The sequence below is a fragment of the Dendropsophus ebraccatus genome, unplaced genomic scaffold (assembly GCF_027789765.1).
Source record: "Dendropsophus ebraccatus isolate aDenEbr1 unplaced genomic scaffold, aDenEbr1.pat pat_scaffold_1234_ctg1, whole genome shotgun sequence".
In the NCBI taxonomy this organism is placed as follows: Eukaryota; Metazoa; Chordata; class Amphibia; order Anura; family Hylidae; genus Dendropsophus; species Dendropsophus ebraccatus.
Window position 1 is genome coordinate 1 of NW_027208651.1, and position 50,929 is coordinate 50,929.

The following is a 50,929-nucleotide window of genomic DNA, read 5'->3' on the forward strand; positions in this document are numbered from 1 at the left end:
TGTTCTGAAATTTATCACTGGGTTGAACTGAAGCTCACCGTCCATCACTTGGCTTATTCATAAAACTCCATTTTAAGCCTGTTGGGAAACAGCACCTCCTCTTCCACGCAGCCCTGAAGCTTGATCTCCCCCAATATCCAATCGACTCCTTTAAAAGAATTTCCTTGGTCTTATACCAGTCGCCACGGCTCAGAGCTCCCTTCAACCTGCACGAAGAGGAAAGAAGGTTTGTGGTGATTATAAACCAGTATGGCGACAAAGCTGAATACAAAAATGTACAGGCTTACTTCCAGTCATGACGACCATAAAGATTGGTGAAAATTCGATCTTCATCACTCAGGGGGCCAAACTTTGTCTTTTTTGGTGCCTGATAAAAAAAAACACAACAAAATTGTTCTACAATTTTATAAATAGTAAATAGGTTAAAATTGAAAGCGCCTGCCTTTTTAAGAGGGAGGAATTATAGCTGGTGATGAGGAGAAAGCAAGTTTATTAAATTTCCCTTCATTATATACACAGAGGAAAATAAAATGCCATTTTTTTTATTTCTCCTCTGCATATTTAAACGGTCACAGCACTTAAAGACCCATATAAGATCGTATGCTCTGCAACACCAACTGTAATTTGCAATGACATACTTATGTCTTCCAAAAAATATGCAGCAAAAATGAAAAGAAATTATTTGAGCAGTGAAATAAAAAAATAATATTAATAGTAATAATGGGGGGGGGGGGGGGGGGTTGTCGTCCTTTGATGACTTTTTATTCAGGTTTTTGTGCTTACGCCACTTACATGAGAGATCAAGAATAGCTCATAAGGATCAATGGATTACATATGTACTGCACTGATCTATGTGATCAGAGCTTGATTACTAGGGGCTGTTGAAGGCAGTCTCTAGAGATTGCCGAGCAGGGACATCGCTGAGGCCCAATTAAGTATGATGGATCAGAGATTCACGCAATCTTATCGCATGGAGCCAATACTGCCACCAGACCACCAATGAAGCAATTTACAGGCTATTTAATTGCGTCTGTCATGTAAATTGCCACAGACGATCAGTTTGTGATGACTATGAACAGCAGCACCATATAGAGTGAAGTCACCTTGTGAGCCCTCTCTGTACCCCTTTAGGGATGAAAGGACGTAAAAAAATTAAATAAGTGACATCCTTGGTCCTGAAGGGGTTAAACAGACAAATTGGCAAGTTAAGATGGCGTTCATACCCATATTCAAATTAGGTTAAAGCTTACTTATCACAAAACTACTTTTGACATGTCACAAGACATGTAAAAAATTATTGACCAAAGCAGGTCTTACTGCTCACACCCTCTCTGATAAGAAGAACTAGACTGGGAAAGATCACAGCAACGCAGTCCGTCAATATTCCCCATACAAGTCTACGGGAAATTTTGACATCTGTCAATAGTAGTCCAAAAGACAGACACTTTTATCTAATATTCAAAGGGGTATTCTGAAAACACATAAGGAAAGAAGGTCCCACAGTTGCAGATAAAACTTCAGAAATGTATTGCTTGTCCATAAAAATACATTACAAAAAATAAAAGGCACTCAGACGCGTTTCGGGATCAACTCCCCTAGTCATGGCTAGGGTAGTTCATCCCAAAACGCGATATAATGCATTTTAATCTTTGTAATGTATTTTTATGGACAAACAATACATTTCTGAAGTTTTATTTGGGGCTGTGGGACCTTCCTTCCTTATCTGATTCAGTAGCTGGTGAATGGCCCAGCCTCCTCCTTCCACGTGCTCCAAACTTACTTGAGCTGACCTTCTCCTTACGCATAATATTCTGGAAACCCAAAATTCTAAAGTATAATAAGGGCAGGTTATTGTAATTGTTTGATTGAATGTTGTGCAAGTCTTGTACAGGGCATGTGTGTCCACAACCTCACTGGAGGTTTGGCATTTACTTTCTTTGACTTTACTGCAGTACGAGCTAGGTCAGCTCCCTCTCACTGGCGAATATACATCAAAGCTCAGGCACAGCTTGGCCTGATGACGTTTCTACACTAAAGCCAGCCCCCTAGTTGACATCAGCGTTCTCAGCCCACGTAACTAAGCAATGGTACATAGTCGTATAGGCTGACAAGAAATGCATTCCTATCATTGGCTTTACAGTAGGTGGTTCAAGCAAAATTAAAATAAAGCTTGTATGTACCCTTAAAGGGAGTCTATAGCCATATTAAAGCTGACCTAACTGAAGGCATGAAATCTGGTGACAGGGACCCTCAGAAAGATGCTACATTAGTTCTCTTTGCTGCTGCTGTAATATTGCTGCTTCTAAAGCCCCACCTGTCATGTATTGGCAGAGATCTGGAGATTGGCCGGAGAAGCAGCACAGACTACTTAATGTGAACTCTCTCAGTAGTCCACAGCAAGTAACAGGGATTTTATTAATTGTTCTAATACAGCATCTTACAGTCTCTAAAATCACTACAGCAGCAAGTCAAGCTTACAATACAACTCTTCCTGTGATGTAACTGGCTATTGATTAGTCTAGAGCTTACCTGTTGAGGTGCTGCTGTAGAGTTAAATCTGACTAAGGAAACGGCGGGTGCAGGGAGGGAAGGGTTGAGCGCAGGACGTGTCGAAGAGACAGCATCATCCTGGCAGACTACTAGGAGAGAGATGGCACTGTAAGAACCAAGCCAGAAAAAAATACAATAAATGTGGATCCCCCTAATAAAAATGATTACATACACCTTGAGGTACAATCGTGGTTCTTCGCAGTTTGTGAACAGTTTACGTGCTGTGGTGAGTGGACAATGGCATTATGGTGAATAAACACCACAGAACCTGCAGAGCACCGCATGCCACTGATGTGAAAGGGCGGACTGATGCTCCAGTGGCAAAAAAAAGAAGAAAAACAGCTGAATAGGGATGGTCCGAACCTGCCGAGGTTCGGGTTCGCATGAACCCGAACGCTCGGCAGCAGATTCCCGCTGTCTGCCTGCTCCGTGGAGCAGGCGGATACAGCGGGAGTAACGCCAGGAAAACTGGGATACAGCCTATGGCTATGGCTGTATCCCAGTTTCCAGGCGGTCTTCCCCTGGATCCGCCCGCTCCACCTGTCACGTGCCGACTCGTCTCCGATCTTCAGTCAATGAAGCCATCTTTGGACGGCCAGGCCGAATCCCTCCGACCGTCCTGAGTGCCGGCCGCCCTTTGCCACGTCATCGGCTGCTCAGCCGCGATTGGCTGAGCACAGTTTGGCTCAGCCAATCGCAGCTGAGCAGCCGATTCCGGGGCAGAGGGCGGCCGGCACTCAGGGCGGTCGGAGGGATTCGGCCCGGCCTTCCGAAGATGACTTCACTGACTGAAGATCGGAGACGAGTCGGCACGTGACAGGTATGTATAGCGCACCAACACTTCCGGGTACACGGGTGGGGTGGTGGGTTGTTAACTTTTGTAATGTGTGTTATTCTGTGAATAATTCTTTACTGCCGCACTACCCCTTTAAAATCACTGTACCACCAAGCCCAGGCTGAAGCACTGGAGGTGGGCCGACCCACCCCCAGTGGGAAGAAACCCCAGCCCTATCATAGAGGACCTAGGGTTTCCTCCCACTAAGGGTGGGTTGGCCTGCCTCCAGTGCTTCAGCCTGGGGGTACAGTCACTTTAAAGGGGTTGTCCAGCAAAATCTTTTTCTTTCAAATCAACTGGTGTCAGAAAGTCATATAGACTTGTAACTTACTTGTATTTAAAAATCTCTTGCTGTACTTATCAGCTGCTGTATGTCCTGCAGGAAATGTTTTATTTTCAGTCTGACACAGTGCTCTCTGCTTACATCTCTGGCCGGACAGGAACTGTCCAGAGCAGTTTCCCATACAAAACCTTTCTTGCTCTTGACAGTTCCTGTCCCGGCCAGAGGTGGCAGCAGAGAGCACTGTGCCAGGCTGAAAATAAAACATTTCCTGCAGGACATCTAGTAGCTAATAAGTATGGGAAGACTTGAGATTTTTAAATAGAAGTATGTTACATGTCTGTTTAACTTTCTGACACCAGTTGATTTGAAAGAAAAAGATTTTTGGACAACCCCTTTAAGAGTCTTACCCTCTAAGCCATAGCTTAGGACAGGGATGGGAAACCTTTGGCCCTCCAGCTGTTGCAAAACTACCATTCTTATTATGCCTGGGCAGCCAAAGGGAATTGTAATTTTACAACAGCTGGAGGGTTCCCCATCCCTGGGTTAGGTCCAGTAGGTAAGCTTTGGGGTAGGCATGGAGTGTCTCCTGCCATGTCACTGCATGGCTCCCAGCAGCTCAGATACCAGTCAGCATGGCTCCAGATACCCAGGACAATCTAGCAGGAGCTGACTGGTTCCCTCCCAGCCTGTCTAGCTGCTGGATGTGCTGCATATGTACTTCATATAAGGAGCCCGTACAAAGCATACACTGCTATAGTGTCCAGGGATCACACACACACACACACACGTCACATCCCAGCAGCTGAGCACCAGGCCAGGATCAGGGAAGCACAAATAACCCAAGAAGACAACATGTTCCCGATCCCTGCGAGTCCCGCACCAATAACCCCAGCCACCCCGATGACACCCCGATAACTTATCATCTATTTACAGTGTCACCTTCAGCAGCGGCCCCCTAGACAAGCTCCTCCTCTTCCGGCACCGAGGCTACAGTCACTGCTGGAGACTTACTGGCGCCGACATGACGTCACTAGCGGAGGAGGCCATCTTTTCTTCGGGGCAGATTCCAGAACATTGTAGATAGATGTTCTGAGGGAAGCACGTGGACGTCACTTCCCCTTCAAAATAGGTGGAACCAAATGTTTGTACAAACCTTCCCCTGCATATCAATACATGGCCACAGAAGAGGGCAGCCACTGTCACCCCCTGTATTATGTGATGAGTGCCAGGTATAGACCCCCATGCTGTGCCTCTATAGGGTCATAGAGACAGCCAATAATGCGGCAGCACAGTGTCCAAAACATTTTCACAAATCCCAAAAGATACGCCATTATATGTAAACGAGAGGGAGACGATGTGCATGAACTGGGAAATTGGGGGCAGTGCAGTATTTATATATATATATATATACTACTATATATATATATATATATATATATATATATATATATATATATATATACATAGTATATAACTACTGCACTGCCCCCTAATCCCTATCCAACGTACATCGTCCTCCTCTCCCGCGTGGTGAATAAGACTGTTGCCATCGTGTGGTCATTGCAGGAACTGCAGGGTTACATGCTGTTACATCCTGCTGTTACATGATCACAGACTCTTACCGGAAATGCGAGCTGAGAAAGGTGAGAAGCTTTGGAACGCAAAACCGGAAGTGTATGATATACAAAGGAGGCTACTTCCGGCCTGTGGAGAGGCGTGTGTGTGGGGTTACCCAGCTATAATTCCCTTCGCTAGTGGTATATCACCATTGTACAGGTGAGGGCTGCGGATAAACACCCCATAGTACGTTATGTTGTTGTGTGCATGAACAATGGGACGCTGGAACTGAGCACGGCATGCTGGGACTTGTAGTCTGGTCTGTCTGTGCCCTTGGGTGACAGATTAAAAAGACCTGTCATAGAGGATGAGTAATTGTTATTGTCCCCTCCGGAAGGGGCCCACTGAAGGGCGTATGTGATGGCGTTAGTTCTGTACAATGCAAAATATTAAAGGGGTAGTTCAGCTAATTATTTTTTTCTTTTAGATCAACTGGTGCCAGAAAGTGCCACAGATTTGTAATAAAAAAAAAAAAAAATCTAAAGTCTTCCAGTACTTATCATCTGCTGGATGTGCTATTCTTTCCAGTCTGGAGAGCAGGAGGGATTTTCCATGGGATTATTGCTGCCTGCTCTGGGCAGTTCCTGTCAGGGACAGAGGTGGCAGCAGAGAGCACTGTGTCAAACTGGACAGAATACACAACTTCCCAGGACATACAGCAGATGAGAAGTATTAGAATATTACAGCGTAAATTACAAATCTGATTACAGTTGATTTGAAAGAATTTTTTTTTTCTGTTGAACTACCCCTTTAAGGATCTGCTTGGAAAGGCTCACTTTTTTTGGGAACGACACAGAGGTGAATGCCTGTCCTGGACTGTTTCCCTGCATAGCATGATGTATCAATATCATGCCTGGATCAGGAAACACTGCTGGGATCAGCACTGTAATCAACTGAGCCACACCTGCGTGCAGGGAAACGGTCTAGGGGAGGCATTCACCGTCCGTGTTTCATGGACAGAATACAGAACATGTAAATGCAGTCAGTTCTGAATTATTTTGCAATATATTGTATATTTTGTGTTTAGGACTGGAGGGGATGTATCTGGTCTTTTAGGCTCTACCATTTGACATATATAGTGACTATTCGCCCTCCTACAATGCACTTTTTTTCTGTGCAGAAGCTGTTTCATGCCATGATAGCCACAAGGGGTGTTCTGGCCATGTCATTGAAGCTTGACCCTGTCCCAGCCTACAGCTGAAAAACTAGCTGAAGTACTTTTAGGAAGGGACATCAGAGAACTCCCTGACACTTTTAAAGTGACTGTACCACCAGGGCCGACCCACCCCCAATGGGAAGAAACCCCAGCCCCTCCATGACGTGACTTCATTAGAATTAATGGAACCCTATTATAGAGGGGCTGGGGTTTCTTCCCACTGGGGGTACTGGTCGGGCCGCCTCCAGTGCATCAGCCTGGGCCTGGTGATACAGTCACTTTAAATACACATGATAAATATATCAAGTTATGCTGCGTTTACAAGGAATGATTATCGTCTGAATTTTTTAGCAATAACTACTCCGTGTTAACACAACAAACGATCAAGCGACGAGCAAAAAATCGTCATTTTGATCTTTTGAACATGTTCTCAAATAGTCGTTTGCTAAAAAATAGCAGATCGCTTCAGTGTAAACAGTCTTTCAAAGATTCACCCTATGTGAAAGTTGGGCTTAAGCGATCTTAAAAATGATCGCAATAACTACTCTTCTTATAAATTTTATAACAATTTTCATCTATTTATTCATCTAAAACACTGCCTCGTTATAAAAACCAAAATTGTTGCTTCAAAATCGTTAACGATCGATTGGACGAATTTTCGTTCCGTGTAAACACAGCATTAGACAGCAAGCACCCTGGATGGATCAGTGGCAGCTGCTCTGTAGAATGGGCCCTTTATTCCTCACATTAAAGGACAAGTGCCATGAAAAACTTTTTTCCCAGTAATTGAAGCACATTACAAAGTTATATAACTCTGTCAATATGCTTCAATCACCTATCTGCCTCCCTTCCCTGTCTTTTCCCCCCTCCACCCCCCACCAGGAAGTGTCCTGACTCACACAGACCTGATTACTGTCGTCACCGTCACCAGGCAGCTCCTTCTTGTGAGGATGAGTCATCAGCAGGAGGGCTGCTCTAGGTCCTGTTACACCAGCCTCCCCCTCCCCTCCTTGTCAGGGGACTCTGCTGTTCAGGCTTATCTTCTCTAGTGACATGACTCCTTCACTGTGAGTCCAGGGCAGCAGGAGAGAGGGTATGAGGGGAGGGGGGAGCTGCCTATGTGCCGGAGTCAGTCGGAGGGAAGATAAGCAAGTGAGATGTGGACAAGTGATGGCTTGCAGTTGTTCAGCCAATGGGAGCTGAGCAAGCTGTCACCTGACAATGGCAGGGGAGGGGGAGGCTAGTGTAACAGGAGAAGGAGCTGAGAGAAGAGCTCGGTGACGACAGTCATTAGGTCTGTGTGAGTTAGGACACTTCCTGGTGGGGGTGGAGGGGGGAAAAGACAGGGAAGGGAGGCAGATAGGTGATTGAAGCATATTACAGAGTTATATAACTTTGCAATGTGCTTCAATTACTGGGAAAAAGTTTTTCATGGCACTTGTCCTTTAAGTACTTTCAGCTAGCCATCCAAACTGATTTCACTCCTCTCCTTTTTGTTCTGTTGTATTTTTGTTACCACTTAGCTGTGGATAGAAACCCAGGAATTGGGAAAGCGGACTGTGGAGTGCCTGGGTAGATTTGACAGAGATCTTCCCTTTTCTGGGAGTCTCTCTCTATAGTGGGGTATTCCACTATAGAGCTAAAAATTAAATGTTTCCCAAACCTAGCTGGTCTTACTCAACAAGTCATCTGGAGTATTTTGAGCCATCGTCTGTCTAGCATTTCCCAGCATGCATTGCACCTCAGAGCCAACTGCCAAGTACCTGCCCATCGTTGGCTCAATCTGCTTCTGTTTTACACTGTAAACAAACTAGTTATCTGTTATCCACAGCCACTCTTCATGGTATGGCCATGTGGAATATTGTGATTTCTTTGAGATTCTGAGGAATTGGGGAGGTGCCTTGGGTCAGGTCCTTAACCTCTTAAGGACCTATGACATACCGGTACGTAATGGATCCCTGTCACTTAAGGACCCATGACGTACCGGTACGCCGGCTCCTATAATACATAGCAGGCCATCTCTCTCTGTCGGCACGGGGGGTGGTTAACTCCCCCCCCCCCACCCCCCCCCGTGCCGACGATCACTGCTATTGGCTGATCAGTTCGGATCAGCCAATAAACAGTAATCTACAGCTTTCCGGGTCATCTGTAACCCGATGACCCGGTAAGCAAGGGCGGTCGGTGCTGTCCGAGACAGCACCGACCGCCATTACTGTTAAAAGTAATGGTGGCCACGGTGCCACGTACCAATCGCCGTGATCGGCCGGCGATCACGGCGATATATAGTCTTAAAAAGTGCTAAAGATACTGCTCTGATCACCTCAGCTATGTAGCTAAGGTGTTCAGAGCAGGTATTAGCCCATACTCACCTGATCCCAACGTCCGGATCGGTGTCTTCCGGGTCCCACGGTCGTCTTCTTCCGGGTGGCTGTGTACAACTTTTTCTGGCGCTTCATCTTCGGGTTTTTCCGGCGCTTCAACTTCGGCTTTTTTCCGGCTCCCGTTGTTTGTCTTCGGATTTTTGCCTTCTACTGCCCCCTAGTGGCTAATAATACACTTATCAGTAACTATAGGGTTGAAGACAGCTTTTTTTTTTTTTTTTTTTCCGCACCCTACCGCCGCTGAGTGCTGATCAGCATCGCACGAAAGTGCGCCGCTGATCAGCAACTCCTCCTTTTTGGCGTAGGTTGCTTTTTTTCCCCCCTATATCCTACCGCCACTTTCTGCTGATAAGTGCCGCACACTTATGTACGGTATTTATTAGCAACTCCTTTGTTGGCGGTAGGTTTTTTTTCTTACTGTTAAATAAAAAAACGTAAAAACACTACATTACACTACACGAAATAAAGTTTTACACTACACCAGTACACATTTACATACCCCATATACTGTCCCCGTATAAAGATAGCCCCCAGGGTGTTTTCGGTGGCGGACGCATACGCTATTATTGCCTCCGACACCGAAAGAGCCAGTGAGGATGAATGGGGGGGATCCTTTTTTCCTCCATTCATCCTCATCATCCAATGACGTATCTGGGGTAGCGTAGCGTATGTTGCCTCCCAGACATGTCTTTTCTGCCAGTACCGTCCCAATAAGAGATCACGGTATGGCGCCAAATTCTGCAAACTCTGTGAGAGTACCTCAGGGTACACTTACAGATTTAGGGTAAGTGCACAATGCGGAATAGCGAAGGATAACCCTTTGTGCTTTCCGCAGCTGGCACCCGCCGGCGGACTGATGCAGGCGCGCGTCTCCGCCTATGTCATAGACTCCATTCTATGCATGTGCGGATTCCATCGTCCGTCCAAAGAATGAACACGTTCATTCTTTGGACAGAGGGCGGAATCCACCCCGTGCATAGAATGGAGTGTGACTCGAGCGGAGACGCGCGCCTCCATCAGTCGCGGGCGGGTGCCAGCTGCGGAATGCACAAAGGGTTATCCTTCGCCATTCTGCAGTGTTCACGTACCCTTAGAGTGTATGAAGGAAGGGACACCAGAATCCCTGCCCCATCCTCGAGTTAGTGGGGAGATCATTTGGGAACTGATCTTCCCACTGCTGGATAAAGGTCACCACCCTGTACGGGGATAACTTTTATACCAGCACCCCCTCTTCCGGGTCCCTTGCTGCCCGAGCTACTGTAGCTTGCGCACAATCCGAAAATATCAGAAGCAGTAATAAAGCCCTAATATTTAGCAGCCATGGAGCTGACCCAGTGCTTCTGGATATGAAGGACCCCGTATCGCCCCCGGGCAACATTTTCCAGGCGACGTCCCCCACACTGGAAAATAGGAGACCCCAGAAGAAGTGTAGAGTGTGGCGTAACAGGGGTCACACAGGACAGGTGTCACACTGGAAAATGGTGTCCTTCCTGATCCCCCCGGCCTTATGCATACTGGATTGCTTCAAGGCGTACTACACGTCATTGGAGTTCTACATTATCTAAATTCTGTCCCTTATTCCTATTTCAGGGGTCACTTTGATCCGGGGATTATTCTGATCGCCATTATGGAGTCGGGAAGGAATTTTTCCCTGTGATGAGGCTCCTGTCGTTTGCCTCACAAGGGTTTTTTGCCTTCCTCTGGATCAACACAGGTTGAATTTGATGGACACCTGTCATTTTCAACCTTATAAACTAATAATTGCCATATTACCCCAAATAAATTAAAATTGTCCCTTTTTCCCCAGCTAAGGTATGGCCGCCATTCCAATTAGAGGCTTGCCATGATGCAATTACAAAGCCTCTGTGCGGCCAGGACAGTAGAAAACCCCCACAAGTGACCCCATTCTGGAAACTACACCCATAAGTAATCTAACAAGGGGGGCAGCGGGGATATGGTCCCCTGGTGACAGCCCACATTTGGGACGTGAAAATGAAAAAAATTGTATTTTTTATTTTCACACCACATATTCTACATATGTGCCTGTTACCAGTGGGGTCCATATGCTCACTGCACCCCTTGTTAGATTCCTTATGGGGTGTGTAATTTCCAGAATGGGGTCACTTGTGGGGGTTTCTACTGTCCTGGCAGCACAGGAGCTTTGTAATTGCGACATGGCCTCGATCCTCCATTCCAGCCTCTAAATGGCGCTCTGTCCCTTTGGTGGCTTGCCCTCTGCCCATATGGCACATTATATCCACATGTGGGGTATTTTCGTACTCAGGGGAAGTTATTAATGAATAAAGTGACACAGGTCATATTCATAAAATTTGCTCCGGTCCTTAAGGCCATTTCAGGCCCGGTCCTTAAGGGGTTAAAGTGTCACTGTCGTTATAACTTCTAAATCAACAGTAAATGGGATATAAAGCAAGTTTGCAATATACATTCATTCTTTTTTTTTGTTGTTATCATGCTGTAAAACAAAGCTGAACTTACCAGAAATCCAGGTCCAGTCTCTGGAAGGCAGATTGTCTCACTTGTGCTGGTTGAAAAAAAAAAAGAGACTAAACACAGGAATTCCGGCCAGTGGAGTGTCCCGGCTCACTGTGTCCATCAATCGTATGACTGCATTTTCGCTGAGAACGTTCAGATGGCCTGGGATGCACAGGACGTACTGTTTTGTGACTGTTTCCTGTTTTTTGATGGAGAAAAAAAAGAGTCAGAAAACAGGAAGTGCCGTGTTTTCCATGATGACTAAAAAAAATAATAATGCATATAAAGTACAAACTATATCACATCTACTGTTGATTTAAATTTTTAAAGTTATAACGACAGTAACACTTTAAGTTTATCCTCTATATAGCACACGTCATGAAGTTAAACAGGCTCCATTATAGTGCAGTCTAACAGGATTTATTAACCCCATTAAGGACCGGGCTAATTTTTGTTTTTGCGTTTTAGTTTTTTTCCTCCTTGTGCCTAAAAGGCCATAGCACTTGCATTTTTACACCTACAGCCCTTATTTTTGCGTCACTAATTGTACTTTACAATGACAGGCTGAATTTTTTCCATAAAATATGCTGCGAAACAAGAAAAAAAAAGTTTTGCGCTGTGAAATTTAAAAAAACTCAATTCTTTTTCTTTGGGGGGGGGCTTCGTTTTTACGCCGTGTGTCCTATGGAAAAACTGATATGTTATATATGTTCCTCAAGTCGGTACGATTACAACAATATCTAATGTATAACTTTTATTTTATTTGATGGCTTGTAAAAAATTCAAACCATTGTTAACAAATATATGTTCCTTAAAATCGCTCTATTCGCAGGCTTATAGCGCTTTTATCCTTTAGTCTATGGGGCTGTGTGAGGTGTCATTTTTTGCCCCATGATGTGTTCTTTTAATCTGTACCTTGATTGCACATATGCGACTTTTTGATCGCTTTTTATTACAATTTTTTCTGGATTTGATGCAACCAAAAATGTGCAATTTTGCACTTTGGGATTTCTTTGCGCTTACGCCGTTTACCATACAAGATCATAAGTGGGACAAATTAATAGATTGAGCGATTAAGCACGTGGTGATAACAAACATGTTTATTTATTTATTTATTTTTATTTATAAAATGGGAAAAGGGAGGTGATTCAAACTTTTATTAGGGGAGGTTTTTTTATTTTATTAATAAAAACACTTTATTTTATTTTCACTAACAGTAATTAGAAGCCCCCTGGGGGACTTCTATACACACAGCACTGATCTCCCATTGAGATCAATGCTGTGTATATAATAGAGCAATGATCCATCAGATCAGTGCTCTATTATAATGGTCTGCTGCAGACCATCTAAATAGATTGCCGAGCCGGGATCAGCGCCATTTCGACGCTGAGCCCCGGCCGGCTCATTACAACGGATCTCCCCTCCGCAATCGCATCACGGGGGGTGGGGGTGATCCCTTACTAGACACCAGGGACAGGGGCCACATATACTATCCAAATGCAGCTGTCAGCTTTGACCGCTGCATTTGAATAGTTAATCAGCCGTCCGCAGCGGCTAATACCTGCGGTCCCTGGCTGCACATAGCAACCGGGGAGCGCGGGCTGCAGAGAGGGCTCACGCCGGTAGCACTCTCTGTTTACCCCTTACGGCCGCATGACGGGTACACTCGTCATGCTTCCTTAAAGGGGTAGTTCACCCAAATTTTTTTTCTTTTAACCCATAGCTGCACCAGGACGTTATTGAACGTCCTCGTGCCGCTATGGGAGCTCAGAGGGGGGTCGCGCGGCGACCACCCTCTGAACTGCCGCGATCCCGGGTGCCGCGTGTAGCCCGGGCTCGCGGCTATTAGCGGGCACGGTCCGATCGCCGTGCCCGCTAATTAAGTACTTAGAAGCAGCTGTCAAAGTTGACAGCTGCTTCTAAATACTTCCTGATATGCATCCCTGGTGGTCTAGTGGGGGGATCGCCCCCCTGCGGCGCGATTGCGGGGGGGCGATCCCTGCATCCATACCGGGCCGGGGTCTGCTCCGTAATGGCGCTGATCCCGGCTCGGCATTCTATTGCTTTTGGCTGCAGCAGCCAAAAGTAATAGAACACCGATCTCATGGATTCATGCAGTATAACTATACTGCATGGATCTCTATGAGAGATCAGAGTGCATATACTAGAAGCCCCCCAGGGGGGCTTCTAGTATATGTCTAAAGTAAAAGAAAAAAGTATTTTTAATAACACAAAACCCCCTCCCCTAATAAAAGTCTGAATCACCCCCCTTTCCCCATTTTATAAATAAAAATAAATAAATAAATTAATAAACAAACATGTTTGCTATCGCCGCGTAATCGCCCGAACTATTAATTAATCACATTCCTGATCTCACACGGTAAACGGCGTCAGCACAAAAAAATCCCAAAGTGCAAAATTGCGCATTTTTGGTCGCATCAAATCCAGAATAATTGTAATAAAAAGCGATCAAAAAGTCATATATGCGCAATCAAGGTACCGATAGAAAGATCACATCATGGCGCAAAAAATGACACCTCACACAGACCCATAGACCAAAGGATAAAAGCGCTATAAGCCTGGGAATGGAGCGATTTTAAGGAACGTATATTGGTTAACAACGGTTTGAATTTTATACAGGCCATCAGATACAATATAAGTTATACATGTTACATATCGTTTTAATCGTAACGACTTGAGGAACATGCATAACAAGTCAGTTTTACCCCAGGGCGAATGGCGTAAAAACACATTTCCCCCAAATAAAAGAAATGCGTTTTTTTTTTCAATTTCACCACACATATAATTTTTTTCTGGTTTCCCGGCACATTTTAGGCAAAAATTACATCTGCCTTAGCAAAGTACAATTAGTTGCGCAAAAAATAAGGGCTCATTTGGGTCTCTAGGTGGAAAAATGCAGGCGCTATGGCCTTATATACACGAGGAGGGAAAAACGAAAACGCAAAAATGAAAACTGGCTGTGTCCCCTAAGGGTTAAATCAACTGCTGCCATGAAGTGCCAGAGATTTGTAATTTACTTCTATTAAAAATCTCAAGCCTTCCAGTACTTATCAGCTGCTGTATGCCCAACAGGAAGTTGTATTATTTCTAGTCTGGAGAGCAGGAGAGGTTTTCTATGGGGATTTGCTACTGCTCTGGACAGTTCCTGACATGGACAAAGGAGGCAACAGAGAGCACTTTGTCAGACAGGAAAGAAAACACCACTTCCTGCTGGACACACAGCAGCTGATAAGTACTGGAAGACTTAAGATTTTTTAATAGAAGTGAATTACAAATCTCTGGCACTTCATGGCACCAGTTGATTTGAAAGAAAAAATTTTTGGGTGGACTACCCCTTTAAGGGGTTAAGGTATATACAGTAAACTCCAACTAAAAGAAATATTAGTGGTGACAACGATGAAATGCTTCCCAGCACCCACACAGTCTGGCTTCCTCTTACAGTGGAGATACTTACAGGTACCTAAGTCTCACCAGTCCTATTCTGTAATCCATCTGATTCCCACTGGGCTGAATTCTCTCCCCTTGTGGCAAATCCAGCACCTGTGCTATTATCTCTGGCTGCTGTTTTTACATAAATCTGTCTCTGTCACTTTTTCTACCTCAGACACCAGGACCTTGCTTCATTTTACCTCACAATGTACTGACTGGACTCCCTTCCTAATTCTTTTATGCCCCTCATCTTCCAGCATGCACAGCACAGCTCTGTTAACTCCTTCACTACTGGCCAACTAGCAGTGTGTGCTAGCACTACTGGCATTCTCTAACTTCCAAACTGAGGTAAATAATTAACCCTTGACAGTGACAGTCAGGCTTACCCTGGACCACCTATCTATCTACATAGATTAAAGTGACAGCCTCTAGAGAGGTTCCCCTATACTGCTCTGGAGGCTGTCACTGTTCTGTTGTTTCCTCGCCCCTTGGCCAGGTGCTCACTAATTGGTGTGATGTCAGTAGTGGGCAGGGTTAGAGATGAGTAGATGAGGTGTTACAGCTTGTCTGGCAACAGAAAAGACAGATCATGTGACTTTGGTCTCAGAAGGAACAGGGTAACATAGGGGCCTATTCCACGGAGCAATAATCAGACGAATCGGCCCCATTCGGCCGTTTATCGCTCCATGGAATAGAGACAACCATAAGCCGGTGATCGTGTCATCGGCTGATCGTTTATTTAGGTTCAACCTAAAATTATCGGGCACCGACTGCACATCGCTGCGTGGAATAGCGGTGCGCGGCCGTCACGCATGAGTAAGGGGGCAACCCCGAAACGTCACGGCAGTAAGGAACACCCACTCCGTTCAATGCACACCCAAGAGAGCCCACAGCTACCAGCATGAACTCTCATGTGAAAATTCCAGAGAATAAATGGAAAAAATTCTATGACTGAAACGTGAGTCTACCTTTTCTTGTCTGGATATATAAGGAATTTAAAGTGCAACTATAATTTCAGTAGCCAAAAAATGAAATTCCTCAAATAAAAAGCCCTCGTGTTACCCTTTACAAAGAGCCCTAAAGTGCGTTGATAGCGTGTACGCTCACTGAATTATTTGGCTCAGAGGAATAAATGATTTTTTCTTCTGGCTGAGAATGTGGGCGTGGCCTCTCCCTCATCTCCCTGGCTGGGTCCCTCCATTCACTGAGCAGCACCTTAGCAGATGTATCACACATAGCAGGATCAGATACAGCCCCAACATACAGTATCACACTGTAAGATTAGATACAGAGCACCAGCAGATGGTATCACACACAGTGGGATTAGATACAGTCATCTGCTCTCATTACACTGTAGGATAATGTCAGCCATGGAGGTGGGGGCACCTGCTGCAGACATCTGATAGTGAGTGTTATATGTACTATGGAAGGACTACAGCTGTGTTGTGCTGGGACTTGTAGTCCTCCCCTCAGTGACTCACCCACTCTCCCTCATGCAGTATATTGGAGTCATGATGGCATGTGCCTCCTGGGTGAAGCACTGGGTACTTGTCCCTCCATCCAGCTCTTCCCCTGCGCTGCTCCTTACACACAACACCCTCAGCTCTGCTAAATCACCTCTGTGAGGGGAGGGGGGAGAACGTGCTGCTAGGAGGGGGGGAGGAGGTTTTGTTTCTCTCTGTGTCAGGACTCTTATCTGATGCTCCTGTCACAGTCCGTACACTCAGGACGGATCTCCAGGGAGGGGGCGTGTCCAGCAGGAGTGCAGAAATAAGTCAGAGCCAGAGAGGGCTGTAAGGGCATAGTCAGCCTTATGTATTTAAAAAACTGTTCATTTTAGGTTATTAATGTATATTGCAAAAATTCTTATCATGACGTAAGCTAACTAAAACTGAAAGGTCAAAATATTTTATAGTTATGCTTTAAGTTACATTGTATACACAAGCTAGGCGCTCCAGCAAATCATTTTTACATTTGTAGTTGGGGGAAAGATCAGACGCAGAACATGAAAAAATATTACGGTACTGAAAGAGTAGTAGATGCTTGAAACAAAAATCCAGCAGATGTGGTTGGTAAATCTACAATAAGTGAATGTAAACCTGCCTTGGAAAATCATACACCTATCCTAAGATCAGGGCCGGCTCCAGGTTTTTGTGGGCCCTTGGTCGAGAGAGACTCAGCTGGCCCCTTTGTATAGCACACCTCGGGGCACACCTACCAAATAAAGTAAAATAAAGAAAATGTAATTCAGTGATTCACAGGTGAGGTCTTTGATCTGAGGCGATCGCTCTCCGTTTCCTCTCCATCTGGCCCAGACCACCATGATGATTTCTTCAAGCTACAATTCATCTCTTCAGAACCTGTGAGACAAACATCTTAGGCTCCGCACATTTTCAGCAACTTCCTTCCCTTTTCCCCACCCATAGGCTCCCATACAGTAGTAATTCTGCTGCTTGGTGTCATGTGCAGTAAAGTAAGGAGGTTTGTGGGTACTGTACTGTGCCCCCCATATAGTAATAATGTCCCAATGCTGTGCCCTTCATATAGTAAAAGTGCCCTCTGTCCCCATAGTAATGCCCCCTGCTCTGTCCCCATAGTAATGCCCCCTGCTCTGCCTGCCCCCATAGTAATGTCCCCTGCCCCATAGTAATGTCCCCTGCTCTGCCCCCATAGTAATGCCCCTGCTCTGCCCCCCTAGTAATGCCCCCTGCTTTGCCTGCCCCCATAGTAATGTCCACTGCCCCATAGTAATGCCCCTGCTCTGCCCCCCTAGTAATGCCCCCTGCTCTGCCTGCCCCCATAGTAATGCCCCTGCTCTGCCCCTCTAGTAATGCCTCCTGCTCTGCCCCCATAGAAATGCCCCTGCTCTGCCCCCCTAGTAATGTCTCCTGCTCTGCCCCCATAGTAATGCCCCCTGCTCTGCCCAATAGTAAATGTCCCCTGCCCCCATAGTAATGTCCCCTGCTGTCCCATAGTAATGCCCTGAAATAGATGCCCCCTGCGCTGCCCCCATAGAAATGCCATCTTCTCTGCCCCCCCTAGTAATGCCCCCTGCTCTCCCTCAACACAAGAAAATTAAAAAAAATAAAATCATACTCACATAATCTAGGAGGACTCCCAACTCCCAGCATGTCCAGCCTGTTATGGGAGATCAGTGGACATTATAGGAGATATAAGAGGAGAACTCCCAGCATACAGAGGGGAGGTATAAGTGAGCCCCGCCCCCTCATGTCACATGACAATGATCACAGGTCCTTCATCCACCAGCATCCTCCCCCGTTCTCAGCCCCGCCCCCTTATGATGTCACCACAGGTCCTTCCCCATGGCTCGGCAGCAGACAGGCAGGTCCTTTACCCTGTAGCTGTCATTACCAATGTGCAGGGCCGGCGTCAGCACCTGGCTCACTGCTCGGGCAAGTGTCGGGGGCCTCTCGAGCGGCTGTGGGCCCCGGCACTTGCCCGAGTAAGCCGGGTGCTGACGCTGGCCCTGCCTAAGATAATAAGAAACTAATAAAAGGGCAGACTGGATGGACCAGGAAGGCTTTTTCTGCCGACAATCTTTTGGACAGAGCTCTGAAAAAGTTCTCTGACCCTGCCCAGAGAACTTGCTGATATGCCGCAGTAGCAGAGGATTGCAGTAATACATAGCCATTAGTTTAACCCCTGTACGCCTCTGCATTGTTTGTAAAATGGCTAAATGCTCTTATGCAAATTACTTGCATAAGAGAATTTAGGGCGTTGCTCAGGGCCAGAGAGCATCACCCCGCCCAGCCTGCCCACTATGCATATTCATAACTGCATAGTGGGCTCTATACACAGCGGCTGCGCAGGGAAGCAGTCCCGTCGGAGACAAGCTGCTTCCTGCGCATGCGTGAACCCCCTGGGCCGCCGCCAATGCTCAAGACGTAAGTATAAGATAAACTTTATACTTACTTTATACTTATATACGCCTTGAGGAACCTCCGGGAGGATCGGCAGCGGCCCGGGAGCAGCAGGCGGTTGCAGGAGTGGCTCTCGACAAATCCGGAATCCTGGGCACTTTCCTGATGTACATCAGGAAACTGCCCGTGATTGCAAAACTACCATAGACTTCCATGGTTGCCCCATTCCTGCACAATTAGGGTCCTTTTACATGTAATGATCTAAGGGTCCATTTACACAGAAAGATTATTTGACAGATTATCTGCCAAAGATTTGAAGCCAAAGCCAGGAATGGATATGAAGAGGAGAAAACTCAGGCTTTCCTTTATGACCTGTTCTTTGTTTATAGTCTGTTTCTGGGTTTGGCTTCAAATCTTTGGCAGATAATCTGTCAGATAAACTTTTTGGGTAAATGAACCCTTAGGGTACTATTACACGAAACGATTATTAACGACTAACGATAAACGATCGCAAACGAGATTGTTTATCGGTAACCTGAAATCGTTCACCATATTACACAGTAGGGATGCACGATGCACCGAAAAATCGATTCTACTATCGATTTTAGGGGCATATTTTCGGTTCGATACCAGGATTTCCTGGTATTCAATACTTTATGATTAGCCGCACTGCTGCACGGCTTATCATAGAGTACACAGCAGGAGACATGGCAGGCAGCGAGCCAAGTGCCTGTCATGTCTTCTGCGCATCCCCTGTACTGTTACTCCTCAGCCCGCCCTCCCTCTCTCCGCTTCAGCGGCGCCAAGTTCAAATAGCCGGCACACAGCGATCACTTGTGCCGGCTATGTAACTGTATAGATGCCGCTGTCACACTGACAGCGGCATTTAAGCCTCTCCTAACCCCCTCCATATGCAGCAGGGTCGGCTACTGTGTGTAGCAGACCCCAGCAGCTAATGACTGCGGCCTGAGATCCCGCAGGCTACAGTAATTTAACCCTTGAGGTGGCTGTGAAGTGTCACATTGCGGGGGCTGATGGGTCACCTCACAGCCTGAGGTCCGCACTCACCCTCCCAGTGTCTCTGCTAAGTCTGGCTCAGCCACATTCTACTAGCAGAGCGCTGATTTTACTGATGCTATGCAATGCTATAGCAATAATATATAGCCTTGCATAGCTCAGGGGTCAGAGCAGGGTCGGCGGCTGCAGAGAGGGAAGAGAGCAGCTCTGCGGTCCGGGAGAGGAGATCGGAGAACAAGGCTGGAGGAGGGGGAGACCGGAGGAGTGGGGGAGGCAGGAGGACATGCGGCCACTAGATCTGGACGGGACTGTGAGGTGGGGGCCGGAGGCCCCCATTATCCCCCCTGATAGCTGGTATGTTACATGACTACAGCCCCCATTATCCCCCCTGATAGCTGGTATGTTACATGACTACAGCCCCCATCATCCCCCCTGATAGCTGGTATGTTACATGACTACAGCCCCCATCATCCCCCCTGATAGCTGGTGTGTGTTACATGACTACAGCCCCCATTATCCCCCCTGATAGCTGGTATGTTACATGACTACAGCCCCCATCATCCCCCCTGATAGCTGGTATGTTACATGACTACAGCCCCCATTATCCCCCCTGATAGCTGGTGTGTGTTACATGACTACAGCCCCCATCATCCCCCCTGATAGCTGGTATGTTACATGACTACAGCCCCCATTATCCCCCCTGATAGCTGGTATGTTACATGACTACAGCCCCCATCATCCCCCCTGATAGCTGGTGTGTGTTACATGACTACAGCCCCCATCATCCCCCCTGATAGCTGGTGTGTGTTACATGACTACAGCCCCCATCATCCCCCTGATAGCTGGTGTGTGTTACATGACTACAGCCCCCATCATCCCCCCTGATAGCTGGTGTGTGTTACATGACTACAGCCCCCATCATCCCCCCTGATAGCTGGTGTGTGTTACATGACTACAGCTCCCATCATCCCCCCTGATAGCTGGTGTGTGTTACATGACTACAGCCCCCATCATCCCCCCTGATAGCTGAAGTGTGTGTTACATGACTACAGCCCCCATCATCCCCCCTGATAGCTGGTGTGTGTTACATGACTACAGCCCTCATCATCCCCCCTGATAGCTGGTGTGTGTTACATGACTACAGCTCCCATCATCCCCCCTGATAGCTGGTGTGTGTTACATGACTACAGCCCCCATCATCCCCCCTGATAGCTGAAGTGTGTGTTACATGACTACAGCCCCCATCATCCCCCCTGATAGCTGGTGTGTGTTACATGACTACAGCCCCCATCATCCCCCCTGATAGCTGGTGTGTGTTACATGACTACAGCTCCCATCATCCCCCCTGATAGCTGGTGTGTGTTACATGACTACAGCCCCCATCATCCCCCCTGATAGCTGAAGTGTGTGTTACATGACTACAGCCCCCATCATCCCCCCTGATAGCTGGTGTGTGTTACATGACTACAGCCCTCATCATCCCCCCTGATAGCTGGTGTGTTACATGACTACAGCCCCCATCATCCCCCCTGATAGCTGGTGTGTTACATGACTACAGCCCCCATCATCCCCCCTGATAGCTGGTGTGTTACATGACTACAGCCCCCATCATCCCCCCTGATAGATGAAGTGTGTGTTACATGACTACAGCCCCCATCATCCCCCCTGATAGCTGGTGTGTGTTACATGACTACAGCCCCCATCATCCCCCCTGATAGCTGGTGTGTTACATGACTACAGCCCCCATCATCCCCCCTGATAGCTGGTGTGTGTTACATGACTACAGCCCCCATCATCCCCCCTGATAGCTGGTGTGTGTTACATGACTACAGCTCCCATCATCCCCCCTGATAGCTGGTGTGTGTTACATGACCACAGCCCCAATCATCCCCCCTGATAGCTGGTGTGTTACATGACTACAGCCCCCATCATCCCCCCTGATAGCTGGTGTGTGTTACATGACTACAGCCCCCATCATCCCCCCTGATAGCTGAAGTGTGTGTTACATGACTACAGCCCCCATCATCCCCCCTGATAGCTGGTGTGTGTTACATGACTACAGCCCTCATCATCCCCCCTGATAGCTGGTGTGTGTTACATGACTACAGCTCCCATCATCCCCCCTGATAGCTGGTGTGTGTTACATGACTACAGCCCCCATCATCCCCCCTGATAGCTGAAGTGTGTGTTACATGACTACAGCCCCCATCATCCCCCCTGATAGCTGGTGTGTGTTACATGACTACAGCCCCCATCATCCCCCCTGATAGCTGGTGTGTGTTACATGACTACAGCTCCCATCATCCCCCCTGATAGCTGGTGTGTGTTACATGACTACAGCCCCCATCATCCCCCCTGATAGCTGAAGTGTGTGTTACATGACTACAGCCCCCATCATCCCCCCTGATAGCTGGTGTGTGTTACATGACTACAGCCCTCATCATCCCCCCTGATAGCTGGTGTGTTACATGACTACAGCCCCCATCATCCCCCCTGATAGCTGGTGTGTTACATGACTACAGCCCCCATCATCCCCCCTGATAGCTGGTGTGTTACATGACTACAGCCCCCATCATCCCCCCTGATAGATGAAGTGTGTGTTACATGACTACAGCCCCCATCATCCCCCCTGATAGCTGGTGTGTGTTACATGACTACAGCCCCCATCATCCCCCCTGATAGCTGGTGTGTTACATGACTACAGCCCCCATCATCCCCCCTGATAGCTGGTGTGTGTTACATGACTACAGCCCCCATCATCCCCCCTGATAGCTGGTGTGTGTTACATGACTACAGCTCCCATCATCCCCCCTGATAGCTGGTGTGTGTTACATGACCACAGCCCCAATCATCCCCCCTGATAGCTGGTGTGTTACATGACTACAGCCCCCATCATCCCCCCTGATAGCTGAAGTGTGTGTTACATGACTACAGCCCCCATCATCCCCCCTGATAGCTGGTGTGTGTTTACATGACTACAGCCCCCATCATCCCCCCTGATAGCTGAAGTGTGTGTTACATGACTACAGCCCCCATCATCCCCCCTGATAGCTGGTGTGTTACATGACTACAGCCCCCATCATCCCCCCTGATAGCTGGTGTGTGTTACATGACTACAGCCCCCATCATCCCCCCTGATAGATGAAGTGTGTGTTACATGACTACAGCCCCCATCATCCCCCCTGATAGCTGGTGTGTGTTACATGACTACAGCCCCCATCATCCCCCCTGATAGCTGGTGTGTGTTACATGACTACAGCCCCCATCATCCCCCCTGATAGCTGGTGTGTTACATGACTACAGCCCCCATCATCCCCCCTGATAGCTGGTGTGTTACATGACTACAGCCCCCATCATCCCCCCTGATAGCTGTGTGTGTTACATGACTACAGCCCCCATCATCCCCCCTGATAGCTGGTGTGTGTTACATGACTACAGCTCCCATCATCCCCCCCTGATAGCTGGTGTGTGTTACATGACTACAGCCCCCATCATCCCCCTGATAGCTGGTGTGTTACATGACTACAGCCCCCATCATCCCCTCTGATAGCTGAAGTGTGTGTTACATGACTACAGCCCCCATCATCCCCCCTGATAGCTGGTGTGTGTTACATGACTACAGCCCCCATCATCCCCCCTGATAGCTGGTGTGTTACATGACTACAGCCCCCATCATCCCCCCTGATAGCTGGTGTGTGTTACATGACTACAGCCCCCATCATCCCCCCTGATAGCTGGTGTGTGTTACATGACTACAGCCCCCATCATCCCCCCTGATAGCTGGTGTGTGTTATATGACTACAGCCCCCATCATCCCCCCTGATAGCTGAGGTCAGAATAGGGGGTGAGAATTTCTATTCTATTTTTTTTGGTTTTGTTTGATTTTTATTTAATTTATTAAGTATCGAATCAGTATCGAGCATTGAAAAAAAAAAGTTGGTATTGGTATCGAACTCAAAATTCTGGTATCGTGACAAAACTATTACACAGAACAATAGTCGTTAGTTATGATAGTTACTATGATCGTTTACTCTTTCTGATCCCAGCAAAACAATGGACAATGTGCAATTACACTGAACGATTAGTGAAAAAATGCGGAACTACAGCGAACGATTAACAATGATTTTAGGTTCAGATCTAAATCAACAATCAACGACACACTTACGATTTTTCGATCATTGCTTGCAATTACACAGAAAAATTATCGTTCAAATTCGAATGATATAACGATTTTTCGCACAATAATCTTCCGTGTAATAGGGCCCTTAGGCGCAGATTTGAAGTTGCAGATTCAAAGCAAATCAGAAGCTTCAAATCTGCGCCATCAAACCTGCTGCAGAGAATTCTGGAAAGGCCCTATTACATAGATAGATTGTGTCAAAGCAGGCTGATATCTATTTATTAGAGCCAGCGATCAGCAGACAAGTGGGCAAATGCTCTGTAATAAGAGATGCACTGCCAATAGCAGACTATGTTTGTGCTGCCCTTGCAACTCGATGCTCGCTTGTCCCATTGGTTAGACCATCATATAACAAATTTTTCTCGCATCACCTGGTCTGCACTAGCACGGTATCTCAGTGGCGCAGTCTTTTTTTCAAAACACTGTCCTCCTGGCGTTCTGTGCCATTCTCTTCTTGTGCATCTGCCCAACTCTATGCACTGGAGGTAACCCAGCGCCTTCCAGTGTGAACTCCCCTCTGTGAAAATTTCCTGTTTATTCTAATGGAGGCGCGTCACAGAGGGGAGGGGAGAGTGTCACACTGGGGGGTGCTGGGCCTACGTCCAGTGCATAGAGCCGGGCCTGTGCACAAGAAGAGAATGGGGCAGAGCGTGGGAACCAGGCAATGCTTTGAAAAAAGGGCCATGCCACCAAGATCCCCACGTGACCAGATAATGAAAAAAAAGAATTGCTGTACATGATGGTACATTCTCCTAAAAAAATGGATAAAGGCAATTTTTTTAACAATTGAAAAACTTCTTTAACAGCACTGCATGCAGAATATAATACAGAATACAATGAAAAAGTTCGGCTAGGAGCGTGCTCTGGCCGGTAGCACTATTACAACTAGCAGGTTTCAAGTGATGCCACTTCTTGCCATTATTTTTTTTTTAACCACTTCGTGGCAGAACCCCTTTAAACAGTGACGGATCCTCTTTAAATGCTTTAGATCTGTAAATCTATGGGGCTCATATGGTATTATTACCTCTTCTGGTTAATGGGACATAATATAAATAGGCTACAAGATCATGACCATGTACAGACTTGTCTTTATTAGGCAAGTCTGTGGGAAATTGTGAATGGTAAAGGAAGGCATTATATCAAAGTTGTAGTAGCTGTTTGTGTGCATTAATCAGTACTTACATTTTTACTCTTGTAGGATGCCATCCTGTATTGTTAAAGGATGTTCCTTTAGTTGGAAAAAGAAGGATCCGGCTATCACCATCCACGCCTTTCCAAGAAGCAAGGAGATGATTAAGGCATGGCTAATGCAGACAGGTCAAGATTTTGGAGACATTGAAGCTTTTACTGATAAAGTATTTGAAGGGAAGAAGACAGACGCATTTCGCATATGCTCTCAGCACTTTACCCCAGATTCCTATACTAATGAGGGAATGAGAAAGAGCCTGAAGAAGGATGCTCTCCCAACAATTTTTAACTGTACAGTACAGGCTACAACTACTGTAAAGAAGATACAGAAAAAAAAAGGTGAAGTCTTCTGTTTGGAGACTAATGATTTTCTTTTGAATACTATGCTGTTGTGTGGAGATTCATTTGTGAACAGAACAGTTTTATGGGGGAGGGGGGGTGGTAGGGGCTATCGTTAAAGGACAAACTCTGGTGCAAATGTTTTTAACTGTGATTGAAACATGTTACAAAGGTATATAATTTAGCAATGTGCTTCTGTCCCCCTTCTCTATGTCTGCCCCTGGCACCTGCGTTGTCCCCTTTCATATGAACCAATTGTTTTAAGTAATTTTGTAGTTTTGTCCAAGAATATGTAGTATCTACTTGAGGAGCAGCACTATTTCTGGCCATACTATAACTTCTATTTCACATTTTTCACCAGATTCGTGCTTTGAAGGCTCTGTCTTTAATTTTCATTTGTCCATGAGGAAGTGGGTGGAGACTAGCAGCTATAATGTCTACAGAAGTGGGGATCCTGCTTTTTTATGGCTTCATTGTACACCCTAAGAAACTGCAGCAAAATGAGTGGAATTATAGAGCAGTATTCAACAGTCTAAGCTGTGAATCAAGCACTGGGGGAAATCTAAGAGAGTAAGCTTGTGTAGTCTTTTTGCAGTCCCTCTATTTGCTTCTAATGCTTTTATTTGTGTATCGCCAACTGATTCTACAGCACTCTACATAGTTTGTTGATTTTGGTCCTTGTCCCCATTAGGGCTTATGATATAAATTCGCCTGGATTTTTTGGGAGGAAAAGAGTACCCAGAGGAAATCCACGCAAAAACAGAGCAAACATACACACTCTTTGCAGGTGTTGCCCTTGGTGGGATTTGAACCCAGCACTCCAGTGCTGCAGAACTACAGTGCAGTCTTGTAAAGACAGGAAGGAGTTGAGCTGAATAATAAGTTTGGGGACAGGCAGGAAAGGAGCCTGATAAGAGGCTCTCTCGTAAAATATGTTACAAATATCCTTACATTCCCTTGTACTACTATTTACTATGCAAAGTTTGTTCAAATAACAGTGCTTTTGTAGCGTTAGCATTTAGTTGTGTATCCCTGAATCATAGATCATATATAGTGTGAAATAATCTCCTCATTCATTATATAGAGCGTCCGCCTCGCCCCAAAAGTGCAAAGAAAATCAGAAGTCGAATGACTCAGAGGATATTGAATATCACACTGGAGATCATCTACCTGTTGACTGGGGAGGTGAGAAATTGAGAATCTGTCATTTTTTTTATCTGTAATAATAAAATATGGTGCTTTGTATTGGAGGGAGCTGGGCACTGGTTTGTTTCCAGCACATGCATGTAAAATACCAATAACACTTATCAATACTGGCCAAGTGAAGGTAGAAAATGTTGGTTGTTCTTCATTGTTTAGTTGTAATTAGTGATAATGTTGTTTTCTCTCCTCCTACTCAGGATTACACGGTTGTGAAGTCTCGTAAGCGAGCTAAGATGAGAGAATTAGGAGAACTGGATAGTTCCCAAGCTCCAGCGAAAATGACACCACTTCCTCCATGCCACAGTAGTGAGGAAAACAGTGATCGGAGGATTCTGGAACTAGCCTACAAGATTATCCAGCTGCTGAATGGAGAGGTGAGAACAGATGGGTCAGCGGGACATTATACATTGACACCAAAAGCAACATTTGATTAATCACACACAGCACAGGAATGCAAACGCAAGTTGCTTCTTCCACACCTCTGCTACAAGATAGATAGTGCTAATGGCTTTTTCATCATCATTTTTAAGGCATTTGATTAATGACTATATAATGTAGTTAGGTTGTGGTAACATTTTATCTTAATTGTTTTCCAGGAGGGAGACTATTTAGAAGGACATCATGACTTTTATGCAGACATGTTGGATAATGAGCAGTCGTTCAGATCACATGGTAAGAATTGTTAAAGTGACATTGTCACCCCCTTTTTGCATTTTGACTTCTCTACACAGAGGTGTAAAAGGTAAATTTACCAGTTTTCATGCTTCATTTTATATCATACGTCGTGGTGCTTGTTTAAGTAAAAAGGGATCTTTAATCAACTGCAGATTGTTCTAAATTGGTGGGGCTTTATGGAACAGTGCCACTTAGCTCCACCCACAGCACCACCGTTGGCCCCACCCCTCTGTGACATCATCATCACATAGGCCCCACCCCCTTAATGACCATTGGAACAGGCTGGCCTAAAGGTCTAGGCTCCACCTCCTCTAGGTCGGCCCATACCAATGGGTGTCGAGGGAGGGGCAGGGGATTTTAATAAGGACTCATTGGCGTTAGTGTGCTCTTACATAGAGTGCTACTTGCCGGGGCTGCCACTTGCAGACAGCATGAGAACTTACCGCTTCCTTGGTAGGCACTGGTGCATGCAATTTATTGATATTTGTGGACTGTACCAGGAATTACCGTTATCTAAATTCAGTTCAGCAAAAATAGACAGTAGGCAGCACCATCCCGCAAATCCCTTTTTTATCGCAAAATTATCACAATAGGCACTCACTTGATTGAGGTGCTGCATTCTCGTCTGTTTTTGTTGCTATCGATGGCACTGTGATACACCTGTGCTGCTTTCCTTACTAGTTTATATTTATATTTAGGGACCTATTGCCAAAAATTTAAATCTCAAGCTTAATTTTTTTTAACATTATGGATGATTCTCAATTTAAATCTCAATTTTTATTTTTTATTGCTAAATGGAACATTTTTCTCCTTGCAGGAAGCCTCAGATGCTATTTTACTGTTGTTTGGGGCAGCAATTATACTGCTTTACACAGTAACAGTGGGCCCAAATAAGCAATTATGCCCAGTATGCCTCCAAATTTTAGTCATGACCGCACTGTGCCCCCGTTTAGTAGACAAGCCCACTGTGTACATCCATATTGTAACTGGGCCCTCTCTGTGCATCCATGTAGGTAGTGTGAGTAGGTTATGCATGCACTGTGACATTACTGTGTATATTACCTGTATAGTGTAACATTGCTATTCGTTATCCATGTACTTTGACATCACTGTGTGTTATTCCTATACATCACGGTCTGTATTACACAAAACATATTGCATAGACTTTTCAGGTTCTCAGCTGACTACTAAAGGAAACATAAGTGACATCCTATAGAAATTAGTGGAGTTTTAAGAAAATTATTTACAGTAATTGCTAAAAGTTCTTCCTACAACTGCAGAGCAGAATGTCAGAGCAGAGTAATCCCATCTCATGGCCTCAGCTATTCTATGTATCAGGAAATTTTATCAGTCACTTATAATATTTAGCACACCATTACACAGTTCTGAAGATGTTAGGTAACAACCAATGTGAAATGTCACAGGGGCTGTCATCCAGCTTTCCCAGAGGCAAGTGTGCTTACCTATAGAATAGGAGCCTTGGAAAGCCTGGTGAGAAGCATAGTACGATACCGTGTTTGTTTTCTATTACTTTTGTTTTATAATCTGTTGTTATGCTTCCATAGCACATAGAATGCTAAGAATGAAGATACTTTTTTATCTTCATCCTCAGCATTGTTTAAATATTCAGCTTAATTATTAGGTAAATTAAGTAGTTTAGTGTACTGGGGGTGGGAGTGCTGTCCTTAGTGCACTGACCCACGCTGCCCCTCCTCAAAAATACAGAGGCAGCACTCTGCAATGAATATTCATGAGGAGGGGCAGATCTGTGCACTAAGGGTTATAGTCCTCAAGTCTTAAGTGCACAAAACCGATCTGCAAGCAAGCACCGATTCTGCTGACCAGCATTCATTTCCTTTCAGATATGTGGTGATGCAAACAGGCTGATAAATCAGACATGCAAGACTGTCACCAAAAGTTTCTGGTGGTGAAAACCATGATAACAATATACATTTCTATTGAAAGATGCAAAAATTATTATGTTAATTTGTTTTCCCTGAGACCCATTGGCATCACAATGTATGGGGTAAAATCGCCCCTGCGAGCCCCTGGGACGAAGGAATATTTTAATGAACATAATTAGATAAGATTTTAATCCCCTCCTACGGAAGTATAAATAGGCCCCGCCTCCCCACATCATCAGTCAAATAACAAGATCTAACAACAAGGGAGGGAGCCTTGTGATGCCAATGGGTCTCAGGGAAAACAAATTAACATAATAATTTTTGCTTCCCTATCGTCCCATTGGCATCACAACGTATGGGGAACTAGCAAGATATCCCCAGGGTGGGTTACTCCAGAGCAGCGGCACTGAGCACAGATCTGGCGAAGGCTGTTCTGGCTTCAAACTTGGCACTCAATCTATAATGCCTGACGAATGTAGATAGAGACGACCAGGAGGCAGCCTGGCAAATACTCTCCAAGGGTACGGATGACCTTTCAGCCCAGCTGGAAGCAACCGATCTCGTAGAATGTGCCCTTGTGAATTCTGGAGGAGTCTTGTCTGCCGACGAATAGCATAATCCAATTGCATCACAAATCCAGCGAGATATGGAGGGCTTGGAAGCCTTCTTCCCTTTATTCTTACTAGCAAAAAGAATAAGCAGATTTTCATCCTTACGAAAATCCGCAACTCTGGACAAATAGATTCTAATTGTCCTAGAGACATCCAAAAAAGATAGATTCACATCATCTTGGGATTGACTTGCAGGAGAGAAAACAGGAAGTAACACCGGTTCATTTATGTTTGCAAATGAAGGTACCTTAGGTAGGAAGCCTGGGAGGAATCTGAGGATTACTTTGTCTTCTGCAAATGACACATAGGGAGGAGCTGAGCCAAGGGCCTGAAGCTCCCCTACCCTCTTGGCTGAGGTTACAGCCAACAGTAGAGTGCACTTAAATGTGAGAAATTTTAGGTCTACCTCCTCCAAAGGTTCAAATGGAGGGAGGCAAAGGCATCTTAGAACGAAGGAGAGATCCCATGAATCTACTTGTCTATTCATTCTAGGCCTTAATCTTGTAATGGCCTTCACAAAATTTTTGACTTCCAAAAACTGAAATAATCTACAATTTTAATGAGCTGACAACGCTGCAATTTGGACTTTAATGGAACCTGGCGTCAATCCCTTGTCAAATCCTTCCTGTAAAAACTCCAGCACTTGCGGAGTAGAAGGCTTTAAAGTATTAATCTGCCTTGCAGAACAAGCTTAGCAGTTGGGTCGGGGAACCTAATGATTAAACTTAGGTAGAGAGTTCCCACAGTCCTAGGCTTTTTTAGAATAAATAAACAAAGTGGAGGGACTGTGGTGAAAATGCTATAATACGTCTTATAGCATGTATTTATTAATATGTACATTAAACACAAACATGAAAAACAGGTTTTATAATTAGATGATTATAGGTAGAGGTATAAGGGGTAAGGGGTAAAGGTACGAGATAGGTTACCCCTGGTTTAACCCTGCCTATTACTGAAGTGGGACCCCCTGGTTTAGGCGTCCCCAAACAACAGGAGGGACTGACCCTGTGCTAGGGTTGTGTAGGTCTTTCCCGTTACAGATGTCAGTTGTCACTGTGTCTGGTAATACGGTAATATACAAAGTGTGTAGCATATAAAAGGCAGGTGTAAATGTTTTTTTGTCGTGGTTCTGATATCCCTTCTTCCGTTTATCCAACGCGTTTCCCTTGTTCTATGGCGACAAGTTCCTCAGGGAGTAGGAAGAGTGTTGGAGTATCAATGGGATATGCCTTGATACATGTCTCAGTCTGATCCAGGAAAATTGAATTTACAGATGAATTTTGTGGGTGCTCCCAAGTCTGTTGTAGGGGATCACCGTTGTATGTATAGAGATACGTCTGGTGGACAAGTTGTAGTCACTTTATCCAGATTTGTGTCTGGTCTTGTGTGTTAGTTGTTTTCTGCCTTTACAGTATGATCAACTGTATAGTATTATTACGAGCTGTAATAGATAAGTAACCAGCAATCTCAGTTCCCAGATGGTGTTAGTAAACAGATGTAGTTAGTTTGATACAGATAGTTTTTCTCCTGCAGAGTGATGAGCTGTGGAGCGTGCACTGAGTCTGCTGTGAGGTCTCAGAGATGCTGAGACATCTACCCTCTGTGCGAGGGTGCCTGATGGAGGCGCGTTATCGTGTGCTGGCTACTGCCTTGCAGAACACCAAGATTGGAAAATGTTCCATATACGGGCATAGGATTTGTTTGTGGCATTACTGCGAGCGTGAGATAGTGTGTGCAAAACTTTATCAGAAAATTGTGCTGAACCTAATAGAATCCCCTCAGTCTCCATGCTGTGAGACTGAGACTGGCTAGGTCCTGGCAAAGATGCTCCCCCTGTGAAATCAGGTCCGGCTCCAATGGTAGTTTCCAGAATTCCCCCTTGCTCATATTCATGAGCAGGGTGAACCAGGCCCTCTTCGGCCAAAATGGTGTGATTATTATCACTGATGCCTGATCCAACCTGATCTTCATGAGAACCCTTGGAATCATGGAGATTGGAGGAAAAATGTAGGCCAGTTGGAAATTCCGTTGTATTGACATGGCATCCACGATCGACGGTCTGTCTGTTGTATACAGGGAACAAAAATTCCTCAGTTTGGCATTCTCTGCTGACGCCATGAGATCTATCTGAGGTAGTCCCCATCTCCGGGTTAATTGCATGAACACTGTTCTCGACAGTGACCATTCTCCCGGAACCATCAATCCTCGACTCAACCGATCTGCTAGAGTGTTGTGGATGCCCCTGATGTGCATGGCCATCAATCTGGACACTCTGGGTTCCGCCCATCTGAAGATACATTCCACTTCTCTGAGAAGTAGAGATGATCTGGTACCTCCCTGCTTGTTGATATATGCCACACAAGCAGTGTTGTCCCGTCCTTATTCTCACCACCCTCTGCGATAACATTGAAGAGAAATGTAGAAGAGCTAGATAAATAGCTCTGAGTTCCCTGACATTCGAAGGGAGCGAGGACTCCTGCGCGTTCCATACTCCTGACACCATCTTCTCTTCTAAGTGGGCATCCCATCCTGTGCCTGAAGCGTCCGTTGTGATCGTGATCCAATGAGGTTCGAGTATTGAAGCTCCATGTCTGACCTGTCTCCACCAGGTTAGAGACTGCCTCGTCTCTGTGGACAACACATGAAGTGCATCTAGATCTTCTATTCTGCGATTCCAAGTCTTCAGAACCTCCTGCTGAAGGTATCTCTTGTGCCATAGAGCCCATGGAACCGCATCTGGGGAGAGGAGCCCCAGAAACTTCATTAAGGTTCAAAGAGACACCTGCCGAGGCGGAATTAGAAATTGTGCCCCTCTCTGAATACGAATCACTCTGGGTGGTGAGAGAAAGAGTTTCATTTGTATGGAATCTATGACAAATCCGAGGAACGTCTTTGTTGTGGACGGAACAAGGTCTGATTTTTCCTGGTTGACTATCCACCCCAATTGAAGAAGTATGTCCAAGACATAATTCAACTGGGACCTCAGAAGATTCTGAGTCTGTGCCATAATCAACCAGTCGTCTAGGTAGGGAATGATCTTTATTCCCTGTAACCTGAACAGTACCATGATGGCTGATACAATTTTTGTAAATACAAAGGGGGCTGAAGTTATTCCGAATGGTAGCACCTTGAACTGAAGGTGTCTTACCTCCCCCTGAAGTTGAGTCGCTGTGCGTAGATATCTCCTGTGGGTTGGCGTGATAGGAACGTGGAGATACGCATCTTGAAGATCTAAGGACACCATAAAATCTCCCTCCTGCAGGAGGGTTTTTACTGATTTTATATTTTCCATGCAGAATTTTTTCTTTATCATGAATTGGTTTAAATACCTTAGATCGATAATAAGTCTCCACTTTCCGGATGGCTTCGGAACGAGAAAAATTGGAGAATACACTCCTAGACCGATCTCCGACGTAGGAACCTCTTCCAAAGCTTCGACTGCCAACAGGTGAAAAATTTCTTCTTCCAATACCGGATGCTTTATCTGACCTAGATACCTAGATACCAGAAACCTGGGGGGAGGGAAAGGAGACAAAGGAAGCACATAACCGCAGCGAATAATGTTTACAATCCAGGTGTCCTTTATTAATTTTTCCCAACTTGGGAGAAAATGAGCTAGACGCCCCCCCACAGGTATACTTCTGGCGTCAGAAATATGGCTTTTTTGAGGAATCCTTATTCTGCTTTCCTCCTTTCTTGTTGTAATATCTTCCCTTATTTCTGACCTGGTATCTATTTTTTCCTCTCTGAGGGGATCTACCCCTCCGAAAGGAACCACGAGGTCTGTAAGAGCCACTGGCGGAAGATAATGGAAGGGATTTCCCTTTTTTGTCCGACATTTCTTCCATTAGTTTGTCGAGTTCTGAACCAAAGAGTCTACCAGGCTGGAACTCCAAGTTGCATAATTGGAACTTAGAATTAGCGTCACCTACCCAAGGTTTTAACCACAGGGCCCGGCGACCAGCTGTAGACAAAGCCATAGTTTATGAGGCTAGCCTTGTTCCTTGTGATGCTGCATCACATAGAAAATCAATGGCCATATTGACATTTTTGAAAGAACATAGGACCTTGTCCCTGTTCACACCAGACTCCAGATCCTCCTGGACCTTGGCTAACCACCTCCTAAGGCTTCTAGATACTTGAAGGAGGAGATTGCAACTGCCCCTTGGGCTGCTGCAGCTGTATATGACCGTTTAAAGGCCACCTCCACCCTTCTATCCATAGGATCTTTAAGGTTAGATCCGTCTTCTGCGGGTAATACTGTGTTTTTGGATAGTTTAGCTATTGCTGTATCTACCTTAGGAGGTTCGTTCCACTCCCTGGGTTGGTCCTCCTTAAGGACGTACAGGGTCTTAAATTTTTTGCTCAAAACCGAAGCTTTTTCCGGTTTCTTCCACTCAGCTTTTATCATGGACATTGATGCTTCTCCTACTGAAAAAGCCCTCGGCTTTTTCACAGGGGAAGCACCTTCCTCCAGCTCTTCAGGGTGAATTTCGGCCTGTACGGCCCTACGCAACTTATAGATGCTGTCCATAGGAAAATAGCTTTTAAATGTATCCTTTTCGTCTTCAGATGGAGATGATGATTCTGAAGAGGAGGAGGACTTCACCTCATCAATAACCGTAAAAGCTGATCCCTAGGGCAGAAAGGATAATTTTTAGCTGAGGAGAGCAGTACCCTAGCCCCTTACTATATATAGTACTTACAGGCTGGGAAACAGAAGGAGAGATACTATGCTTGGGTTTTTTCTTCTGAGAAGAATGGCGAGACTCTCTATTAGCAAAAGCTTTTTCAACATAATCTTTCACCCAAACTACCACATCCTGAACATCAGGCTCTTCAACATTTTTAGGGCGACATGAGGCACAACGAACTGAAATAAAAATTCCATATAAGAATATTTATAGAGAAAAAGAAACCTTATCTTGCTAGTAGATTCAGTCGTACGGAATTCGTAGCCATCCGGTAGAGGAGTCTCGCATTCAGCACATGTGAAGTGCTTGCGCTTAGATGCTCTTTTAGCAGACGGACTGGTTTCCATTGCTGACATCTAAAAGATATGTGTATATAAGTCTCACCTATATGTCACATATAATATGTTTATAACCATGAATAAACAGGCCTAGCCTGTAATAAACTTGCAGTAAGCAAAAACAACCACTAGATGGCAGCAGAACATATATTATCAAAGACTTACTATGTAAGCAGAAAGAAGACTCCAACAGGAAGTTGAACACGCAGAGGGACACACTGTATACACAGGAGCCACTCACACTCTCGGAAGAGAGCTTGTACTGCCTGGAGCGCTCCTGAAATACTCTGAGCGCTTCTGAAGCGCAGAGCCGCCGGAGCGGCGTGACGCTGCAACGTCATTACGCGATGACGCGGCGCGTACGCGTGATGACGAGGAACCCGGAAATCTTCCAGAGAGATGGACCGCAAGGCCGTGGACCTGCGTGTCAAGCAGGCGAGGAGACCTAATTGCAGAAACACTGCACAGAATCTCCTCAGTAGCGCAGCCCAACGCAACACAACACCCTCTACTAATCCCTGTAGGGAGAAAAAGGGAGAGATTAAGAAAACATAAACATGAGCATAAGGTAGGAGGGGGCAAGGTCCCCTAGGGCTTAGCTGACGAAGTAAAAAAGACTGATGATGTGGGGAGGCGGGCCTATTTATACTTCCGTAGGAGGGGATTAAAATCTTATCTAATTATGTTCATTAAAATATTCCTTCGTCCCAGGGGCTCGCAGGGGCGATTTTACCCCATACGTTGTGATGCCAATGGGACGATAGGGAAAAAGTGATTGTAGTAGTGCATGTTAACCAAGAAATAATGTAGTACACTCATACTTCTGTTCTCAAAACAATCCCTTCTGGAAGGCTGTATGAGAAACAAGCAGTGTTTTCCCACAGGAAACAATGTAAGGCTGGGTTCACACACAGAATATTTCATTCGGTATTTTGCAACCTCAACCAGGAGTGGATTGAAAACACAGAAAAGATCTGTTCACACAATGGTGAAATTGAGTGTTTGGCAGCCATATAACTGTAAATAACTGCCATTATTTCAATACAACGGCCTTTGTTTTAAAATAACAGCAAATATTTGCCATTAAATGTCGGCCATCCACTCAATTTCAACATTTTCTGAACAGAGCCGTTCTGTGTTTTCAATCCACTCCTGGTTGAGGTTGCAAAAATACTGACCAAATACTGACTGAAATATACTGTGTGTGAACCCAGCCTAAATGGGTTTAATGGCATAACTATGGGATCTGGGGAACCCCTGCGAACAGGGACCCTAAAATCACCACTGAAAAAAAGCTGCATTTGGCATTTTTCAGAAGCTCCTTAGAGAATGGAGCTGGATTGTGCCCATGTGTTGCCTGCACCTCAATTCTTTATGGATTTCGGAGTCCCATTTTTAGAAATTGCAGTGGATCTTAAGTACCCCAGATGGGAATACCTAAACGTAGGAAAAACAGTATACTGTATGCACTTTTGAAGACCTCTTAGACCAGGGGTGTCAAACTCATACACAGTTGGCCAAAGTTAAAAAATTGCCCAAAGTCGCGGGCCAATCTTGTTATTTATTGAGGCGTGCATACAGCATTGTTGCTGTGCACTATGATAAATGATATCATACATTGCAATGACATGACAAGTATAGGAAGGAGAGCTGGCTGGATTGCGGCCTAGTATGTTGGCTCCTCTGTGGCAGGAAGCATCCAGCATAATGGGTGATATGTACAGCAGTGATGTGGACTCTCCCACCCACCTGTAGACAAGCTGCCCATCCATAAAGGTAATAATGCCCCCTCCTGTAGCCCATGCAGTATTAGTTTCCTTAACCTCTTAAGGACGGGGCCAATTTTCGTTTTTTTCCTCCTTGTGTTTAAAAGGCCATAGCACTTGCATTCTTCCACCTAGAAACCCACATGAGCCCTTATTTTTTGCGTCACTACTTTGCAATGACAGGCTAAATTTTTGCATAAAGTACACTGCGAAACCAGAAAAAAATTCAAAGTGTGGTGAAATTGAAAAAAAAAAACCACATTTCTTTTATTTGAGGGGGTATTTGTTTGTACGCCATTCGCCCTGGGGTAAAACTGACTTGTTGTGCATGTTCCTCAAGTCGTTACAATTAAAACGATATATAAAATGTATAACTTATATTGTATCTGATGGCCTGTAAAAAATTCAAACCATTGTTAACACATATACGTTCCTTAAAATCGCTCCATTCCCACACTTTTAACGCTTTTATCTTTGGTCTATGGGGCTGTGTCAGGTGTCATTTTTTGCGCCATGATGTTTACTTTTTATCGGTACCTTGATTGCGCATATACTACTTTTTGATCGCTTTTTAGTACATTTTTTTCTGGATTTGATGCGACCAAAAATGCGCAATTTTGCACTTTGGGATTTTTTTGCACTCACGCCGTTTACCGTGCGAGATCTGTAATGTGACTAATTAATAGTTCGGGCGATTACGCACTCGGCGATAGCAAACATGTTTTATTTATTTACTTACTTTTATTTCAAACTTGGGAAAAGGGAGGTGATTCAAACTTTTATTAGGGGAGGGGGCTTTTTACTAATAACACTTTTTTTTTTTTTTTTTTTACACATATACTAGTATATTCTAGTATATACTCACTGATCTCTCATTGAGATCTTTGCTGTATAGTTATACAGCAAAGATCAATGAGATCAGCACTAGTTTGCTTTCGGCTGCTGCACCTGGCCGGCACCAGACACTGAGATCGCTCCTCCGGGACAACGTGGCACCCGGGATCGCGGCGGTTCAGAGCGGGGTCGCCGCGGGGCCCCGCTCTGAACACCTCTTTGGGGACATATGACGTCATCGGCTCATTAAATCATTTGTACGGCCATATAAATTATTGTTTTTGGCTGAACAGATGTGGCCAGTGCATTTGAGTGGCCGCAGGAATGATTGCAGTATTTCAGCCTTGTAAAGGCTCTGCAGACAAGCCCCAATATTGCTGATTAGTCATTGTTTGCAGCGCACATAAGAGGAGGGGGAGAGGAGGAGCCAGGACATGAGGAGGGAGGGGCAAGCAAGTGGCACCTAAAAATATACTGTGCTGCAGCTGCATTGGTTAGAACATCTGTGACTGACAGGACTTGGCCTTGCTTGGATGTTCAAGTACCAAAAGCAACTTACAGTAAAATTATTGTTTGAGCACTGAATTGTTTGAGGACTGATATATCACTGTATACTAAAATTAATTTTTCATATATATATATATATATATATATATATATATATATATATATATAATTTATATAAGATAGATATATTGTATGTACACATTCGGGGAAATTTAGAAAACATGGTGTAAAGTAAAACTGGCTCAGTTGCCCCTAGCAACTAATCAGATTCCCCCTTTCATTTTCCAAAGAGTCTGTGAGGAATGAAAGGTGGAATCTGATTGGTTGCTAGGGGCAACTGTGCCTGTTTCACTTTACACCATGTTTAATAAATTTCCCCCATTATCTGTACTTTAGAAAGTGTTGACCTTACATATAAGTTTGAGTGCAGCAAACCATTGCCTTGATATGTTGTAATGCTTCAAACTCAGTCCACATGGTGGTAGTCCTCAATGTCTCATAGACAAGGCTGGTACTGTTTGTGCTATAGCCAGTTTTCTATTCCTGTACAATTCCTTAAATAACAACAGCTGTGGACTAAGAATTTTCTGGTTCTAATAATTATTTCATTCTCATAGATTTATCTGAGCATGGCCTTGTTATATATACATCTGACAACAAAGAAGAATCAATGCTTTATGAGGAAGGAACATTCATGGACACCTCCATTTATACTCCCGATGCCCGTCATTCATATATATCTACACAGGGAGAAGAGTCCATCTCACAAGAAGAAGGCGAACTCACAGACAGTGATATTACATGTACTCTAATTAAGGAGGAGCCACCATCATATCATGAAGAAAATCTCACCAACAAAGATGTTTGGACAGTCACAGACAACATGCAACAAGTATCATCTTCACATGTTAAGGATGAAGATGTCTTGCATTGCAAAAGTAAGACACTAGGTAATGATTCTTCTGCACCTATCAGTCATAGACAACAGGAATTGTCTACTATTGATGATGAGCAACCATCAGATCAGCCAACTATTAAGAATGAATCCATCCCATGCAAAGATGGACAACTCAATACTTTGTATACTGTGAAAAATTCTGAAAAAATTATATGAAGCAAAAAAAGGCTTATGCGAAAGAAAAAGTTCATGACTCACCAGGGGAGATTCAGTACAGGATTGTTCGTATTAAGGATGACTCAAGCTCCGAAGAAGACAATACTTCCACTGAAGAGTACCACAATGATGACACTGATATACAGGAAGAAAATGTGGTTTCAGTAAATCTCAGCCAGCGAGGTGGAACTATAAATAATGTGATCTGCTCTCCCGAGGAGGCAGTGAGGACCTATCAGTGTGTCGGATGTCAGAAACACTTTACTACCAGGACAGATCTTCAGACACATCAGACAATCCATAAAACATTCCAGAAAAGCATATGTCCTGAATGTGGGAAAACTTTCCTGTGTACTTCAGCACTTATAACACACCGGCAAAGTCATACAGGAGAGAAGCCATTTTCATGTAATGTTTGTGGCAAATCCTTTGGACAGCTGTCTCAGCTTAAAACTCATGAGCGAATACATACAGACGAGAGGCCCTTTTCATGTTCAGTTTGTGGCAAATGCTTTAGATGCAGGTCCCACCTCATATCACATGCTAGAATTCACAAGGAAGACACCGTATCTGTATTCTAAAAAAGTGGCTGATGGTTTTTCCCTTTATAACTTCCAGACTTTCAATGTGAAATCTTATCCGTCTGTTCCTAATAGACACTATACAGTCAAGTTTCTGGACTGGTTAAGGTCTTGCTCTTGTTGGTCTTCCGCTCATCGTGAGTGATGGACAAAAACAAAGCCCTCTGCTGGTTATCTGTGACATCCATTTTTTTTTTTTTTTGTAGCTATGAAATATGCTTGTCTTATAGAGTATTGGAAAATGGACAAAAAAAGTATTGGCTATATTATTTTTAAAATGGTTTCACAATGATATTCTGTTATTAAAGAGTATCTTCAACCAAAACTGTGCAGACTGAGCTTTCTATTGCTTATTTAGGAGGAACAGAGATGAACAAATTGTTCCACCACCGTTAAGGGCACATAAGGCAGATTAATTTTCTAACTAGAGAATTGTATTTTATAAATGTACAGTACAGCTGGGCAATTATGGTCTAATTGAACATGACAATTAATTCAACATGTAACCTCGATTACGATTATTATACCACACCCCTTTTTGCAAGTCACAACCATTTGAGCGTGCCAAACTGAAGAATTCTTTTCGGGCATTACAGATGTGTCTGAGCTGCACATAGCAGCTGTAATTGGTGTATATAATGATGGGGGTTGTAGTGTGTGTATATAATGATACACTGTATCATGGTAGTGCTTGTAGTGTATATGATGATATATTGTATAATTATAGGGGTTGTACTCACATCATATACAGTACCCTCCTCATATCTGCACATCATATACAGTACCCTCTTCCTATATACACATTATACAGTACCCTACTATATACATACATCATATACAGTACCCTCCTCATATATGCACATCATATACAGTATCCCTCCTATATACATACATTATATACAGTACCCTCCTCCTATACTTACATCATATACACTGTATATGATGTGTATTAAGGGTAGGGTACTGTATATGATGTACATATAGGAGGAGGGTACGGTATATGATGTATATAAAAGGAAGGTACTGTGTATGATGTATGTTTATAGGAAGTGATTACTGTGTATGGTGTGTGTATGTAGAAGGAGGGTACTGTATATTATACAGCACCCTCCAGGGCCGTATTAACAGCTGCTGCTGCCTTAGGCATTGAGCCTGAAGACGCCCCATCTTTACTCACCAATTAGCATAATTATTTTCTAGTTTCTGAAGATCATATTGATATCTGATCAGTCTTAGGCCGTGTTCCCACACTTACTGTACGTCACCACATGCAGCTGAAACCAGACCCTTATGGGGTAACCAATAGGCGTATGGCCAATAATCCTGGTAACAGCATGACTACTGAGGAAGAAATGGGAGCAAAGTTTTTCACCACAGGATTAGTAACTAATAGCTCCAGGCGTCATATTTCACACTGCCTGAACAACCCCACCATCCCCCCCTCGAAAAGACACCAGATTTACTGGCGAGTCTGAATGGGGAGTGGGAGACTAAAAAAAAAAAAAAGTTGTTTCCTTCCCCCTGCTGCCTAATGCTGCCCCCCCCCCCCGCAAGGTGCTGCCCTAGGCACCGGACCATTGGTGCCTAGTGATAAATACGGCCCTGGCACCCTCCTCCTTTATACACACATCATATACAGTACCCTCCTATATACACATCATATAGGACTTTAGATATGTGGCATTCTGCATAGCTCTGTGTGTCCAGGGGCCGCCCTGCTGGAATTAACTCTTGGAGCTTGCTACAGACACCCCAGATCACTACATATTGGAAGTTCAGGGGAAAAAAAATTAAAAACGTCTCCCCATGAACTGCCACACTAAGTTGTTTGCACTGTCAGATACCTTGCTCTGCCTATGAAAAAACAAACAGAAAGAATCAATGACCGAGGCCATATTCAGTTTCAGGGGTTCTTTTTACGGTTAATTGCCCAGCCCAAATTTAGAGATAAAGAGTTTGCTTGTTTCTGCATAGGGGACTGTAGGGCCTTTTACATAAAATTTTTATAATTTGCTGAATGAGCATTCATAGAAAGGGTTATTCTCAATAATCTGCCACTGGGAAAGGACCAGTGATCAGTGTCACTCACCATGATAAAGGTTAAGTTGCAATTCACTTTAAAAATGTGTTTAAAAGTTTTGGGAAATTGTGGTGCCAAGACTTACAAAAAAACCCTCCGAAGTTTCACCGATTTAGCATTAAAGGTATTTCAATGATGTTTTTTTTATTTAAATCAACTGGTGTAAGAACCAGGGCTGTGGAGTTGGTAAGCCGCAGCTTCGACTCCGACTCCTGCTCCTTCATAAATGGCCAGTCAGATACCAGGGGAGTTATTTATCACACTGGCTCAGCAGCTTCTCCCTAATGTTGTACATGATCCTGGGGCGACTTCTGAGGGAAAAAGGAAAGATATAAAGCAGCTTCTCCTGTGTGTGCAGTGGGTGCAGCAAGTCTCCAGCCTCCATATCCTGAACAACCTAGAACTAGATAGAGCAGATGGTCTTTTCCTGCTGACAATCTTCTATGTTTCTAACGAAATATTCACCATACACACAGAAACACTGCTAACAATGCCAGATCCCTGTAATAGAGAGGGGTAAGCCATAGTGATAAAGACGGGGTCACACATAGTGATAGAGAGAGAGGGGGGGGTCACACATGGTGATAGAGAGGGGTAATATTACCGCCATACCACTACCATCACCACCATATTGTTACTGACCAAATCCTGTATACTAAGATTAATAAAACACTGTACCAGATTACAAGTAACAAATAATACCACCACATACTGACTAACACCACTGCTGCTAATGAATAATACCACCACATACTGACTAACACCGCAGCTGCTACTGAATAAAATCCACTGTACAAAGATCACTATCACCTCATACAGTCACATAGAGGGAGGACCCAGCTCTACACAGGTTCTATATACCATATAAATTACAGTGCAGATAGATTTAGTGACTCACAGGGAACATCCTCTCTGATCGGAGTTCTTCCCTTTTCATTTTCTTCTCCATCTGTTCTGGGCCGTTATGAGAACTTCTCCAAGCCACTAATCCACAGAATCTGTCAGACAAACATATTAGGCTCCTCACTCTGGCACCATCCTCATCTCTCTACAAACAAATCTGTATTGGCCCCTTTACATCGACTCTATGTGATCCCCCTTGTAGTATATGCCCCTCTCTATGTGGTCCACTATAGTACATGCCCTATTGTATACAGCCCCCGTGTAGTCCCCCTTATAGATAGCCCCCAATGTTTCCCCCTTATAGATGGCCCCGCATGTGTTATCTCCCTTATAGATGGCCCCCCATGTATCCCCCCTTTTAGATGGCCCCCCCATGTATCCCCCCTTTTAGATGGCCCCCATGTTTCCCCCCCTTAAAGATGGCCCCATGTATCCCCCTTAAAGATGACCCCCATGTATCCCCGTTAAAGATGGCCTCCATGTATCCCCCCCTTATAGATGGCCCCCAGTCTGTGCAAAAACAAAACAAAAAAACAACTCACCTGACAACTTGATTCCCCGCCGTGTCTCTCTCCTCCTGTTTTCTCCTCAGTCTGGCTGTCGGCTGATGCGCGGCTCCCGGCTCCCTGGCTATGTCCCATCCCCGGCAGCACAAGCATCAGTGAGCGCTGTGTGTGCTGGGGATGTTACTTCCGGCATGGGGGCGCTTGTTATATGCCTCGGCGCACACTGACCTCACTGATGCTTGTGCTGTAGGGGTCGGGGCATAGCCAGGGAGCCGTGAGCCTCCCTCTTGTGATCGCAAGCAAAATCCTGCTTGCAGTCGGTCACAAGAGGGAATGGGTGAGGGGGTCCTTGGGGCCCCTCCTTGGTAGCGGCCCAGCTACGCCACTGCACACAGCCTGTTTGCAGCCATAGCACACATACACACTGCCTGCTGCAGTCATAGTACATATACACACACACAGCCTGTTACAGCCATAGCACACACACATAGCCTGCTGCAACCATAGCACACACACACATACAACTGCAGCCACACTAAAGAAAAACACAATCTTCTTTCAAAGAGAAAACACACTGAGGACAGAGGCTAGTGCTGCACTACCTATGTATTCTCCTCCTGACACAATGCTCTCTGCTGCCACCAATTAATCACTGTATTTTGGCTGTATGGGTAAACTATAATCACCATCTTGAAAACCAGTAACATTCTCCTGCTAATTTTGCTACTTCGATTCTTTTTTTCCTTCTCTGTTACTTTTTTTTTTTTTACTTACTGAGAATACCAATAATTTGATGGAAACACATAGGGGATACTGTCAGGGACTGGTTATAGGGCATTGTAGAGGCAAAGGGGTAGTCCACAGTAGGGGGCAACACCTTTGTAGACCAAATGCCCCAATATACCCTGTGCCAGCAGAGGTAGCTTCACATACACTTCTAGGCTGCAGAGCTCTGATGTGGGCGCATCAGAGCTTCACCCTGCAGACTATGGTGCGTGCAGCCGGAGCCGCTCGCTTTATAGTGTGAACTGACAGGGTTTTCTACGGCCGCAATTCATTGATTGCGGCCGCAGAAAACTGACATGTCAGTTATTTGCGGGGCCGCACGGAATCCCATTGAAACTAAGGCATTGTTCCACCCCGCCATCGGCAACAACGGCCATAGTTTTACGTAGTGTGAACATAGCCCTATAGTGTTTACTAGGGTCAGTAGTCCCTGTTTGGAGTAGCTGCTTTGTGGATCAACCCCGGGTGGCCTGCAGCAAAATGTTCTCTTCTCAACTCATGTACTCATACCACATTTGTAGACATTATTGTTGCAAGGACCCGCTATTATATTTGTCTAATTGTGTTGCGTTTTTGTGGGGAATTTCAGTTTTTTCTATTTATTCAGTAAAAGTTATGTCACACTAAAAATGTCTCTATATGCCCCCCAGCACTGTTTGGTCTACAGGTCTTCATCTGTACTGTACGGGGAACTTCTGAAAATTTCCCCTGGTAGTAAGCCCCTCTCCCCCCACATTGGACATTAGCCTCATTTACTAAAAATACCCTATGCTGTTGTGTCATTTATTTTTCACGCCAAATTCATTAATGTGGAGCGACCCTATGTAAATCTGGAAAGCTTTTCACAGGACAAAACTATAACCCGACCATCCCGCCACACTTAAAGTGGCTGGTTTTAAGCATAGAAAACCCATCTAATAAATGAGAGTTCGCTTAGTAAATCAGTCATTTGCGGCAGATTTTAAAAGACACACCCATGACAATCCCACTTGGACTTTGGACAACATTGGCAGGTTTTTGGACAAATCGTGTAGCGCACCTTTAGTAAATGTGTCAGTCTATTAAAATGGACAAAACCTGACAATTTACTGGTGGTAACACTTAAGTAAATTAGCCCCATTGTTCCCTGGTAGTAAGCCCCCCTCTCCTCCCCACATATAGGCATTGTACCCTGGTAGTAAGCCCCTCTCCCCTCAACATATACCAGTCCCTGGTAGTAAGCCCCCTCCCCCCATGTTGACATTGTCCCCGATGTAATAAAAAAAATCCATATACTCATCTTGTTGCAGCTGAGCTCTGCTGTCCTCAAGCATCTCCCTTGCCAATGCTTGGCTAACTTAGCTCCAGGGGGCTAAGTTAACTTACCCTCCCGGTGTTCAGCGTTGTTCTTCCATCAATCAGCCAACCAGTGGCTGAGGCAGGACACCGCTGCAGCCACTGATTGGCTGAGCAGAGAATCATGCAGGGTTTGGTTAAGAAGGAAGACGTCTGAAGGCGAGCATAAACTCTCTCCAATGCGTCCTCACGTAGCCCCCCCCAAGGGCAACACTGTGGTTATCAATCTGTACAGATGCTGCCATACTGTAAGGAGCAGAACACCTGTCAAAATTATGGGTGCTCTGCTCCTGCCTTTTTTTTTTCTCTCTCTCGTTTTTCAGATATCGGTATTGTGAGGATTACATCAGATTCGGTGGACTACGCCAATGGCCAGCAGATTTTTTTTTTTTTATAAAATGGTCATCAAGGAGTGGTGAGAGTGTTTTCATTTGAATAAAACATATTGTTCAATTGTGTATTGGAGAGCTGTGGAGTTAGTAAGCAGCAGCTCCTTCATAAATGGGCAGTCAGAGACCAGGGGACTGGCTCAGAAGCTTCAGTGTAATGTCCTACATGATCCTGGGGCGACTTCTGTGTGAATAAGAAAATATATAAAGCAGATTCACCTGTACGTGCGCAGTGAATGCAGCCAGTCTCCAGCCACCATGTCCTGAAAAACTCAGAGCTAGACTAGATAGAGCAGGTGGTCTTTTGTGCTGACAATCTTCTATGTTTCTAACTAAATATTTAGCATACACAAAGAAACACTGATAACAATGCCAGATCCCTGTAATATAGAGGGGTCGGCCCAAGTCCCTGTTTATCAGCTCTCTGGCAGCGTCTGTGTTCCTGAATCATCACGGCCCCACAGGAACTACCCTCTCAGCCAGTCAGTGACTGCAGCTGTGTCCCGCCTCACTCACTGATTGGCTAAGCAGGCATTTCTGAGTGGGGCCATGACATCACCCACAGGATTGGGAGCACGTTGCACTGTGGGGGCACAGGGATAGGTAAATAGGACTTCTTTATTATGATCCCAACCCTCTCTCTCCCCTGGATTTTTCACTGATGCCCAAAATACCCCTTTAAAGGGGAACTTCAGGTAGAGGTTAAAAAAAAAATAAACTTCTGCAGAAGCATATAGCATTACTCACCTATCTATCCCAGTTTTGAAACTACCAAAAATCCATTTGTTTGTGTTTTGTATGTTTTTCTGTACTTCCCGGTTGAGCAGTTCCCAGAATGCAGTACTGGTTTCCAGAATGCAATGCTTTCCTTCAGCTGTTCATCACAGTCCTCCACCCTTCCCATTCCCCACCCAAATCTGTTGAAGAACATCTAGGCTGTATTCACACAGCACGCTGCATTCTCTACCTGTAACGCTGATATTGGAATAAAGTACTTTTTGAATTAGAATTTTTTTTTATTTAATTTCCACACACATATTATGATCAAGCATCTTTTATCCTTTGAAGTTGAAGCCCCACAATAAGGAGTTTATCCAATACTATCTTACATAGAATATACTGTTTATGCCTTGTTTTTTTCTCCAAGTGGGATTGGCAGTGCCGGCTCTGATCCTCTCTGCCGTTTAGCATAATTTACTTGTGTTACTGCATCATTTTTGTGAATACGCTGCAAGGCTGCAATGAAACTCCAACATGTGCGAATACAGCCCTAATTTCACTGCAGACTTTAGCACAATCGGTGAAATCAGTGCAGCAGCTGCTTCTGGACGGTCAGAGATGGTGAATCACTCAGGGGATTGGAGGATCCAGCCAAGCCTCCTGTGACATCACGCCCTGCCCCCTGTCTGCATCATCAGCCTGGGCCTAGCTAACACACACAATGTGAGACAGAAGCATGGAAGTTTTGTCTCCTAAAGGGTTGGAGAGAGCAGTGGGAGCAGGAGAAAATGTGAATTGGCACATCTTCTCAGAGAAAACACCACATTGAACTGCTACACTACTTATGGCTTCTACTCCTCCACCTCTATATTTCAAAGGATATCTTCATATTACACTGCTGCTCATATACAATAATCCAGCATCCAGGAAGATAACAGCACAGATCTCCCCCAAAACAATGGACTCTTCCAGCTCAGAAACTAGTTTGCCAAATAGAGACCAGATTACTGACTTAGGGCGGGTTCACACTATGGAATTCTCGCGGACAATGTCTGCGGAATTCAGTCAGCTGTCCGCCCGCACGGGCACACGCTTTTCCGCCGGCTCCATAGACACCATTCTATGGGCCGGCGTATTCCGCGATCCACTAAAAGAAGTGACATGACACTTCTTTCAGCGTATAGCGGAATACGCCAGCCCATAGAATGGTGTCTATGGGGCCGGCGGAAAGGCGCCCAGATGTGCGGGCGGACAGCTGACGGAATTTCGCGGACATTGTCCGCGAGAATTCCGTAGTGTGAACCCGCCCATATGGAGGAAACTAATATATGGGAGAAAGAGTTTTTCTGGTTGTTATAAATAAAGGGCTTAGATTGATAGAACATAAACTATATTAATGAGGAACATTTGTAAAATCCATATGAAAACTCAATTATAACATTTTAAAAGATTTTTTTTTTTTTTTTTAAGCCAACTCTGACTCCACAACTCCAAATCTGACTCCACAGCCCTGGTGTATTGTGCTTAGTAGAGGAAGCCATCCTATAGACCGCATCATTGCTAAGCCAGGGCTTACTGTTTGCCAGAAAAATGGCTAAGGGTACTATTAGACAGGCCGATGGGGGCCCGATAAATGTAAACGAGTGCCGATCTGCTAGATCGGCGCTCGTTTACTGGGCCTATTACACGGCCCGAAAATTGTTTAACAAGGGCTGCAGGGACATTGTTACCGATGTTCTTGCAGCCCTTGTTTAAACGTTATACATTACCTGTCCAGGTTGCAGGGCTCCTCTTCCTCTGAACTTCTCCCCGGGTCCGCGCGCTCCAGCTTCAGACTGGCCTGTTTTAGCTGACAGGCCACTTAGCCAATCACTGGCCGTGGCGTTTGTTGCTTTCCCAGATAGCCCCTTTAACCCAGTCAGTAATCTGTACAATCTCTCATTAAAGGGGTTATCCAGCGCTGCAAAAACATGGCCACATTCCCCCTACTGTTGTCTCCAGTTTGGGTGGGGTTTTGAAACTCAGTTCCATTGAAGTAAATGGAGCTTAATTGCAAACCGCACCTGAACTGGAGATAACAGTAGGGGTAAAAGTGGCCATGTTTTTGTAGCGCTAGATAACCCCTTTAACCCCCACAATCTATGGCGTTTAAGGTACTCAGTGACAGGACAGGCTCCTTTTAAAAGTATTAAACACCCCCCCCCCCCCCCCATCACAATAAAGGTTTAAAAAACTCCCTTGCCCATTATAAAACTAAAAAGATTAAAAAAATAAAAATAAACATATTGTAGCGAGCGGAATTGTCCGATCTATTAACCCCTTAAGGACCGGGCCAATTTCGTTTTTTGCGTTTTCGTTTTTTTCCTCCTTGTGCTTAAAAGGCCATAGCACTTGCATTTTTTCACCTAGAAACCCACATGAGCCCTTATTTTTTACGCCACTAATTGTACTTTGCAATGACAGGCTGAATTTTTTCATAAAGTACACTGCAAAAGCAAGAAAAAATTCAATGTGTGGTGAAATTGAAAAAAATGCATTTTGTTTATTTGGGGGTATGTGTTTTTACGCCTTTCGCCCTGGGGTAAAACTGACATGTTATAGTCGTTACAGTTAAAACGATATGTAACATGTATAACTTTTATATTATCTGATGGCCTGTAAAAAATTCAAACCATTGTTAACAAATATATGTTCCTTAAAATCGCTCCATTCCCAGGCTTATAGCGCTTTTATCCTTTGGTCTATGGGGCTGTGATGTGTTCTTTCTATCGGTACCTTGATTGTGCATATGCGACTTTTTGATCGCTTTTTATTACAATTTTTCTGGATTTGATGCAACCGAAAATGCGCAATTTTGCACTTTGGGATTTTTTTACGCTTACGCAGTTAATGGTGCGAGATCAGGAATATGATAAATTAATAGTTTGGGCGATTACGCACGCGGCGATAGCAAACATGTTTATTTATTTATTTTTATTTATAACCTGGGAAAAGGGGGGTGATTCAGACTTTTATTAGGGGAGGGGGTTTTAATTAATAACACTTTTTTATAGTAAAAGAAAAACAGTATTTTTTCAGAAATATCTTTACTAATCACCAACAACTGATATTAAAACTATTCTATAAAAACACATTTAATTGAATAAATATCTATAGAAGCATTTACTGTACATCTCCCACAGGTATACAAACAATACAAAACTTTATAGCACTAAAGTTACTGTATTAGCACATCATTTAAATTAAATATTTTATTAAACATTAAATTCATGCTGCTTCACTGTGTGTTATTGTTTTGCATGAAAGAACTGCAATAATTGAGTCTTCTTAAATAAACGTATAAAAATATCCTGTTGAAGCACTATTTAAATACACATAAAATTCTAAAAATTCGATTAAAAATGAATAGCATTTAAAAATCTTTACTACCAAGTGAACTGAACCCTGGGTGGACCTACTGTACCATTAAGAACTAATCTACTGCACACAATTTTTTTACACTTTCTAGTTAAAAAAAAAAGAAAAAAGGATAATAGTAAAACCAGTAAAGCTGCTTTGGCACTGGTAGGAATTCTGATGGTCCGCCAACAGAAATGAATAGTCCGAATACAAAAATGAAAAGTGTGGATGGTTTAATTTACTAGAAGAGAAGTGTCAGCTCTTGTTCTGGGTACTTTTAACTAAATATCCTCCTGGTAAATGTATGAAACTGGATAATGTAGAAACCATCTGGTCTCCTGGATTATCCGGGACTGTTAATAGCTGAATGTTGTTATCGACAATTGTCCTGCTTTTGCTGCTCAGGCAGATTAAAGGATTTGTAGTTGTCGACTGGAACAATGAGAGAATATCAAAGCTGCCTGTGCCAAAAATCTAGTGGCCAAAAATAAAAAAACTGGCCAATATGACTTGCACCACATTTTGAATATATTTTAGACATTTCTGCACCTTGCTTGGTTTATATGCACCACAATTAAGATAATTAATACAAAGTGCAAACCTAATTAAAGTGTACCTGTCATTAAAAAAGAACTTCTGATGTAACAGGTATATCAAAAGTTTTGTTCAGACCGTAAGCGATAATAATAAAAAAAAAAAACGATCAAAGAAGTACACATACAGCGCGTTCACTCCTGGCTCTGTGTCACATGACCTGGGCAGACTTCCATATTAAGTCTATGGGGCCATCCAAATCTTACAGACACGGAGTGGGGAGAGGAGCACACAGCAGCGTGGTCGTCTCCCTGCTTGTTCTACTAATCTGTCTGGGTCCAAGTGTTCAGACCCTGACCTATAAAGACCCTAGAATACATGTCCCTAGGATATGTCAAAAGTTTTTTATTTGTAACAGGTACGCTTTACAGGGGTTATCCGGCATTAGAAATAGTTTTTATGTTGCACTGTTGGAAAACATAACAAACATGTTATGCTTACCTTGCCGCGCTCCTTCAGTGTCCTGCTGCGGCATCTCTGGTGTCCCAGCTGACTGCAGCCACTACCACTTCTGGGACGAACTTATCTCAGGAGTGACAGCCTGATCAGGCAAATCACTGACAGCGCTGTGGCCAGTAATTGGCTGAGCAAGTTGTCACTCAGGGATAAGTTTGTCTCGA

General features: G+C 44.6%; 1 long non-coding RNA gene and 1 pseudogene across 4 annotated transcripts; one reads left to right on the forward strand and one right to left on the reverse strand.

Annotated features, from left to right (window-relative positions):
* Positions 1–128: 128 nt before the first annotated feature.
* On the reverse strand, positions 129–4,681 carry LOC138775006 (uncharacterized). Of its 4 annotated transcripts, none has more exons than XR_011360456.1 (4): positions 4,608–4,681; positions 2,530–2,656; positions 288–367; positions 129–206 (listed from the first exon to the last, which is right to left on the reverse strand). It is a non-coding gene; the product is annotated as an uncharacterized lncRNA (long non-coding RNA). The 4 variants fall into 4 exon arrangements; XR_011360457.1 differs by having other exon boundaries at positions 4,600–4,675; XR_011360459.1 differs by having other exon boundaries at positions 2,530–2,636; positions 4,608–4,622.
* Positions 4,682–5,408: 727 nt separating this feature from the next.
* LOC138775005 (oocyte zinc finger protein XlCOF29-like) lies at positions 5,409–39,855 on the forward strand (annotated as a pseudogene).
* Positions 39,856–50,929: the final 11,074 nt, after the last annotated feature.